Source organism: Leucopleurus acutus (genome assembly GCF_964270905.1).
Source record: "Leucopleurus acutus genome assembly, chromosome: X".
Taxonomy (NCBI): Eukaryota; Metazoa; Chordata; class Mammalia; order Artiodactyla; family Delphinidae; genus Leucopleurus; species Leucopleurus acutus.
Window position 1 is genome coordinate 109,528,659 of NC_139148.1, and position 72,089 is coordinate 109,600,747.

The following is a 72,089-nucleotide window of genomic DNA, read 5'->3' on the forward strand; positions in this document are numbered from 1 at the left end:
ATCTAATCCTGAGCCTGAAGGTACACATAAAATGGGTTGACATTCTGTTCTCCACCTAATGAGCCTACTTATCAAGAACTTCCCAATATATTCTCTGGTTTTCTTCATACGTACAAGTCAACATAGGCCATAGGTGGGGAAATACAGTCACTGTACCTATGTTATAAATGTCTTACACTTTCTCATATGGGAATTTTTCTCTAAATATGACAATAAAAATAGCAATAACCACACAGCAGCAGAAACAACATGACAACAGTAATGGCTAATATTTGTTAAGCATTTACTCTGTATTCAAGTTATTATGCCAAGCAATTGGTACGCCTAAATTTAATAATTTCATGTAATACTCTCAAATGCTATTTTGTATCCTATTATTATCACATACCTTTAAAAGCCCCATAGTACATTGTTATTATTATCTCAAAAGTACAGAGGGGAAAGTTCCTAGGCCTGAAACAATCAGCCATTAATGCCAGTGCCAGAATATAAGATTGGGCCAGTTCAAACAGGCATTGGCTCAGTGGGCCATGAAGCACCTTACTATTCGGAATTTTGTTGAGTGGAAGAGTATTTGGTAACTCCACTCAGTGACTGGGCATCATGGATATTACCCCAACTACCTTTATGGTGATTGTCCCTTTACCAGTTATGGATATATAGATTGGTGTATTATGTCTCAAATTGATTAAAAATCTCTACAGCATATTTACTATTATTATATCATTATCCTGTATATGGTTGAATTTCACAAAGTGTTCATAAGTTTCCTTTCTGCAAAGAATTTGAAGAAATGAGCAGTCAAGAATAAAGCTCTGCTAGTTAGCTCAGGGCCTGTCTGTCTGATGGAGACCATCAACAAGGAAAATGAGAAGCAGTCGATGAAAGGACTTCTGTCTCAACAAGACACAGAAAGGAAATGGCAAGATTTTAACAAACTCAACCTAACAACCAACACTCAAAAACTTCTCTGCATTTCAGTGAAATGTGGATTTAGAATACTCTAAATCAGGAATGTTAACAGGACCATTAACTACAAGTCTCTCTGTCTCTCTGCATATATTATATACATATACATATATATTTATAAAGATATATATACCTATATATTTACATTTAAACTAACTACTTTGACCAAAGGAAAGAGACAGTTTGAAAGATTCAGTTAGCAAAGAGCCATGGAAAAAGAATACAAACTCCTCTTGCTCTAATTCAGTGCTGTTAGAAAGCAATGCATAAAGATAAAACTCCATTTGACAGCACGATAGATCATAGAACATCAGGCAAACATGAGCCTGCACTTATGTGATGGTAATTCAATGTTAATAACTTTAGATTTATATTTACACCAATTTCTTTATAGTTTAAAAATATGCTCAAGAAAAGTGCAGCAAAAATCCAGTACCCCAAGATAGGGGAAAAATTAAACCCCACTATTTTAAAACAAATATAAAACATAAGTTCTAAGACTGAAAAAATGGGAAACAAGATTCTAGACAAAAAAATAAAATGAATGAATAAGTTATACAAGAAAACAAAGCTGAGTGAATTATTTTGGTAATGCTGAATGTTTTTGAGATTTTTCAGTAATATTTTGGTAAATATAAATGTATGGCACAAGACTGTATTGAATCAATCTCATTCTAGAAATAACAAATAAACAGAGGGTAAAAATGATGTTTAACCGAAGGAACCAAGGAATGCTTTTTCCAGTTCTGAGGAATACTCTGCTTCACTAAACTTAAAATCGTGAAAGAATTAGGAGCTACGTTCAATGAAAAATGATGCAAGTCACATTCCAAGGATCATCTCTTAGAAGAGTACCAGAGGTATGATACATGTACTTCAAAGGTTGGTTATTTAATACAACATTGTAAATCTACTATACATCAATAAAAATTTTTGAAAGCCTAGTTGTTTTTATTCATATATAACATTGCATCTTGATTTAGGTAATAAATGGTAAAGAGTAAGGGAAACTACAGGTTCTTCAGTACAGAGGCAAAAGCTTATATTGCATGGATTAGTTTGCTATTCCTTTATTTATCCGTGTTCACAATTCCTTTTCCTTTTCATCCCTTTCTAAACTTCCACAAACCTTATAAACCTCCACTCAATACTTCAGTTGTCAAGACTGCTGCCAAATTGTGGTGACTTCATTGATTTTTGCTCACAATCCATTTATTCAACAAATACTTATTTAGCAAAATCCATGGGCCAAATATCGTGTTCAGTACTGGAGATTTAGTAATGAGCAAAACTAGGCAACATTGTTTACTCACATAGAGCTGACCCTCTACTTGGCAATAAAGGTATTAATTAAAAAGTACATAATGAGATACATATTATAAAATGTAGGCTTTCGTAAACATTCCTTCTCCAGATACAGGTAAAGATTTTAAAAAGCATCAAATGTATTGTGAGTAGAGTATCAAGAAAAAAGCAATCAGAATAGAATAAGAACCACACTCCCCATGCTCATAGGAATTGTATACCACTCCAGTAAATTATATGTTGGTGGCCCACTGACCGTGCAGAGCTGCACGTACTGTGGGGAAGAAAGATCAAGAGACCAAGAGGTTTAAGTAGAGTAGCATGATTATAAAGAAAATTCTGTTGGTTTAGAAAACCAAGATCATCCTAGGAATGTATAGGTACCAAAGATTATGGAAGGATAATAGAGCTTAATTAGAGTTGTTATGCACAGAATATATGGATTCATCTCTTCCCCTAAATTTTGGGAGGAATAAAGATTAAAACTCTTTACTGGATAGTATTTATATTAATCACCACTGGTCCATAAACTCAGGTTCTGAAATATACTGTAGAGTAAAATTGCAACATACTGTGAAAGTGTACAACAAGGGGAACAAAACTAATCTGAGAGTCCAGGGAAGGCTTCCCTGAAGAAGGAATTTTAAACTGAAATATGAAGGTTGACTAGAAACCACAGAAGTGAATGTTAGAATCTGTGAATGGGTGGGTTCTAAGAAGAAATGATGGCATGCATAAGGCCTGGTCTTGAGATAGATCATGACATATGATCAAAGATTCAAAAATATAGCAGTATGCTTGAGACAAAGACATGTCATGTAGTATCTCCTGGGTCCTATTAAAAACTAAGGTTGTTATGCTAAGATCAATTGCAAACTACAATCTATTCAAGAATAATAAGTAGACACTTGAAATAATTTGAATATGTCTGCAGAATAGGTCAGCTTCCAAGTACTTATAAAAACTGTTGTGTTGACAGAATTCTAGTGGTCCGTGGAACTTGCCATGGACTTTTTGCCTTTATCATCATATACCTATCACTATGCAAGGCAATAGAATGATGTGTGTCAAACAAAGAGAATAATTACCTACCTTTATTTATCCTGCATCTTGCAACTTTTTAATCCATAGTCAGTTCTTCACATATCAGCTATTAATATTCCACATCACATGGACATATATACTCTACCAAATGTCAAATAGATAGCTAGTGTGAAGCAGCCGCATCACCCAGGGAGATCAGCTCTGTGCTTTGTGACCACCTAGAGGGGTGGGATAGGGAGGTGGGAGGGAGATGCAAGAGGGAGGGGATATGGAAATATATGTGTACGTATAGCTGATTCACTTTGTTATAAAGCAGAAACTAACACAGCATTGTAAAGCAATTATACTCCAATAAAGATTTTTTTTAAATGTTTTATAACAGAAGAGATTTAAATTAAAGATAATGTATCGTGATATTTTCCTATAAAAATACTTAATAGATAAAACAGATATGTTTGTATCTTGTCTTATTTTGAAAATATATATGATTTAAAGAGTTAAAAAATAAACAAAATAAAATGCTAGACAACAGTTGTTTGAAGAACGGTAGGAGATGTTTGACTCAAGGTATTCTAAGTTTTTTGTGGGAAAGAGGATATAGATACTGATTAATTATAGTATTTTTAGGTAAAGCAACCATGTTAGAATATAAGGGAAACCACTAAAATAATAGAAATATAAATTCCAAACAAGTAGAGGAAAGGAAAAATATATGAAACATATAAAAACTTGATCAATTCAGATGGCCAGGAATATAGTAGAAATGAGTCCAATTATGTAATAATCACAACAAATAAAATTATTAAATAATCTGGTAAAAGACTGGTAGAAATACAATCTAGATATGTTAATGAAGGTAGGCTGCCAAAATATGTAAAACATATACCGTGATAGTACTAATAGTATTAACCAGTAGCAGACCAATGCATAGGATGGAATACTATAGAGTTCATAAAATAAATCAACTATCTCTCTGTCTATCATCTACGTATGTATGTATCTATGTATCCATCTTAACCTCTTTAGATAGCAAGAATATGATGATTTTTAAAAATACAGAATTATGTTGCAATATTATATGATTTATGTAAGCTTAAAACTTCAACGCATCTTGTACTATTTAGGAAAATGCATATACATAGGTGGTAATTTATAAAAACAGATTGAGCAAGATTACAATGGGAACATCAACTGTGACAATAATGTTTTATATCTTCTTAAAATATATCAAAAGAAAACACAGCAAATGAGGATGATATTATCATATCAATATTTATTTAGTATGTAGTATTACTCAGGTACTTTATAAGTATTAAGTTATTTGATTTTGCCCTTTGAGGTTGATATTTTAAATTCTGTGTATTGGATACTTGGGTATTTGTTATATTACACTCCATAATTTTTAGGTTTTAAATATTTAATAATGATAAAAATAATAAAATAAAATGTTCAGGGTGGTTAGGAGGTCACTGGTAATTTTTGAGACTAATTTCAATGAACAGAAATGAAGCCAAAGAAAATTATGGTAATTTATAACAAGAGATTTATCTCACTTAAAAAGTTCTATGGTGCATTCCCCCCTCCACACACACACGCAATATAGATTTATAAGTAAAGAGCACACTTTCTAAGCATAAAGGGTGTGTTTATTTTATATTCCCATGACACTCAGTAATGGGCTCTAAGTCAAACTGGTCTCAACAGATGTGATTAAAGACAAAGAAGAGGCAGAAGTATTTTAAGCTCTAAGCATGAAAATAGTGGCTATTTTTAGAAATTTGCTCTTTGAAAAGTCAGTTCATATAATTTTTTTCTCATTTTAATATATGATGTAATAATCCAGTGCATGCTTTCTTCCATTGCTGAAGACAATTCTACAGAGTCACTTGCAGTAAAATGTTAGCTTTAAGATATTTCACAAGAAGCAGTATGATACTAATATTTATGCTTGATATAAATACGGTGATCATGCATATGCATTTATGCTATGACTGGATGGTTTGGGGGTCCCGTGTGCTAGAGATACAACTACAGTGTAACAGGATAAAAATTGTTCTCAAAACATTTTTATTAAACACCTACTTTATACAAGGCACCTTACCATGTGCATATTAATATGTACTTTACCAAATTGAGCTCATCAGTTAGAATCTGGCCTGAACATTTTGAAATACTTTGCCTTGGCAAGTTCGGCATATTGGTATTCCTACTAATTCTGCATCGCAAATTGCATTTTTGAAAGGCTCAGTCAATAACCCTTACAACATTGGGAAGCAATGGAAAGAATACAGACAGCAACAGACCAGATTCTTCTGCATACTGTAATCTTGAGTAAGTTATTTCTCCTCTCTAAGTCTCTGGTTTCTTGTCTGAAAACTCAGGGCATTAAACTATAGATCATCCAGAAGATTTTGTCTCTGAATCACTCTAGGACAATAATTTTTAAAAGTCTGAATCTGCATATTAAAATCTAATCTCATTATTGAAAACTCAACAAAATTTTATTTTTAAAAGTGTTAAAGATTACATAAAAATAAGAGAGAACCAGTGTTCTTTAAGAAGTAACAGTAGAAAAGTTAGGCTCTTGGGACTCTTAATTTGGAAAACTTGCATTTCATATAACCCTAATAAAATGTTTTTGAATACTACTGTGATAAATTTCAGATTCTGGATAACATGAGGGGATGCTGGAGATTTGTGTTGTGTATGTAAAATCTACTGGGCTGAATAAACAATTTGATTAATAATGAATATGTAATAGCAGCACCTGCACCATTTCAAGCATCAATCAATGGCTTGATTAATGACTTTTAGAAGGATAAGAAGCAAAGTTTATTTTAAAAATAATTCTAAGAAAGACGCCTGAAGGTGGCATAGTGATTGCACTCAAGAATCTTATGTTTTTGCCCTAATAGTGTGCGTACACGATCTAGTAATCCAAATATATTGGCAGTTATTTAAAAAATATGAGCATATCTCTTTTTCCTTCTTAGAGATTTATTCTGCTGTGGAGTTTCCCTTCGGCTTTCTGTAGAAGTAATAATCGCCTTTCATGTGTGGGTACTTTAAAGATAACAAATAAAATAGTTAATTTTATTTATATGACCACTAGAAAAAGTAGGCACACATTTCCTTATTTCACAGATGTAGGAATAAAAGCTTGGAGAGCTTAAGCGCTCTGGTAAACAGCAGAGCCAGGCTAAGAACCTAGGTCAGCCTGCCCCTACAACCATGCATTAAATTGCTTCCTATGGGGCTGTCGTACCAGAACCTCTTTTAATGAAAGTGTTCTACGCACATCAACAGACACTTAAGAACAATGGCGACATCTATCCTTTATTAGATGACACTAATTCTGCACTCCTTTTGGAGGAGGAATGGGTGTTTTATTCGGCTCTTTCTTCTATCTTTTGTCTGGCTCTGTCTGTCCTCAGAAAATGTGCATTCCTATTCTCTCTAGGTCTTATGATAAACCTAGAGAGAATGGCTCTATCTCTGAAGTGAATGGATGGCAGTTACTCAAAGCTGTCTGTGATTGGGTGGGCAAGTATAAATGACCTAGGGGAATGCTAGCAAGCAGTTATAAGTGTAAGTCATATTCTCTAATTTAGCTTTTAATTGGCAAAAATACTGACATCTTGATCTTGATGTTTCTCACTCCTGAATGTGTCTCTTAATTGATTCCAAGTGCTAGAGAAGAAGAATGGGGTGCTTTTGTTGGGCCCACTAAAATACTAACACTGACCTTAATTTAATGATTAATTTTGCTTACTATCTCTGTTGTGAAGATAATATTGGACACTTGGAAAACAGATAAGACATGTTCTTATAGTCTATGAGTAAGAAATATACTCAATTTTAGTATCAATTATCTCTGATCCAAATAACTGAATTCCTCTGCCTGTTTACTGTTTCTTACAACCCCACAGAAAGTGCTCAAAAGCTCCAAGGAATTTTTTTTTCAAATATAAGGCTTGCAGATTGCTTGTGGCAGGACTTGACTACAGACCAAAATTTTGACAGATTAACTGGAATTTACACAACAGGTCAAGACAGATCTAGCAGCAGAAAATGAAAGGAATCCCAGAATTATGGGCAATTACCATCAAGGAGGGAGGGCCAACAGGAGACCTCAACAAAATGTGGGTAATACCTGAAATAAGAACACTATGTAAAGATAATTTAATAAATAACCATGAATGCAGGCAGGCAGTCCAGTAGTGGAACTCAGGATGGACTTGGATTAGTTGAGATCCAGCCTGGGTACTGAAGTAGGATTTCAGCCTTTAGAATGATAAAGTAGAGTAAGGTACACCCTGGTCTAGACTCTTAGTTAGGGACTCAGCATAAAATAAAGGACAAAGATCCAATTTATAGAAGGCAGAGTGTTGGTTGAAAGGAAAGGAGGAAAAGGTCAGTAATAGGCCTAGGTTATAAGGCTGCAGTGGCAAGTCTGATTGGTTTCTTGGTCACCAAGCTATGCATTAAATGATGACTTACTTGCTAATAGAATCTAATTCAGGGCTGAGCCTGGAAATCAGAGTTATATTGTCCTAGCTTTAAGGACTAGGGCAAGGAGCCAGTAAAATTATTACCACAATGTCCAGGGCAATGCCATGATTCCAGTGGGTGTTGGTGAACATTGGTGAAGAGATAGTCATGATATGGAGGGGAAAAACAAGCCTGGATTAGCAGACAGGAAATCTGAATTCTAAATCTGGCTCTTCCAATAACTAGTTGGGAAATCTTGGACAAGTCACTTTTCCTCCTTTGGATTTATTTTTCACACATATATAGTGAAGGTTTGGGGCCATATAGATCTCTCTTCATTCTTACCATTTTAACCTTCTGTGATAATATGGCAAATGACTTGTATCTACTCCATGTTTCTCTATTCAGGACAGATATTCTGAGATGCAGGCCTGACTCTACATGAGAACATACCATGCTTATATAACTAAACCAACATCTGGATTTGTATTTTTATTCAGTTGACCACACCCTACAGATACCATTAAAAAATAACATTCTTGTTTTCACTTCTTTGTCCCTCCCCTTTTTTGCCAAGATTAAAATTATACCACTGAATACCCACAGGGCAATATGGAATGAGTTTTTGTTTGTCTGTTTATTTTCCAACTGAAATAAGCATTTCATATTTCTTGGAAAACAATGATAATTCTTGGCATAGATCATCTGCATTTACATTATTAGTAGGTAAATGTTAAACCGTATTTATTGATATGCTTCCCTGACTAATGAATATTTTATTTTCCCTCTGAATTTCATCCAAACTATTATGGTTTTATCTCTTATTGGGTCTGCAAAACTTGATTTACAAATACTTAAAAGATGAAATACGTTCAGTGTTTTTGTCTTCCAGGTGCAGGAAGGAAAGGTAATGGATCCACTCTGTTTGTTCATTTGCTTTCTCTTTAATGTTATATTTTAGTTAGTTTGGGAGGATTTGCTGGCCAACAATGCTCTTCTAGTTTGGCAAAATTGCATCTGTTGGATAACACTATTCATGCCTCATTTGACAGTGTTTCACAATTTATAACATCGCATTGATTATGCAGTAAGATCCCCTTGGTAAGCCTTGCAACTTCTTGACTCAGGGTAACAAGGAAATAACAAGAAAGGTTCATACCCCTGAACACTTTTGAGCTTTCAATAAATCATTTTGTTCCTTGTTTGCAAAGAATGCAGACATCTCACAACTATGGTATCCTCTTCTTTTACACCTCTTGGTTAAAGGGCCAGCACTTGAGTTTTATTTTGAAACGTTTATCTCTGTTAAAATGCATCTATATAATAACTCCTTGACTTTCAATTTCTAAATATTGCGGGAAACTAAGTGAATCAGATGGAACTATTAAGAATTGAGTCCTTATTTCATTTTTCTGTTAAGGATGATTTTCCAAAGTCAATAGTATAGAATGCAAGGACTGTGAGAAAAGAAATAAAAGAAAATGCATTCTAAGATGATTTATACATACTAATATTTCCATTTTAAGCTCTTTCAAGGACCCCTTGAAATATATATCTAACTATTATTACACTAACACCTGATCTTAACTTTTGAGCTTGTGGCTCAAAAGCTGAAGTACTGGGAATTCCCTGGTGGTCCAGTGGTTAGGACTCCATACTCTCACTGCTGAGGGCCCAGGTTCGATCCCACGTCAGGGAACTAGGATCCAACAAGCTGCGTGGTGCGGCCAAAAACATTTTTAAAATAAAAATATATACAAATATATTAAAAAGCTGCCAAGTACTGTGGTTTCATAAATTTCATATGGCCCAAATACACACACACACACACACACACACACACATACACAACTGGATGACTTCTGTCATCTTATTTTTATTGTCAGTTGTCACATATTTTATACATTGAACAAAAAATGTTTATCCTAACACATTGTTCACAAGAATAGAAATCCTCAAACTTTTTTTTTTTAACATCTTTGTTGGACTATAATTGCTTTACAATGTTGTGTTTGTTTCTGCTGCATAACAAAGTGAATCAGCTATATGTATACATATATCCCCATATCCCCTCCCTCTTGCGTCTCCCTCCCACCCTCCCTATCCCACCCCTCTAGGTGGTCACAAAGCACGGAGCTGAGCTCCCTGTGCCATGCGGCTGCTTCCCACTAGCTATCTATTTTACATTTGGTAGTGTATATATGTCCATGCCACTCTCTCACTTCGTCCCAGCTTACCCTTCCCCCTCCCCGTGTCCTCAAGTCCACCACTATGGGACTTTACCATAAATTTTCTACAAACATGTGCATTTTTATATAAGGTATACCCAGAAGTGGCAGTGAGTCCTTAAATTATTATTAGCGTGGAAATGATGGCAAACTAAATTATGTGATTAGGAGAATAATTTTGTAGTATATTACTTAAACTTATGTTTATATATATTTAATATATATATAAAAATATATATATTTCATAGCTTATATATATTTCATAGCTTATATATATTTCATAGCATTAAGATTATTAAGTTACTATGAATTTGTCTCATTAATGGATGGTAGTTTGTTTTCTGTTTTTTTCTTTTTTATCTTGAAGACATTACTATTCTAACGGTAATTTTTGGTAAGGGGGCTTTTAAAACTTGTTTTATTTCCATGAAACTAAAGTACTGGTTTTGGTTTCCATTTATTCACTGTACATTTAATATTGTGGGGCAATGTGCTAAGAGTTGGTGTACATGAATGAGGCACTTGATACATATTTGTTGCATAAATGTAGGAAAGATAGAGTGTCTGCCCTTAAGGTCCTTATAGTATCGTGAGTGATAGAGACAGGTACACAGGGAATTATAATACACAATAGTATAAAATTACATTAAAGAGGGCCCCAAAACAGACTTAAGTTGTCATGAAAAATTTCATGTAGAAAGTGTTTTTAAGTGGATAACCAAAGGATGATTAGAGATTTGCTGGCTGATGGCAGTAGGAATGCCTGCGGAGGAGATGAAAAAGTTCCAGTCAAAAGGAGCAGTATGCATCCTTAGAATTTAGGGAGCTCATGCTGCATTTGAGGACTTCCTGAACTAAGTATGATCAGCTTAATAATCAGTAATGTGCAACACATGTGAACATACTCAAACTCATTTTTTTCCACTTCTAACCTATTTTGGATTTAATCTGACTTCCAGCAGCCAATCTCACAAGCAGTATCAAAGCTAGTTATGAGAGAATATACCATGGCTAAATCCTTCATGGATAGTAAAAAGTTAGCTGTATCTTAGGATCACCTTGTCATCTTCATTGCTCTAGAAGAGAAAAGAATAATAGTAAAGAAACTGAAGATGGTGAGCATTTTAATAAATGCACAGATTCACATGCAGAAAGTGAGACAATGCTAACCAGTGACATTTATAGACTATTGCAGTCAACTGAGTACCTTCACCTATTTTATTTCATTTTGGCTTTACAGTAACTCAGAAGGATAGGAGAGGATAGGTATGAAACACTAGTGAGTCCAGGGTGCTTTCTCAACAGCACATGTAAGGACTCAAACCAGGTCTTCTGCTAAGGCTTTTTTCCATCATAAAACATTATCTCTCCAAACCTCCCTAAAGCAGAGGAACAAATTATCATAATGTTTGGTTACTGGTCCTTTTCTGCTATATCTTTCCTGTAGGGAAAGAAATTTATATTCTGCCATATAAGCTATGACTATCCAAGTATGTGTGAATTGGAAGCAGACTGTTACAGGCAATAAAAATCTGTAGGCCAAGAATTGTGTGAGGTTCTGAGAGGGTTACATGGAAAGAAAGAAAAATGGAGTTATTAGATAAATTACATGAAACAACTGGAGAACAATCAACCATGTGGTACTAAATGAAAATGCAGTAGGCATCGAATGCCATATTGAAAGAATTAGGCTGTAAAAAGGCAGTCAGTTAATTCACATATGGTTTAGATACAGATAAACAGTTTTGCAGCAAGCACAACTGATTTGTTGTCCATAGGAACTGAAAATGGTCATATTTCCTGGTAAAGCAACAAGAAAATGTCCAATTTTAATGACAGCAAAATACAATTAGAAAAGAATTATGCTTAAAGGAAAATCAGCTCATCTAGTTTACTTGTAAAATTTGGCTTATTTTAGTCTTTTCCAAGCAACACATGGTGCTGTATAAAGGCACTTGTTCTAGCTTACCAGAAGAAGGCATCATTGATTCCATTCACATTATTGCATTAAAAATCTATGAGAACTTTTTGTTCTACAAGAAATACAAAATAGCTGTAGCTATACAAGAAAAATGAAATAGTTCAGTGAGGGATTTTTTTTATTTCAGTTTGAAATGTGTAACACACAGGATTTGTTTTGATTTATCAATAAAACAAACAATATATAAGGTCGTGAGATGTACACACGGGAAATGGTGGAGACATTTGCTGATAGTAACAGTTCTGCTAATTGGTTCAATCCACAGGAAGCAGTGCAATCCCAAACATGCCAACTTTCTAGACAACAGAGTTTCTTTTTTTAATTAGCAGTGATAATAAATTAAGGTGACACAGGGCATCTTCTTATTATCAAGGGATCCCAGATGTATTTGTATTGTAAATGACAGAGTTGCTGCCACTGCCACCCAACTGTCCCCACAGGAATGAGTGGTTTCAGTGAGTGAAGGCAACCCTGAAAGGGTGTGCAAAATGTGACATTTATCTGTTGACTATTTGGAAATGATTTGATACCCCTGGGGCACATCCACCTCAAGTTCACTCTCATTGTTCTGTCACTGTTCTCTAAATGGACAGGAGCAAGCCTGAAAAGTCTTTATAAAAACCATCTTTCCCTCTGTGCTGAGGTCACATTTCCCTAGCCATGGGTCTATGGATAATGGGATCTGAAAGCCAGTGGCATTCCAGGCTGTTTTTATTTTGGCCCATGGTAAGAAATAGTAAAAATACAATTTATATAGAGACTGTGTAAACACACACACACACACACACACACTGAAAAAGGTTTTAATGGAACTATCTTTTACCATTTGCAATGCTTGCTGACATTTTTTATTCTATTTCTTTTTTTAATTGCTGGTTGCAACCGTTTAATTTATTTCAAGACTCACTAATGTGTTTCCACTTGCAATTTGTAAAATATTGGTCTAGGAAGCTCTCATGCTGTCAGATCCACTGTTTCCAACCTATTTCTTCACTAGACAATAAAACAAAAACTTTAAATAATTATGAATGAATGGTGTGTTGATGCTATTTTAAAGTGCATTTTGTACATTCCAAAGTATGGTATTTATTATTTGTCTCTGACTTTGCTAAAAATTGTGTGGCTTAAATGTCCTGTTAGAGATGATGATTTATAAAAAGCATGATTTATTGTCACACTTATATATTTTTTCAAATTCTGCATGTCATTTGGCCATGCAAAGAGGTTGAGCCATATAAATCCATTGAAAGGCCTGACCTCTATTATGCAATTCAAAGATATTTTGGAAGATACAAATTAAGTGAAATGTATTAATGATCATAAAAATCTACAAATCAGGTATTGCCTATTAGATAGAGACGTTAGTAGCTACTTTGAGAGATATGTAAACAATGATCTTTCATGATATCTTGTTTTGTTGCTTCAACTAGCAATGGCAAATTCATATAGAAGAATACTCTGTAGTTCATCAAAACCATCCATGAAAATCTCATGTGAAAAATCAACGCAAATTATATATTCTGAAACTACGTTATTGCTTATAGGTTTTGATGCCTATGGGGCCTCATCTTTTTAAGTTTTGTTTTCCCTTAACCACTAGAGTTTTCTCCTGGTTGTTCATTTGTTTAAAAAAAATAAACTGTGGCACAAAGAAGTAACTAGTCTTGTTCAAGTTTAAAAGAATAAAAACCATGATAACTGTCACACAGTAGGAGATTAGTAAATGTTTAGTAACTTGATAATCATATGTAGACTGAATAACTAACCAAACAATTCTGAATCTTGGCCCTTTCTTTCTGGATTACATATTTACCCTTCCCCATGATATGAAGAAAGTAAACTTTGCTTAAGCATAAGTAGATAAGCACTTTCCCCTATAAACTATAATTCTACCACCTCTCTGTTTCTCATCTCAATGTTTTCAAATTTCACTGCTGCTCTCTTTTCTAAAATGCTCAATCTTATTGCATGCATTTATTCTGGGTTAGGAGACAATAACATAACTGATGCAAGTGAACATGATTCATTACTATATTTCACATCAGCCTAGTAAAATTTGATCAGATGTGGTTAGAAAAACTGTTTTTCAAGTGATACCTTTTTCTGATCTCTTACTTTGAATATGCATTAGGTTCTAGTAAAGAACTTCAAATTCTATATGCAAACAGGTGCAATGCAAAGCTTGCTATATTAAAATATTTTGTATATTTTTTAAGCCTTTTTTTCTTATTCCTGTAGAAGGATAGTTTGAACTTTCAGATATCATAAAAGTTGCAAATGGAAGGTCAAATGTTCAAATTATGGCCTTTGGGGGTGCAATTTTGGGTATGTAATTAATACAGAAAGCTAATTATTATAGGGACATAATCTTGATTAATTTCAAAAGTGTTTTCTCTAAGTTCTTTTCTTGGGCTACCATGTTCAGGCATATTTTACTGGATATATGCAAGGGACTAATGATCAAATAAACTATAACCTCCTAAATCTAGATTTACTTGGGTTAGGTAAATTCAGCTGTATGGTAATTCAACTAATATAGAGAACTGCCTTTAAGAATTTCTCTTGCCTGGAGATGAGCCATTTCTTTGCCCCATATATTGAGGAGATGGACCGCAGTGCATATTAATGTGTTGGAACAATTCAAACATTTTAATTGGATGATAAAGAGTAGATTCTGAAGGGAAAGCTGGAGACATTTTCTCACACTAACCATACAAAAAAGATCAATTGGATCTCAGATTTTGACTGGCTGAGGCCAAATGAATGAGTTAATTCGCTGCTACGCTTTTGCTGTTGCGAGTGGCCTACACACTCAATTTGAGACACAGTAGACTAGACTACAGGAGGTTTTTACTCAAACCCTAAAAATGAATTTTGGAGATGGTTTCTTTCAAGTCAGTCAAAATGGTGTTCTAAGTCCAGCATTGTGTCAAGAGTAGTCAAGTGTGGAACCATTTTATGGAGGAGCATACATTCTGGTCAGAACTGTTGATTTGATATAAATCTGTGTGTGCACAATATGAGTTTCCCTTGACAATTTTCAAACTAATTCATCATGTAGTTTAACATAGCATCTGTTAAATTTAGTTATTATTTAAAATATTCTACCTTATGCATCCCAGTTATAGAAATTTGGTAACCCAAGACAGAGTTTCAAACAATTTATGGAGTATATGGACGCATTTCTATATCTCCTTTAAGAAATAATTATAGTTGAGTTTACTTTGAGGGTGCTGTTTTAGCTACTCTGACCAATATATATTTTAACTTACCTAATTTCCATTCATTTTCCCAACTTGCAATTACTCCTTCTTTTTTTAAATAAATCGTAAATGTTATTCACCTTTTAGCAGCTAGTCCTACTTCCTAGCCCTAACTCAGACAATTTAAGTTAATGATTTTATTCACAATAACTAACATGTAAGAAAACTGGAATAAACTAAAGTGAAAATTATGAGGCTAACTCAAAAAGCAAGTGACACAGACTAATAGCTATAATATTTGATGTTTATATGAATCATGTTTCATCACTGACTATTATTTCTCTAGCTTAGTTTTATTAGCATCCTTTGAGCCACAAGACATTTTATCCTAATTCACATTTTTTCAGCTGAAGGTAATAAAAGCGTATTTTTATGCAACAAAGCAGTGCTTTGTGACTTTGCTCTTTCTCTAATGATAGTGTCTTTCAGTCTTCTTAATACATTTGTGTTGCCCACAAAGGAAAAATGAATAATTTCTTGCAAATCAAAGAAATATTCACACAAGACCCCAAACAATTCCTCATTTCATCTTGAGCCAAAAATAATGCAAAGATGGAGAATAAAATTTAATGTTATGGTGACATTCTACTGACTTGTCCATTTTCTGGCATAGATTAGTCAATAAACTATCAATACAATTAGTAAAGGGCAGACAAAAGATAATCTCAGATGTCTCGCCACCTACTATGCTCTCCTCAGTGGACCAGTTATGTTATTCATAAGAAAAACACAACTGGCTGGCTGGTTTGTCAATCAAAAGAGTGTAAAATCCCAATAGAAAAAATTCTGACTTTGGATGCATATGAATGATAGGATCCATTTCCAAAAAGAGGTATTACAAGCCAGTGACTGCTAAATTAATTTTTGTTTACAGTGTAATATTGGTAAAAAATCAGTAGCATTCATGAAAGGATTAAAAATACTCAAAACAATATTGAACAAACAATGTATAATTGTGCTAATATCACTACTACAGCAATATGATGTCACACAGTATTTGGCAGAGCAGCTCCAATAGATTTTCTGCATGTTGTCAGTACTTGTTTAAAAGTGTTTAATGCCCTGACCTCACTCTCCTGTATTCAAACAAGGCAAAGTGTCTTTATGTTTCAAATATATATATAATTATTATTTGGTTTGACTTTATATTTGATAAATTTTCTATAAAACCGTGCTCACTTAGTAGGAGAAAAGGTATATTTTACAATTAATCAAAATTTGGCAGCATAAAAGTTGCCATGGGATGCTTGTTGTGGGCACAGTTTTAGGTCTTCTTTTTAAAGCAGTAACTATTGTCCCCAATTCAAACTGATTGACCTGAAGGAAAAGTGTTCTTAGATTCTTATGACCTTGTCCTTTTAACCTCCAAGATCTCTTCAGACCATTCTCTGAGAATATTTGTGTCCTAAAAATCAGTGTCATAATCATTGCCATTATTATTATTTTAATTAAGATATTTCTAAATGTGCACCCTCCTTTATTTTTTCTCTGTAGGATATTTCTACATGAGTCATGTACCTTGTCAATAGACAGTAGTAGAAATACCAATAGAAAAATGAAGACCTGGACTCCTTAGGTAAATCACTTAAAATCCATTGTAGTTTAAACATATTAGGGGTAGTGGTGAACTGGATAATTACAAGCTATTTTTCTATTTTAAAATTATATTATTCATATAATCCTCAAAATAATATCCCAAGGTACGTATTATATATAACAGTTATATTTATGTCCATAGCACAATTGAAGGAATTGAGACTCAAGGAGTTTGTGACTTATCCAAAGAAGCATAGCAACTCAGCTACAAAGATTTTCCAGGGTTTATTTACTATAATTGCCTATATTGTTAGCAAAACTTACCTGTATACCATTTCCCAAGATCTGTTTTATAAAACATCATAAAATTATATAAATATATCAGAGTTCAATTTAAGTTGCCTTTTTTGTTTAACCTAATATGACTTGCTTATGTTATATATCTTTGAATATATAATAGGTTAAGTTACTATTTTCCAAAACATAGCTGTAAGTTGTAAATGTCATTTTGATACAGGTATTATGTAACATAGGTATTGTAATAGTCTCTCAATATCAATAGTTTCTCATTAACCAGGAAATGCAGATTTGGATTCCAAACCAGGAGCTCCAAGGGAATATTTTCTTCATCCAGTAGGCAAAACAATCTTTCATACATCCTGAGCTCATGTGCTGTTTTGTTTTGTTTTGTTTTGTTTTGTTTTTTGTGGTACGTGGGCCTCTCACTGTTGTGGCCTCTCCCGTTGCGGAGCACAGGCTCCGGATGCGCAGCCAGCGGCCATGACTTACGGGCCCAGCCGCTCTGCGGCATGTGGGATCTTCCTGGACCGGGGCACGAACCCGTGTCTCCTGCATTGGCAGGCGGACTCTCAACCACTGGGTCACCAGGGAAGCCCTCATGTACTGTTTTAGAAAATTTGGAAAACAGGTTGAAAATCAAAACATTTTGAAACCACGATTAACAGTAAAAAAAGAAGTGGCTTCACAGACTGCGTTTTAGTTATACTTCCTCCTGCCTTGGCTTATCCCACATTCAATTCTGCCATTCCCTAGGGTCTGTCCGTTAAATTTGAAAGAGTAAGATAGGTGTTTTGTAAAATATTAGTTGATGTTACCCAGAGCAAGAAAAAACACCTTAGCAAATGAAAGATGAATGAACTTATTGAAACATTATACATTGCTTCCAAGCACTAAATAGTAAGAGACAGCTTCTCATCAAAAGGATAAATGTCTCATTATGACAAATTACTTTTTATTTTCTATAAATTGTGGACTTTTGGATTTGTTAAAGACACAAGAGGGTGGAAGTCTTATTCATTGCTTTCTTCTCTCCCTTCTGTTCTCAAAATGACTTCAAATGTCCTTCATTTCTCAGTGCCAGTAGTCTGACTGGCAAATATAAGAAAACAGGGTTGCCAATTTTAAACTTATGGAAGACTAAGGAATGCTTGAGAAAACCACAGATGTGAGGGACAAAAAAATTGGTTTCATTTGTACTGAATTGTTAAAGCTCTTTATCTTATAGCTATCAACATTATCAACTTCAGCCTACAAAATTCTCATCTTTTTCTTCAATCTTTAAAAGATATGTCAATTAGTTTCCTGTCCTGTGGTTTAGAATGTTGTACATATGTTATAAAAAGGATACATAATTGTCTTTTGTTGGTAGCATTACATGCATTTCAAAACATAGTTGGAAAAGATTAAGAAAGTGAGATGACTCATGAACCATTCCTTGCCACTTTAACCTCCTTTGCCATTCCCTATTTTTTTTGAACAAGGGATATGAAACATGAAACATTAAACCTAGTAGCAGTCCAACATGACTTATTTTATAAAGTTAGTCTTACGTAAACTTTTTTGCTTTAGTGTAAGTGGCAGTCCCCATATCTTTATATACATTTCTTTGCTTTGTTTCTGAAAGCTTGGGTTCTCCCTAGATGTCTGTTGGTCATTAGTCAATTGACATCAGACTACTTTTACCCCTGTAACGTTTGCCTTTGACCTCATTTTTACCAGATGTAGATAATCAGAAAATAAACATCTGCTCTGAAATGATTTTCCAGTTTGATTTTGTTCCCTTCCACCCCACAGGTCAGTGGTTGATTCATAATGTGATGGGTAATCCTTTGTTGGTTTTCTTCTAGCATATATGTTGACTGACATTTGTTATTGTCTTGCATTAGTCACTAACTGTTCCATGTGCATTATTTCCACAATTCTGATTTCACTGAAAGTTAGAAATAAAATATTTAGCACATAGTTCCTGGCAATAATATTTCTCAAAAAAAATTTAGCTACTATATAAAATAATATTATTTTGCCATTGTTGTCCGCCTTTATACTTACCTTAAGGATGTAATTTCTTTGTTTTTGTAATTATTTTAGGTGTTAATAATACATTGAAAGGCTGGTGTGATTTAAAATTAGTCAAAATGACTATAAATGTACAACAACCTTAAAAAGGAAAAGCAAAATAAAAATTTTAACAATTGGCCCTGGAGAAGATCCAGAGAAGGACAATCAAAACAGCCAACAGGGCTTCCCTGGTGGCGCAGTGGTTGAGAGTCCACCTGCCGATGCAGGGGACATGAGCTTGTGCCCCGGTCCGGGAAGATCCCACATGCCGCGGAGCGGCTAGGCCCGTGAGCCATGGCCGCTGAGCCTGCGCGTCCGGAGCCTGTGCTCCGCAACGAGAGAGGCCATAACAGTGAGAGGCCCGCGTACCGCAAAAAAAAATAATAACAAATATAATCAGATGAGGCATGTGCTTTCTGGTTGCCACAGACCCATACCTATCTATTGGCTTACTTGTCCATTTTATTCAACATAATGCTTCATGTATTTGGATGTCATAATCATGCACTTTCTTCTTTTGACAAAATATTACTTCAATTCTTCATCCAAAGTATGCCAATTCTTTTTACTATCTAGATCACATTCCTCTGGACATATTCCTGTTTCTTCATGTTCCTCTTAATATCTTATAATGAGAACTGGAGATAATAACTGGGTAGTCATTAGTGCTGCTCAGTGAGAATTGTTCCCCTTGGGACACATGGTAGTATTCTATTTCCCTACCCTCTTGGAGTTTGGCCAAATAACTTACCTTGACCAATGAATTGCCAGTGTTAATGGTGTGTGTTACCTCAAGGTGAAAGATTCAAAGCCAGCATACAGTCCGTCACAATCTCCCTTTTTCCTCTTCCACAATGACCAGAATTATTCTAGACAGGCTGCTCCATCAGAGTGAGGGCAACGCTAGAGAGCCCACGCTATCCACTGTGGACATATAACATGGGCAAGAAATTAAAATGTATTATTTTAATTCAGGCCTGGACCTGAAGTCTGCACTTGAAGTCTGCTCACTTTATTTTATTTTCCCCACTAGGAGGGTATTTCTCCATGTTGGGCTACCAAGGCTTGGGGGAGGAGTGACAGGGATGACAGGGATAATATCAAACTGTTTTTCCCCCCTTCTTATTTCTGTGCTCCATCCAGGTGCTATAATAATCCCTTACCGGAAATCCTTAGCTCTTGTGAATATGTTTCTGTTCATGGATAGTTGTTCAAATTGATGTATCCGTGAGGAGAGGAAAGCTAAAACCTCCTGTCTACCATCTTGCAGATGTCACTGTCGTTTATATTTTATTTTTTGCAGATAGGAATAAAGTGAATTGAAAGATTTCATAAATTCGGAGACTTGTAGGGGTGCAAGAAGCAACTGCTTCTCAACTCCAAACAGCAAAAGATAAAATCAAGAAATGCTTTAAATTACAAAAGCCCATTTAAATCATTCTTGTGATTAGACTCAAATTGAGGTTCTAGCTGTTGTACCCAATGTTAAAACCTTTCAATGAATTAAGTTAGCCTCCAATAAATTCCTCCAACTGACAGAATGGCTCAGGGGAAAAGAATTAAATATTTGGCTCTTCCACCACAGGCTGATTGGCACAGAGTCTCTGCAATTATGTTGACAGGTAGATGCATGGGTACAAGAAAGTGAAGAAATATAGCAAATCTAAAGAAAGTATCTAGGGGGCTTCCCTGGCGGCGCAGTGGTTGAGAGTCCGCCTGCTGATGCAGGGGACACGGGTTCGTGCCCCGGTCCGGGAGAATACCACATGCCGCGGAGCGGCTAGGCCCGTGAGCCATGGCCGCTGAGCCTGTGCATCCAGAGCCTGTGCTCCGCAGTGGGAGAGACCACAACAGTGAGAGACCTGCGTATCGCAAAAAAAAATAAAAAAGAAAAAAAAGAAAGTATCTAGAAAATAACTGTGGGTGGAGACATGAGCACATGTACCCGACTGGAATCAAATATATGAAAAGCCTATTCAGTTCTAAAGAGAATTTAGTGCCAAAGGAACTGTAAAGGACTGCTTGTGACCTCGAAATATTCTAGTTTATCCTAACTGATAATTGCATCAGATTTGGTCTGAATATTGTCTGGTGGAATAAATCAAAATTATTGCTTCTCTTCTCATGAACTTTATACGACTATCAATGCTCATTAAATTTTATATAAATAATTATTCATGTGAAATATAAATTTTATTAAGTACAATTTGACAAATATGAAATATATTTAATGCATACATAATATTGATTTCATATAAGCTAAAGATATAAAAGGAATCAAAAAGGACCCAAATAAATTCCAGAGCTTCTTATCCATGTTGAGTTATTAAAAATTATGAATGCCTGATAGGCCTATCAATAATAATGGTGTTTCAGACAGACAAAAACTTGGGGGCCCTATTTGCTATTAACCTGACAAAGGACTGCAGAAGAAAAGATAGAAGACAATCTTTGTGAAATGGAGTTATACAAAAATTTCTTAGATATGACACAGAGGGCATGAATCACAAAAGAATATAAATAAGTTGGTTATTATCAACAGTAAAATGTCTGCTCTTCCAAAGACTCCATTTAGAAACTGAAAAGAAAATTCACAGGCTGGGAAAAATATTTGCAACACATATCTGAGAAAGGTCTTGTATTCATTATATGAAAAGAACTCTTATAAGTCAATAAGAAATCAAACAACACAACAAAAAACAGAGATTTGAACAGACAATTCATCAAAGAACATGTACGAATGTCACATAAGCACATGTATAGATGCTCAGTCACTAGTCAGTGGGGAAATGCAAATTAAAACTACAATGAGATATCTTTAGAATGGTTAAAGATAGAAACAATTGACATTGTGAAGTGTTGATGAAGGTGCAGAACAATTGGAGTTCTCATACATTGCTGATGACAGTGCAAAAGTATACAACTACTTTAAGAAACATTCTGGCAATCTCTTATAATGTAAAACATACGTATACCATGTGACCCAACAATCCTACTAGTATTAAGTGAAATAAAAACGTATGTCTATAAAAAGAGTTGCTTGAAAATATCCCTAGCAACTTTACTTATTAGTCAAAAACTAGAAACAACTCCAAAGTACATCAACTGGTACATAGAATAACATATTGTGGTATATTCATACAATGGAATACTGCACAGCAATTAAAAGGAATGAAATACAACAACATAGATGAATCTCAAATGCATTATGATACATGAAAGAAGTAAACTCAAAAGGCTCCATACTACATGATTCCATTTATATGATATTTTGGAAAAGGCAAAATTATAGGGGCAGTAAGCTGTCAGTGGTTGTCAAGAGTGGAAGGTGACAGGTGAGGATTTACTTCAAAATGGCTCACAGGTTATTTTTGGTGTGATATAAATGTTTTATATAACTCTTAGAGTGGTTATATGCTGTATACATTTGTCAAACATGCTTATATACCTAAAGAGAGAAAATTTTACCAAAAGAAAAGTGTATCAAAATAAACCTGTTTCTAAAAGCAGTCTCAGTAAATTCAAGTTACTAAGATCTATGATGAATTATTAAAAGAAGTTCTGATTGTTTGATAATCATCTTATTGTGACTATTTATAGTTTTACAATCAGCCAGAAAACCTAAGGCCTTATCCACTATTGACCTGACAAAGAACTACAGAGAAATAGATAATACTTTGCGTATAAAAGAAATGGGTTGAAAGTTATACTAACTTCATAGTTTATCATATCTCCCTTCCCCCCTCTCTTCTCTCTTTCCTTCCTTCCTTCTTTCACTTTACAAGTACTTATCTGGTGCCTACCATTTGCCAGAAATCATTCTAAGCTCTGGGGATATAGCAGTGAACAAAAAGATACGATTCTTGCCCTCTTGTTGCATATATTATAGGAAAATCACACTTAATAAGATCTCCATGAATGACAATTAAATGAATTCATTTCTGGTGCAACTTTTAAAATCTCAATTGTTATATTTGAAACAAGACCACACATTTCTATAGAAGAAAGAGCATAGAAATAATCATACCTAACAACTCTAGGTTGCTCATTATACTCCAGAATTGTTACTTTTTTCCTTTATTAAACATAAAAGACATTTTCATGCAAAGCTTAGGTGGTACATACTTACCTGATCATTCTTAGTGCTTATCTGCTGCGATAAATCTGAAAAAAAGTCTAGGCAGTTTGTTTCCATTCATCAGAATAGCCATTACCTGAGGTAGCTATTAGTAGGCACGTGTTTCTCCTAATAAAAACTTTATGCTTTTTCCTTCTGTCTTCATTTCAAGATGATTTGTTTCTTTAAAAGCTTTTCTGCATCCAATTCAGGAACTATATTTACTTTCATTGTCTTTTAGAAAAGTTTAGTTCCCACAAAAGTGAAATTACCTAAAACACATAGAATAGAAATTAAATATCTTATTACAGTCATTTATATATATATAAATATATATATTTATACATTGCAAATCAACTATAGTCCAAAATAAAATAAAAATTTGAAAAAAAAACAGGTAAAAATACCATGATTTACTTATCAGAAAACATAGGCTGTGTGGGCCTTTATATATATATATATATATATATATATATATATCAACTTTACTCACTTTGTCCTTCTTAAGTAGAATCTCAAAGGATTACCAAAAGGAAGGACATCACACTATAACTTTGCTAGGTGAAGTGTGCATTTCTTTTATCTGTACAAGGGGATATAGTAGAACAGTAGGGAAGACTATGAGGTGTAAGGAGACAGAGAGAAGTTCTTATAAAAGAGAAAGCTACTTCCAACTTTCTACTGAAATGCTCATGAAGGCATATAAACGACCAAAACCATAACAAAAAATGATTGACAGATAGCTGCCATAATTTGTGAAGAACTTCCCTACTTATAAAGCTAATGACACAAGGTTCATAGAAATAATTAGTGTCTCACCTATGAACTATGATTTAGCTTTAAAGAAGATAAGAAGCTCATTTTTTTCAGTATCCATAAAGAAAGCTTTCTTGTAACAGCCACATTTGTCTGTTTACCTATTGTTTATTACTGCTTACAGGCTACAACAGAATTGAATAGTTTCAACAAGAACAGAATGGCCCACACAGCCTATTTTTTTTTTGATAAGTAAATCGTGGTACTTTTTTTACCTTTGTTTTTTTTTAATTTTTCTTTTATATTGGACTATAGTTGATTTACTATGTTGTGTTAATTTCAGGTGTACAGCAAAGTCATTCAGTTATACATATATAATACATATATCTCTTCTTTCTCATATTCTTTTCCCATTTAGGTTATTATAGAATATTGAGCAGAGTTCCCTGTGCTATATAGTAGGTCTTTGTTGGTTATCTCTTTTAAGTATAGTAGTGTGTATATGTCAATCCCAAACTCCCAATTTATCCCTCCCCCCCGCCTTTCCCCTTTGGTAACCATAAATTTGTTTTCTACATCTGGTGAGTCTGTTTCTGTTTTGTAAATAAGTTCATTTGTATCTTTTTTTTATATTCTGCATATAAGCGATATATTATGATATTTGTCTTCCTGTGTCTGACTTACTTCACTTAGTATGATAATCTCTAGGTCCATCCATGTTGCTGCAAATGGCATTATTTCATTCTTTTTAATGGCTGAGTAATATTCCATTGTATATATGTATCACATCTTTTTTATCCATTCATCTGTCGATGGACATTTAGGTTACTTCCATGCATTGGCTATTGTAAAGAGTGCTGCAATGAACATTGGGGTGGGGTGTATGTATCCTTTTGAACCATGTTTTATTTTTATTGGAGTATAGTTGATTTACAATATTGGGTTACTTTCTGCTGTACAGCAAAATGAATCATATATATATATATATATATATATATATATATATATACACACACACACTCACACACACATATATACTCTTTTTTAGATTCTTTTCCCATATAGGTCATTACAGAGTATTGGGTAGAGTTCCCAGTACTATATAGTAGGTCCTTGTTGTTTATCTGTTTTATATATAGTAGTGTGTATATGTCAATCCCAGTCTCCCAGTTTATCTCCCCCATTTCCCCCTGATAAGCGTAAGATTGTTTTCTACATCTGTGACTCTTTTTTTGTTTTGTAAGTATGTTCATTTGTACCATTTTTAAAGATTCCACATATAAACGATATCATATGGTATTTGTCTTTCTCTCTCTGACTTACTTCATTCAGTGTGACAATCTCTAGGTTCACCCATGTTGCTGCAAATGTCATTATTTCATTCTTTTTTATGACTAATATTTCATTGTATATATGTACCACATCTTCTTTATATATTCCTCTGCTGATGGACATTTAGGTTGCTTCCATGTCTTGGCTATTGTAAATAGTACTGCAATGAACATTGGGGTGCATGTATCTTTTTGAATTATAGTTTTCCCGGATATATGCCCAGGAATAGCATTGCTGGACCATATGGCAGTTCTATTTTTAGTTTTTTAAGGAACCTCTATACTGCTCTCCATAGTGGCTGTACCAATTTACATTCCCACCAACAGTGTAGGAAGGTTCCCTTTACTCCACACCCTCTCCAGAACTTATTGTTTGTAGACTTTTTGATGATGGCCATTCTGACTGGTGTGGGGTGATATTTCATTGTAGTTTATATTTGCATTTCTCTAATAATTAGTGATGTTGAGCATCTTTTCACGTGCCTATTGGCCATCTGTATGTCTTCTTTGGAGAAATGTCTATTTAGGTCTTCTGCCCATTTTTTGATTGGGTTATTTGCTTTTGTGATGTTGAGATGCGTGAGCTATTTGTAAATTTTGGAGATTAATCCCTTGTTGGTCAGCCATTCCTTTGTCATAGTGATTATTTCTTGCATTCTATCTATGTATCTATCTATCTTCATCATCATTGTCATCTATCTACCTATCTATCCATTTATCTAACTAAGCTGTTCATCTATCCATCTATCTAAACTGTCCATCCATCCATTTGGTAAACTTTAATCCCCAGAAAACTTTGCAGGTTCACTGGGAGAGCTCATATGTGATGCTCTTGGAGCAGCAGTCCCAAAAAGTGAAAAAAAGTCTCCCAAAGTAAAATGGGAATGGAAGAGCCAGTGTGGAATATACAGGTCAACTCTGTGTTTTGAATTCAAGGGAAAAGTAGAGAAAAATAATCTAATTCTTACCTGGATTTTTTTTTCTCCATTACTGTCTAATATATTTTATTTTATTTTTTAATAAAATATATCTTATTAAATATAAATTATATATATTAAATATATATAAATGGATATATATTAATATATAATATATATTAATAAATATATAAATATATTTATTTATATATTTTTTGGCCGTGTTGGGTCTTCGTTGCTGCACATGGGCTTTCTCTAGCTGTGGTGAGGGGAGCTACTCTTTGTTATGTTGTGTGGGCTTCTCATTGCCGCAGCTTCTCTTGTCGTGGAGCACGGGCTCTAGGTGCGCAGGCTTCAGTAGTTGTGGCGCACTGGTTCAGTAGTTGTGGTGCATGAGCTTAGTTGCTCCGCAGCATGGGGGATCTTCCCAGACCAGGGCTCAAACCCATGTCCCCTTCATTGCCAGGCAGATTCTTAACTGCTGCACCACCAGGGAAGTCCTACTGTCTAATATATTTTAGTAGGTTTTTAATTATAACATAAGCTTCAGAAGAACAGATGTTGATCTATTTTTGTCTACGTCTGTAACTTGAGTACCAAGCACAATGCCTGGAACATTGAGATGTTCAATCAGTATCAAATGGCTGATTAAAGAAATGGTTCTATATACTGTAAAGGAAAAAAAATCTGAATAAAATCTGCATCTATAGTTTGTCTGTCTCTGACCTCTACTGGAATCCAGTTTTCTTCAGAGGAAAGATGAAACCTTACTTGTCTGTAAATACCAAAGCACACATGACAGTGTCTGGTACATAAATGACTGTGTTTTGACTTAATGGAAGATTTATACTAAAGAAGAATGATAATCTTGTAAGATATAGGGAATGGAATAAAGAAAAATTATAAAAATGTGTTGCATTTATTCTTGTACCAATTTATCAATTGAAAAAATTTTTTTAAAGTGCCAGTAATTGATAATAATCATTGAGTCCTTACAAGGTCTAATTGCATTGCTTATATTATCTAGTCAATAGCAATCCTCCCTTAGAACTCTGTCACCTGAGGTGGCGAGATTTTACTCATAGGGTTGTGCAGTCTTTCTCTTTGTCATTGTCTTTGGTGTTAATTCTTGTTTCTTAACCTGAGTGATGCCCACTACTTTCCTTCTAATATCATGGATGAAAACTATCAAAGATTCTTCCAAGTTTTTTATTCTTCAATTTGAGACAGACTGTTTAAAGATAAATGATTAGGCTGATTCAAGAGGAAACACTTTTGCTCCTTTTTTTTCCACTGGGTATATGCTTAATGTCTTTCAGGAATTCAGAAAATAATTAACTAATTTTTCTGGCCTTCTGATGGGTCTCAGACTCAATACTGACCTTACAAGCAGCACTGGCAAAGTCTTAGTGATAGAATCTTTATTATTGATATTGGTACATACAACAAGATGGATGAAGAGTTAATTGATGGTAGAATTTTAAGGGAACTAGTAATTTCTCAGAATATTTTAAGACATAATTTCCTTTATTCTCTGGAGTATCATCAGGAAAACTCATACCTAGGGAATATTTATGTATTTTCTTACCAAGACTTACCAAATCATTTAGAAGATTATAGAAAGGTTTTAGAAAAATGGAAGATCACAGAAACATGCAGCATATGCACTGTCAACTCTTTCTTTTTTTTTTGCGGTACGCGGGCCTCTCACTGTTGTGGCCTCTACCCATTGCGGAGCACAGGCTCCGGACGCGCAGGCTCAGCGGCCATGGCTCACAGGCCCAGCCACTCCGCGGCATGTGGGATCTTCCCAGACCGGGGCACGAACCCGTGTCCCCTGCATCGGCAGGCGGACTCTCAACCACTGCGCCACCAGGGAAGCCCAACTCTCTTTAAGGGACAAATGCACAGTTTAGACATGGGTATTTGGTACCAATAAGACCTAATATTTCCTGCAATAAATCAATGGAAATGATCTCCAGTATGACAAATGTGACTAAAAAGTGTGCTCTAATTATGATATTATTTACTGTTATCAGCAGTGATAATCAACAAACTTGATATTATGAAGAAGCTAAAAGAAAAATTAACTTGATTTCTTTTGGAACATGGTAGGCCACATTCCCAGTGATGGAGAGGAGAAACCCTTTAAAAATATTGATAACTGTCTTTTATTGACTGCTTGCTATATGCCTACTCCTTTGAATCCAATATGTTTCTAAAACCTCATACCGAAACTATACAGTAGGTAAAACTGTTTCCATTTTGCAGATAAAAACAACAACTGTAGCTTAGAAAAAGGCTAATTAATTTAGTTGCTAATACACATTCAGTTTGTTTTGGGTCAGGATTCAAACCAAAAAGTCTGTCAATATTTAAGCACTTAAGCACTTCACTTTACTTCTTTTCTTTCTAAAGTCATCCCCAGATACCTTCCATCTAGTCTACGTTGCAGCCGTATTTCTATCTGTTCCTCTCTTGCCTTCAGAGCTTTGTATGTACTTTTTTAAAAAATCTAACTTTTGGGGCTTCCCTGGTGGCGCGGTGGTTGAGAGTCCGCCTGCCGATGCAGGGGACATGGGTTCGTGCCCCGGTCCGGGAAGATCCCACGTTCCGCGGAGCGGCTGGGCCCGTGAGCCATGGCCGCTGAGCCTGCGCGTCTGGAGCCTGTGCTCCGCAATGGGAGAGGCCACAACAGTGAGAGGCCCGCGTACCACCAAAAAAAAAAAAAAAAAAAATCTAACTTTTGACCCAAAAAAGAATTAAAACAACCTATTTGTGGCAAAATTTATATAGAGACTATTTGTTCTGTGGAAAGCCTCTCTGACTCCCCTGAAAATGTTGGCTACCTGTGCTAGTACTCTCACAGAATATTGTGCATTTCTTCTTATCACACACTTTTGTAAATATTATCTATTGTTTGTTCTTTTCAGGATTGTAAACTTCTCAGCTCTAAGTGCCATATTCAATTTGTTCACTATTGTATCCCCAGTCACTAACAAAGTTTCTAAAAGATGGTAGGGGCTTAAAAGTATTAGTTGAATGAAAGAGCAAGATAAAATTTGGGTATTCATATTATTAGTTTGCATTTGATTATATGCAAAATTAATTCAGCATAAAGTGGAGGTTTCTCCATGTTTTCAAATGCATTTTTCAAAAAATGGGTTTGTTGAGTCATTAAAGAGGGTTCATTAGTGATAAGAAAAAGGAACAGTATGGTATAGAAGGGAGAGCACTCAACATCGAGGTTCTTGGATATTAAAACTGTGAGTTTAGCTCCAAATCTCACTAGAAGGTAACTCTTGGAGAAGTCATTTCACTTTACTGTCATATATCATATTTTAATCTAATAACAAGATGCATGTTTGTAGACATAGATATAAAATAGAAACAACTAGATCAAAGTGATGTGGCTGACTCTTTACATGTGAAAGTTGAAATTATTTGTCTAAAAAAGACAAGAGATTCTAAAAATGTTCCATGGACAAAAAGTTTTTAGGATTTTCCAGCAGCAAATGGAAGATATATTCATAGAACCCAAAATGCTTCTTAAATATTTCAAGATATAAATACTCTTAAATGTGTACACTTTTCACTTGAAAATACACTTCCTTTGATGAAGCACTCTGTTTTTTCATCAACTGGCAAAAGGATCTTAGCCTGTAGATTCAATATATAAACATTAGCCTCTATTGTAGGAAATGTGGTAGGGATTTGGAGGAAAGAGTTCATGAATGAAATGGAAATACACCCTCTTTTCTTATTCAGGAACCAAAGACAAATGGTTGTGCCTGGGATTATCCAATCCTGCATTCTACAAAGACAATTGTAAGTAAACCTTACCTATTTCAGGCCGCTTGTTTTAAGTCTCAGTAAGAACTGAAGAGCTAGTGTATATTGTTGTTGAATAAATAACAGAAAACCTGAAAGAAAGAGAGAAAGAGGAGAGATAAATAGAAATAGGGAGAAAGAAAGCAGTCTTCAATCCACTGATCGTATATAATATATATGTATGTATATGTGTATATGTATGTGTGTGTATGAGTAATTTAATCTATGCATATGTACAATATATATTTCCTTAGGATTTACTTTAACCAAGAGATAAAATTAAAACATTTTTGTTTAGCATATTCATTATTTCTAGGCTAAAAAGATTTATCCTACCATCTGGAGCTACAAATAGGACTGTTCTCTTGTTGAGTTACTGTTCCTAAAGTAAAAAATCTCAAAATGATTGAAACAATATTTTGCACTTTATATGTTTCTTTTTAAGCTTATATATATATATATATACTTCTTTAAAACAAATCTGTTGAATGACAGTTCAATATCTTTTGATAAGGATGTTGGTGTCTACCCTCTCCACCTCAACAGCTGTTCCATGCTTCTACTTAATTCAAACATTGAACAAAATAGCATGCAAGAAGATAAACAAAACATGTATATATATAATGTGTTTATATATACAGTATGTTTTATATATAGTATACAATAGTATATAGTATAGTGTACTACTATATACTATAATATATAATGCTATGTATATAATAATATACATAACAATACTATATACTATATATTCATATGTATATTCATATATATAATGCATATATATATGCACCATTCGTATGCCATATATCAGTGGGCAGATTAATTGTCCAAATTAATTTGCTTTGTCCAAATTTATATATTCTTAATTAGCATGATTCAAATCATTTCTGGTATTACAGTTTTAGTATCTATTTACAGTTTTAGTATCTATTGCACATCACCAAACTGGTCCACGTTTTCAAAATTTCAGTATTTTAAATGCATCACATTATTTAATAGGCCAAAAAGGGGAAAAATAAATGAACAATTAGAGTCATTTAGTCATTTTTGTTTATCAAGAAATACTATTAATGTTCAAATCAGAAATAAATTTCATTTGGTATTTCATATGTTTTTCATCCAAAGGATATGCCTCAAATTTTAGTATACAAATTTTCCCCCCAAGTACATGCAATCGTATATTTTTTGGGAAAGATGCTTGCTTTTCAAAGGCATGTTGCCTAAATAGTTAAAATATACTGACATTTATAATTAAATTATTTTTCTATTGATCATTTTTATTGCTCTATTTCACATTTTATCCTATTATTTATAGGACACAGTAATGAACTCCCACTGCTTTATTGCATTATTTGATAAACAATGTAACAAACTCAAGAGCTAGAGCAATAAAATTAAGGTGATTTAGCAATAAAGCAATTCCCTGGATTTTAATTAAATTATGGAAAATTATGTTCTAACGACTCTAAACTAGGACTCTCTAATATAGGTCTGGGACATCATAGCTTTAGGTATAACACTGTGAAAATGCAAATCATCTAAAATATCTAGTTGATTTTGATTATATATTAAAAAATGAAAAAAACAAGAACAGACTAATAATGCCTATAACCTATTTCTTTCCCATGAATGAGGATCTCTGGCAACAAGCATAGTTCCTGACACCTGTGAGGCTCTATATGGATGTTTCTCAATGAATAACTCCAAGTATGTAGCAACTCTCAAACAGATCTTTAAAGCAACTGACTAATTAGTTATTGAACATTCAAAAGTACTTCTAGTATTATTTCCTAGAATATTTTCTGTAGACAGAGTATAAATCTAGGTAGATGATTATGAGAGTGAAGAATGCTCAATACTTAAAATGGAATTTGAGTGTATCAAATAGTTGGGGACATGAAAGTAGCTTACTCTTTGATAAGTATTCAAGGACACTAAAAACTTATTCTAATAATGTTTTAAATGCTAATTCCACTAAATAATTTAACATATGTACACAAAAAATGTCTTGGGTTCATCTGATAATCCAATTTAAAGAAAGCACTCTAAAATATTTAACAGCACTTGAAGCTTTACTAATAATTGCAATGTACATATAAGGATTCAGAATGGATAACATACTACGAATTTATCAATCTACCAAAAATATACACCAAATATAAATAGATAAAAATCTTATTTATAGCCAGATAACTGATTACTGGGCAGCCAAGTTGATTCAGAAAGAGTAAGTGTAAGATTATGTCTAGGGTGGTAATTTAATAAGAATTTTTTTCTTTCTTTGAATCAGAAACTTAAAATAGCTTCACAAGTGATGGAAGGTCTCAAAGTTACACACTCATAAGATTCATTAACGACATTCTCTACTTATTTATCTGAGTCTTATAAATGTCATAATTTAATGGACTTAAGATTTTATTTTAATTTTGCAGCTTCCTTGGCTGTAAAAATAGGTCTTATTCATGGGATATAGATGCAGTATGGGCCCCAGGGATCCAGTGATATTAATTGGTCCCTTTTTAAGATAATCTTACTTTAGGATTTACCTTTCTGAGACATTTGGTATAAATACTAGATTATATACATTTATGTACTTATTTTTTCAGATTAACCCTTTTGTGCCTACAGGGTTTTTCTAAATTGTATTTCTGTGTAAAGAATAATGGTACATCCATATCATGCCTGCTTGACCCATAAACATTGACATTTTCCAGGATCATGTGCTTTGTCATCTTCTCATTCTACACACTCTTCTTCAGTCCATCTTCTCTTTTCCACATTTTATTTACTAGTTTTGTGCTGACTGATAAATCTCTATTTCCCTTGATAAATTTCCCTAAAGATTCAGATTACTTGACATTTCTCTTTGATTGCCTCATAGGCACTGCAATGGACTGAGTGTTTGTGTTCCTCTAAAATTCATATGTTGAAACCTTAATCCTGATGTGATAGTAGCTGGGAGTGGGGCCTTTGGCAAGTAATTAGGTCAAGAGGGTGGAGCCCTTGTGAATGGGATTAGTACCTTTATAAGAAGAGGCCAAATAGCTAGCTAGCTCTGTTTCACCATGTGAGGACACAGCAATAAGACAGTCCTCTGCAAACCAGGAAGGGGGTATTCACCAAGAACCTGACCATGCTGGCACCTGGAGTTTGAACTTCCAGCCTCCAGAATTGTGAGAAATAAATGTTTGTTGTTTAAGCCACCCAGTCTCTGGAAATTTGTTATAGCAGCCCAAACTGGTTAAAACAGGCAATTAAACTTAAAATGCACAAAGTGGCTACCCTAAGATCTCAAGCTTGACATTACACTTCATGAAGACAGAGACCACACAGTATTCATTTCTGTACCCCAGAAACTAGTAGAACATATAATACCTATAAGTACTGACAAATATTTGCTGAACTGTGCTGTATACTGTTCAGAACTGAGTTTCTCATTCTGAGCTGTTTTATTTTTTGTTGTTGTTGGTGGTGTTTTGTTTTGTTTTGTTTTTAATGTAAGACTTATCTGGATATTATGTCTTTTAATCCTGGGCCAGTTCTGCAGCTTCAAGTAAGACATTTTCCAGCTCTTGACCTTAAGTCTCCTTCTATAAAATAAATGATTAGAATATATTATCAATAAAGTTTCACACTGACATTCTTGGAAATACAAACCAAATGTAGTGGGAATTGTTAGGAAATCTTATAACTGAATTGTGCCTTGAGGATTTGTTGACTTTTTTCTCCCTTAAACTTCTTTTTAAATTGTTTATAACAGCTTTATTTGTATGTATTTCACAAACCATACAATCTATCCTTTTAAAGTGTATAATTCAATGGATTGTAGTATATTCACACAGTTGAGCAACCATCACCACAATTAATTTAGAACGTTTCCATAACCCCTAAGGGAAACTTCTTACCCATCAGCAGTCACTCTCATTTATCCCTAATCCTCCCAACATCAGCCCTAGGAAACAACTGTTTTCTGTATCTATAGATTTACATATGCTTGACATTTGGTAAAAATAGTATTATATACTATGTGATATTTTACAACTAGCTTCTTTCACTTAGCATTAAGTTTTCAAGGTTCATCCATGTTGCAGCGTGTATCAGTACTTTATTTCTTTCCATTGCAAAATAATATTCTATCATACGGAGAGATCACATTGTATTTACCCATTATCAGTTGATGGATATTTAGGTTGTTTTTGTACAGGCATATGTTTTCATTTCTCTTAAGTATATAGTTAGGAGTGGAATTGCTGAATCATCTACTTTCAACATACAACATTTCCAGAAACTACCAGACTGGACCATTTTACAAAGTGCCTGAACCACTTTACATTCCCACTAGTAGTGTATGAGGGTTATATTTCTCCCTAACTCTTGTCTTTTTTGACATAGTGGTCCAAGTGTATGTGAAGTAGTATCAGGTGTTTTTATTATCATTTTCCTGTTGACTAATCATGTTGAGCATCCTTTTTTACACTTATTGGCCATTTGGATTGTTCTTTGGAGAAATGTCTATTCATACCCTTTGCTTATTTTAGTAGGGTTATTTGTCTTTTTATTGTAGCCTTCAGAATGTCCTTTATGTAAGCTAGATAAAAGTCCCTTATCACATATACGATTTGCAAAATTTTTGTTGATTTTGTGGGAATGTGTCCATTTCACATTCTTGATGGTGTCCTTTGAAGAAAAAAATGTTTTAATTTTATAAAGTCCAATTTACCTATTTTTTTAAAAAGTTTATTGCTAGTGCTTTTTGTATCATATCTAAGAATTCATTGTCTAACCCAAGGTCATGCAGATTTGCACATATGTTTCACTTTAAGGATTTTATATTTTTTAGCTCTTATGTTTGGCCTTTGATTAATTTTGAAATAATTATTGTATATGATGTGAAGTAGAGTTTCATCTTTATTCTTTTGCAGGTGAATATAGTTATCCCACCACCATTTGTTACAAATTTTACAAAATGTTACAAAAATTACTTTTCCCACTTGAATTGCCTTCACAGCCTTGTTTAACAAGGATTGACCATATTCAGTTATGCAGGATAAATAAGTCCTTGAGATCTACTATACAGCATAATGCCTATAGGTAACAATACTGTATTGTATACTTAAATTTGCTAAGAGGGTAGATGTTATACTGTGTTCTTACCACACACTCATACACAAATAATAATAACAATAAAAGGTATTGGAGGAAACTTTAGAAGGTGCTGGATATGTCTGTTAACCTTGATGGTGGTAATGGTTCATGGACATATACTTATACCCAGACTCACCGAGTTTATACATTAAATGAGTACAGCTTTTTACATGTCAATCATATCTCAATAAAGTGGTCTAAAATAAACTAAAATAATTGACCATATATGTATGGGTTTATTTCTGATATCTCTAATTCCATTCCATGTACCTATATATCTATGCATATGCTATGAAAGAATCCAAGAACCACAGTCTCTTGGTAACTGTTGTTTTGTAGTAAGTTTTGAAATTTGGAAGTGTGAATCCCTCACTGTTGTTCTTATTCTTTATGATTTTTTTGTTTTCTTGCTATACTTGGCCCCTTGAATTTCCTTATGAATTAATATATGAACTTGTCAGTGTCTGTAAAGAGGTCAGCTGGGATTTTCATATGGATTTTGTTGAATCCATAGATGAGTTTGGGAAGTATTGCCATGTTAACAGTTTTAAATCTTCTGATTCCTGAACTTGGGATATCTTTCCATTTATTTATATCTCCTTTAATTTCTTCTTTTTTTAAAATTTTTTATTGGAGTATAGTTGATTTACAATATTGGGTTAGTTTCCGGTATACAGCAAAGTGAATCAGTTATACATATACATATGCCCACTCTTTTTTAGATTCTTTTCCCATATAGGTCATTACAGAGTATTGGGTAGAGTTCCCTGTAGTATACAGTAGGTCCTTGTTGTTTACCTATTTTATATATAGTAGTGTGTATATGTCAGTCCCAATCTCCCAATTTATCCCTCCCCCCCCCATACTTTCCCCCCTGGTAACCATAGGTTTGTTTTCTACATCTGTGACTCTATTTCTGTTCTGTAAATAAGTTCATTTATACCATGTTTTTTAGATTCTACATATAAGTGATATATGAGATTTGTCTTTTTCTGTTTGACTTACTTCACTTAGTAAGACAATCTCTAGGTCCATCCATGTCACTGCGAATGGCATTATTTCGTTCTTTTTATGGCTGAGTAATACTCCATTGTATATATATACCACATCTTCTTCATCCATTTGTCAATGGACATCTAGGTTGTTTCCATATCTTGGCTATTGTAAACAGCAGTGAACATTGGGGTACATGTACCTTTCTGAATTATGGTTTTCTCCAGATATATGCCCAAGAGTGGGGTTGTTGGATCATATGGTAACTCTAGTTTTAGTTTTTTAAGGAACCTCCATACTGTTCTCCATAATGGTTGTACCAATTTACATTCCCACCAACAGTGTAGGAGGGTTCCCTTTTCTCCACACCCTCTCCAGCATTTATTGTTTGTAGGCTTTCTGATGGTGGCCATTCTGACTAGTGTGAGGTGATAGCTCATTGTAGTTTTTTTTTGTTTGTTTGTTTTTTATTTTTGCAGTACACGGGCCTCTCACTGTTGTGGCCTCTCCTGTTGCGGAGCACAGGCTCCGGACGCACAGGCCCAGCGGCCATGGCTCGGGCCCAGCCACTCCATGGCATGTGGGATCTTCCCGGACCGGGGCACAAACCCGTGTCCTCTGCATCGGCAGGCAGACTCTCAACCACTGTGCCACCAGGGAAGCCCTCATTGTAGTTTTGATTTGCATTTTTCTAATAATTAGTGATGTTAAGCATCTTTTCATGTGCTTTTTGGCCATCTGTATGTCTTCTTTGGAGAAATGTCTATTTAGATCTTCTGCCTATTTTTGTTACATCTCCTTCAATTTCTTTCAACAACATTTTATGGTTTTCAGAATATAAGTTTTAAACTTTGTTAAGTTTACTCCTATTTTATTCCCCTGAAGCTATTGTAAGTGAAATGATTCATTTTCAGATTGTTCATTTCAGTGTTCAGAAATACAATTGATTTTTTGTTTATTTATCATGTATCCTGCAAGCTTGCTATACTTGTTTACTAAATCTAAAAATCTATATAAGATTATATATGTATAAAACTATGTCTGTTTAGGAATTTTTCCATTTCATCAATGTCCAATTTCTGGCACAAATTTTTTCACAGTATTCCTTTAAGATCCTTTTTATTTTTATAAAGTTGACGGTAATGTCTCACTTTCATAGTTGATTACAGTAATTTGAGTCTTAGTTCTTTTTTTATTTTTGGTCAGTCTACCTAAATGTCTCTTTCATTGATCTTTTCAAAAATAAATTTTTGGTTTTTAAAAATGTATACTCTATTTCATTTATTCTCACTCTAGTCTTTATTATTTCTTTCTTTCTACTTGCTTTTGGTATATTTTACCCTTCTTTTTCCATGTCTTTGGGGAGAAAGTTATTGATTAGAGATTTTTCTTTTTTTAATGTAGGCATTTACAACTATAAATTTCTCTTTTAGTACTGCTTTAGCAACATGTTTGAAGATTTACTATGTTGTGCCTTCATTGTCACCCATTTCAATATATTTTCTAATTTATCTTGACTTTCCTTGACTTATTGGTTATTTAGGAATATTTTGCTTAATTTATTTGTATTTGTGGGTTTCCCAATTTTTTTTCCGTTATTGGGTTTCTAATTTCACTCCAGTGTATTCAGGGAATATATATTTTTTAATTCAGTAATTTAAAATCTATTGAGGCTTGCATTCTAGCTATCCTACAGTCAACCATGAAGAATGCTCCATGTGCACTTACTAAGAATGCGAATTCTATTTTTAATGGGTGGAGTATTCTATAGATATATGTTAGTTTCAGTTGGCTCATAACGTTCTTCAAGTTTTGTATTACTTGTTGAGCTAACACTTAGTTGGTTCTATTTGTTATTGAAAGTGGAGCTTTAAAGTCTCCTATTGTTATTGTTATTAAATTGGCTATTTCTCCCTACAATTCTGCCAGTTTTTGCTTAATGTATATTGAGACTCTGATGATAGGTGCATATGTATTTATAACTGTTATATCTTCCAATTTAGCTATGTGTCATTACATTTCTCTCTCTATCTCCAGCAACTTTTTTATTTAAAGTATATTTTGTCTGACATTAGAATAGCTGTGACAACTTTTGCATGGTTGCTATTTGCATGATACACCTTTTTTCATCCTTTCATTTTTAATCTATTTGTACTTTTGAATCTAAAGTGTTCTCCTATAGACAGCATAACTTAGATCTTGTTTCCTGCTCAGTCTGACAATCTCTGCCTTTTGAATGTATTGATTAACACATTGACTTTTTATTGTAGTAAAAAAAACATAACATAAAAAATTACTACCTTAATCATTTTAAGTATGCAGTATAGTAGTGTTAACTATACACATATTATTATGCAGTGGATATCTAGAAACTTTTTATCTTACAAAAGTGAAACTCAATATCCATTGAACGATTCCGTTTTCCCCTCCACCCCACCAGCTGCTGGTAACCATATCATACTTTCTGTTTCTATGAGCTTCACTGTTTAAATACTGCTATAGACTGAATGTCTCTCCCCCAATTCCTATGTTGAAAGCTAATTCCCAATGTGATGGTATTTGGAGGTGAAACCTTTGGAAGGTCATTAGGTCATGAGAGTATAGACCGCATGAATGAGATTGGTACCCTTATAAAAGAAACCCCAGAAGGCTCCCTCTTTGCTTCTGCCATGTGAGGACACAGCAAGAAGACAGCTGTCTATAAACCATGAATCAGGCTTTCACCAGAAAATCTACTGGTGTCTTGATGTTGGATTTACCAGCCTCCAGAACTGTGAGAAATAAATTTCTGTTATTTACAGCCATACTGTCTATGGAGCTTTTGATATATCAGCCCAAGCAGATTAAGAGAGATACATCATATAAGTAGAATCATGCAGTATTTTTTGTTGTTGTTACTGGCTTATTCCACTTAGCAAAATGTCCTCAAGACTCACACATGTTGTAGCATATGACAGGATTCTCTTATTTATTAAAACCAACTAATATCCCATTGTCTGCATATACCACATTTTGTTATTCATTCATCCATCCATCGATGGACATTTAGTTTCCTTCAACCTCTTGGATTTTGTAAATAATGTTGCAGTAAACATGGATGTGTTAGTATATCTTTAAGATCCTATTTCATGGAAATAACAAAAATAAACAAATGGAGCTTAATGAAACTTAAAACTTTTGCACCGCAAAGGAAACCATAAACAATATGAAAAGACAACCCTCAGAATGGGAGAAAATATTTGCAAATGAAGCAGCTAACAAAGGATTAATCTCCAAAATACACAAACAGCTCATACAGCTCAATATCAAAAAAACAAACAACCCAATCAAAAAATGGGCAGGAGACCTAAATAGACATTTCTCCAAAGAAGATATACAAGTTGCCAACAAACACATGAAAGGATGCTCAACATCATTAATCATTAGAGAAATGCAAATCAAAACTACAATGAGGTATCACCTCACACCAGTCAGAATGGCCATCATCAAAAAATCTACAAACAATAAATGCTGGACAGGGTGTGGAGAAAAGGGAACCCTTTTGCACTGTTGGTGGGAATGTAAATTGATACAGCCACTATGGAGAACAGTATGGAGGTTCCTCAAAAAACTAAAAATAGAACTACCATATAACCCAGCAATCCCACTACTGGGCATATACCCTGAGAAAACCCTAATTCAAAAAGACTCATGTACCACAATGTTCATTGCAGCTCTATTTACAATAGCCAGGACATGGAAGCAACCTAAGTGTCCATCAACAGATGAATGGATAAAGAAGATGTGGCACATATATACAATGGAATATTACTCAATGGTAAAAAAGAAACAAAATTGAGTTTTCTGTAGTGATGTGGATGGACCTAGAGACTGTCCTACAGAGTGAAGTAAGTCAGAAAGAGAAAAACAAATACCGTATGCTAACACATATATATGGGATCTAAAAAAAAAAAAGAAATGGTTCTGAAGAACCTAGGGGCAGGACAGGAGTAAAGATACAGACATAGGGAATGGACTTGAGGACACGGGGAGGGGGAAGGGTAAGCTGGGATGAAGTGAGAGAGTGGCGTGGACATATATACACTACCAAATGTAAAATAAATAGTTAGTGGGAAGCAGCTGCATAGCACAGGGAGATCAGCTCGGTGCTCTGTGACCACCTAGAGGGGTGGGATAGGGAGGGTGGGAGGGAGACGCAAGAGGAAGGGGATATGGAGATGTATGTATATGTATAGCTGATTCACTTTGTTATACAGAAGAAACTAACACACCATTGTAAGCAATTATACTCCAATAAAGATATTAAAAAAAGATCATATTTCAATTCTTTTGGATATTTATCAAGAAGCAGGATTGCTGTATCATATGACAATTATATTTTTAATTTTTTGAGGAATCTTGATACTAGTTTTCAGATGGCTGTGCCATTTTATATACATTCCTACCAACAGTGCACAAGAGATCCATCCAATTTCTACAGATCTTGGTCAGAACTTGTTAAATTTGTTTTTTTTTGATAGTGGCCATTCCTACTGGTATGAGGTAATATCTCATTTCTGTTGTGCTTTGCATCTCTCTGACAATTAGTTAGCTGAGCATTTTTTCATATGCTTGCTAGCCATTTGTATCTCTTTGTAGAAATATCTATTCAAGCCCTTTGCCTGTTTTTAAAATCTGGCTATTTGATTTATTTGTTGCTGAGTTGTAGGAGACTTTTATATATTCTGGATATTTATCCCTGGTCAGATATATGGTTTGCAAATATTTTCTCCCATTCCATAGATTGCCTTTTCACTTTGTTGATTGCTTCCTATGATATGTAGAAGTTTTATAGTTTGATTTAGTCCCATTTGACTATTTTTACTTTTGTTGTCTGTGCCTTTAGTGTCATATCTAAGAAATAATTGTTAAGGCAAATATCATGAAACTTCTTACCCTATGTTTTCTTCTCATAATTTTATAATTTCAGGCCTTAGGTTCATGTCTTTAGTTCGTTTTGAGTTTTTTTGGCTTAAGGACAGGATCCAGGTTAATTCTTGTGCATGTAGATATCCAGTTTTCACACCATTTATTGAAGAGACTATCCTTTCCACATTGTGTAGTTTTGGTACCTTTGTAGAAGATTATTTGGCCATATGCTCAGGGTTTATTGCTTGGCTCTCTATTCTGTTCCACTGAACTCTATGTCTGTCTTTATGATAGTACCATGTTTTGGTTACTGTAGCTTTGTAATATGAAGTGAGGCCTCCAGATATTTTCTTACTTGTCAGGATTATTTTTTCTATTTAGGGTGCATTGGGATTCAATATTACTTTTAGGAGGTCGTTTTTATTGATGAAAAATGTCATTGGGATTTTGATCGAGATTGCATTGAATCTGTATATCATTTTGTGTTGTATGGACATTTTAAGAATATTAAGTCTTGCAATCTAAGAGCATAGGATTTCTTTCTACTTCTTGTATTTGTGTCTTCTTTAATTTCTTTCGGAAATGTTTCTGTAATTTTCAGTGTACAAGACTGTGCCTCTTTGGTTAAGTTTATTGCTAAGTATTTTACTTTTTAAAATGTTGTCATAAATGGGATTGTTTTCTTAAATTCTTTTTCAGATTGTTCATTGTTACAGTTTAGAAACATAACTGACTTTTGTGTGATTTTGTATCCTATACATTTGCTGTAATTATTTATTAGTTGTAACAGTTTGTGTGTGTGTGTGTGAAAGAGAGAGATCTTTAGAGATTTTTAGTTGTAAGATCTAAATGGATTTTCGATATTACTACTGAGTATGATTTTAGCTGCGGGCTTTTCATATATGGCCTTTATTATGATAAGTTATATTCATTCTACTAGTATGTTGAGGGTTTCCATCATGAAAGTGTGTTGAATTTTGTCAAATGCTCTTTCTGCTTCTACTGAATTTTACCTTTTGTTCTGTTAATGTGGTGTATCACATTTATTGATTTGTGTATATTGAACCATTATTGTATCCCACGGATAAATCCTGCTTGATCATGTTTCATGATTCTTTTAATGTGCTGTTGAATTTGGTTTGCTAGTATTTTGTTGAAAATTTTTGCATCTATGTTCATCAGGGATATTGCCTATGATTTTCTTTTACTGTAGTGTTCTTGTTTAGATTTGGTATCAGTGTAATGTTGGCCTCATAAAATGAGTTTGGAAGTACTCCCTTCTCTTCAGTTTTTTTTTGGGAATAGAATGAGAAGGATTGGTGTTAATTCTTTAAATGTTTGCTAGACTAGACCACTGAAACACTCTAGTCCTGGGCTTCTTTTGCTGGGAGGTTTTTAATTACTGATTCAATTTCCTTACTCATTGTTGTGTTCATAATTTCTATTTTTTCATGATTCGGTCTTGGTACATTTTATATTTCGAGGAATTTCTCCATTTCTTTTATATTATCCAATTTATTGCCATATAATTGTTCCAAATAGTCTCATATAATCTTTTTATTTCTGTGGCATTATTTATAATGTTTACTCTCTCATTTCTAATTTTATTTGGGTGCTGTCTTTTATTCTTAGTCTTTAGCAAATATTTATCAATTTGGTTGATCATTTCAAAGAAACCAACTCTTGATTTCGTTGATCTTTTTCTTTGATTTTTATAGTCTCTATTTCATTTACTTCTGCTCTAATTTTTATTATTGATTTCCTTCTGCTTACTTTGGACTATGTTTTCTTTTTCTTTTTCTAGTTCTTTGAGGTGTAAAGTTAGCCTGTTTATTTGAGATTCTTTTTATTGTAGGTATTTATTGATGTAAACTTTTAGTACTGCTTTTGCTGCATCCTATAATAATTTTGGGTATTTTTTGTTTTAATTTTCATTTGTCTCCAGATATTTATGATTTCCTTTAGACTTGTTCTTTGATCCATTAGTTGTTGAGGTGTGTATTGTTTAATTTCCATTTCTTTAATTTTCCAGTTCTCCTTCTGCTATTAATTTCTAGTTTTATACTGTTATGATCAGAAAGGATACTTGATATGATTTCAATCTTAAATTTGTAAACAATTGTTTTGGGGCCTAACATGTGATCTATCTTGGATAATGTTTTATATACACTTGAGAAGAATGTATATTCTGTTACTGTTGGGTGGGATGTTCCATACGTTTGTTAGGTGCATTTGGCCTATAAAGTTATTCAAGTCAACCATTATCTCATTGTTTTTCTGTCTGAATAATGTATCCATTGCTGAAAATAGAGTACTGAAATCTTGTACCTTTATTGTATTGCTATCTATTTCTCCCTTAAGTTTTCTTAATATTTTCTTTATATATTTAGGTACCTGTTATTGGGTTTATATTCATTTAAATTTATTATATCTTTGTTTGGCATTAATTCACTTATCATTATACAATGTCCTTCTTTGTCTCTTGTGACTCTTTTTGACTTAAATTGTATGTTGTCTGACATAAGTATAGTCATCCAGTTATGTATGACTTCAAGCCTATATCCTTCTCAGTATGCTTCTCTGCTCCTGTTTCTAAAAGTTTTGCTTTCTATTTAAGAATACTCCTTAAAATTCCATCATTACCATCAAATATGTATAATTAAAGCTTTGTATTTGATTAGGAACCATATTTTATTTAGTCGGTTAAGGAAAAGGCTAAATGATGTGACTGAAATAATATTGACCAGAAAATCAGCAGTCCAGGGTGCTAATCTTAAATCTGCCACAAAATTGTCTAAAAGTGCTGAATAGTCCCATGCCTGTTCTGAATTTTATTTTGTCATAATTTTCTCCTAAAATATGTTTCTGAGAACACCATCCCACAACATCACACCGCCACGCACACAATATTGTGTGGTTAAATATGTTTAACCACAAACTAAAGCTTTCATTGAAGATTTGTGATGTGCAATACTGTGATTGTAAGATATACTCAGTAAAGGAACCTGTAAACTCGGGAAAGGAATATTTTAACCCACTTTTTTTCTAAATTGTGTCTGATATGGAAATACTCCCCCCAGTTTTGTCCATCCCTAACTCCTATGTAAAACATGTTCAATGGAACATACTTTGGGAAACGTAAGATTATGTTTTTCTCTCTGATGGTCTTTCTAGGCACATTCTATGGTTCTTACACCAATTCTTTAGTGATATTTTGAAACAATGCTTGCAACACTCAATAATTACTTATTTTTAATGTTTGGCAAAATAGCCTTGGGTAGAGTTTCTATGTATCAATCATGTTTTGAATTAAAATAATATAAAATCTTGATTCAAATTGGCTTTAATTATAAAAAGCATTGTCATATAACAAGATTTAAAAGTAAGATAAACTTATGCATTCTACTTTCAATTCTCTAATTTTTGAGTTCGAACTTAGATGGTGTTTTCATTTCCAGTAACATAGTAAAATGGCCATAGAAGTTCTTGTCATCAGTCCAGGTATGGCAATATTCACGTGGAAATGATTACCTTTTCATGTGTTGTTTTATTAGGAGTAAGGAAAATATTTTCAGAAGCCCCTCAGAGGACTTCACTCATATGTCATTGGGCACTTGTATATTCTTAATCCAATCACTAGCAAGAGAGATGCAATTACCATGAGTGAATTGATCTAAATTTTATCCACCATTTGGAAGTAGACATTAGGCAGCTTCCCCTGAAATACATGATTTTATGCTGTAAAGTGGACAATTTTTTAAAAATCAATGTTCTTTTAGAAAGGAGAAGAAGGGTATGGAATATTGAGCAGAAAACATACAAGTTCTGTTGTATAATCTCAAACAAATGTTAAGAATCTCAAAGAAGAATCCTTTGAAATAATAGGCTGAGTTGAAATAGAGAAACACATTGAAGAGAAACATCAGGCTGAAGATAAGAAGGTCTGGGATTAGTTGTCAGCTTTCACATTAAAAACCTATGTCCATAGTATAATCATTAAAAATATCTGAGCCTTATTTCCCTTACCTACATAGGGATGGTATTACTTACCTATCATCATTCAAGTAGACATTATGATCATAAAATGGAATAACTATGAGAGCTCTTTGACTTAGAAATACTATCTTAGTTTGAAAGATATTTAGCTACCTTTGAGAAAGGAAATTCAAATGTTTCACATGGTAATCAGTACGCTTAGACATAATCTATTTAAAGGACAAAGAGTTCAATTTATGTCATAAGGTTTTTTTCCTTTATAATTTTGGTAGTTCTGTATTGTATTAAAGGATGGAATGAGTCAAACAACCTTAAGCCCATTTTCTTTTAATTAGCATGGATTCTTGATGGTAACCTCTATTTTTGATGAGTTTGCAAACAAGAGAAGGGTCTGAAATCCAGCAACTCAGAGTAGATATAATGCTTACAGTAACATAAATGACAAAGTGTCAGTGATGACTGAGATGACAAATGACAACATGCATATTAATAAGCACTAGACGACATTCAATCACTGTCCAATATCCATAGTCATGTTGAAGGACAATGCAATCTTCAAATGCAGCACCTCACAGAGGAGGTGTGACTGTCACCAAACAACTTCTATAACTTAGAAAGTCAGCAGAAAAGTGGCAAGGTTATGCCTACCTTGGTGGAAGGGTGAATGACACCTACATATTTCTTATATCCATACTAAAGGGCAAAAACAATAGTCCCTCAGATTATTGCTTAGAAGTCATGTCTACACATGCACCAGTTCAAGCTTTTCGACTGAATTTAGTAATGAATAAAATCAAAATCTCTCTGTCTATCTCTGTCTCTGTCTCTCTGTCTTCCTAGCTGTATAGTTATTTGACTGAATTGCTTATTTGATCAATTCTGTTAGAGTAGTCAATCTAGTTGGAATTTATGTGGTCCTGTGTTATGCATCTAATTATGTGATGCATGTGCTATGTGTATGTGCTTATTCATGTATATAATATACACATAAGTAATTTTTTAGATCTCTAATATCCAGATTTCTATAAGAGCCATGTACATTATATTTTTATTTGCAGGATTTTTTCCCTTTTCACATGTAGAGGGATTTCTTAAAGAAATTTTTATCAACATATAATAAATTTAAATAATGTAGAGACTTGACAAAACCATTCAACAACCTGACGAGGAAGTCCTGAGGTGGACAGTCCAGTCCAAAAGCTTATTGTTCAACTGAGTGACAGGCAGAGATTCCTTCTGGCAGTGCAAAAATGGCTGACATCGTTGCTGTTGTCACAGCCCTAATGTTATTCAACAGATATTTTGGACTGAATATAAAAATTTGTGTGCCTGGGCTTGAATATAAATGCGTATGGAAGACTCATACCTTCAGCTCTTATGAGTATTTATTTTTTACTGAAATCAACAGATATTTTTCTTTTTATCTATAGAGATAACAATAAGCTATGTTTCAGAGATAGGTGGGTGTTCCAAATGTCTTTTATTGAAATAACATTAAGAATGATTATATTAAATAAAACTTAAACTTCACCTAAGACATAAGAAATTACCTGTTTAAAAATACTAGAAATAATTGGCTTTTCCATATAATTATTTATCTTTAGCATAGTGTATTCATCATCTAGGGCTACAGAACAAAATACCCCAGACTAGGAGGCTTACACAACTGAAATTTATTTTCTTATAGTTCTGGAGGCTGGAAGTCCCAGATCAACATGTCAACAAGTTTGGTTTCTCCAGAGGCCTCTCTCCTTGACATGAAATTGGCTGCCTTCTCTCTGTGTCCTCTACATGGCCTTTCTCCATGGGCATGTACTCCTGCTGTCTCTTCCTCTTCTTATAAGGACAGTAGTCCTATTGGATTAGGGCCTCACTCTTTGACCTCATTTAACCTTAATTACCTGTTAAAAGTGCTGTTGCCAAATACAGTCAAATTGGGGGTTAGAGCTTCGACCTATGGTTATCAGGGGAGACAATTCCATCCATAACATATGGTTAGAAGAAAATTCCATCTGTTTTAAGGAAACACTTGGTACATCATTTTCAACTAAGTTCAGTTTAATTTGGTGACTATTCAAAATATATTCTGTGATAAAGCATGTAAATCACTTAGCACATTTACTGGCACGTAGTACATACACAGGAAATATTTGTTATCATTAGCTTCTTAGCACAGAAAATTTAAGAGAGAAAGGAGTGATATAGAGAGGAGAGAGATTTAGAGAGAGAGAAAAAAGTTTAGGCCTTAGAAAAACTTTTAAAATACTGGGGGAAAAAGACAACCATGTGTAATGAAACAAAGCTTACTATATGATCTAGTATTAAAAGGGAGATGATAGTAATCAGTGAGAATAAGAAAGAGAAAATGGGCAGAGACTTGTGGACAAGATCTTGTGGGGAGGATTCATGAAAGAACTGAATTTGTAGTGGGCCTTGAATGAGAAATAGGATGGAAATTCTAGGCAGAGAAATCAGCATGAGCAAAGGCACAGGGATAGGAATGACCATAAGGTATTATAGCAGGTTAACTCTTTTTTTTTTTTTTTTTTGCGGTACGCGGTCCTCTCACTGTTGTGGCCTCTCCCGTTGCGGAGCACAGGCTCCGGACGCGCAGGCTCAGCGGCCATGGCTCACGGGCACAGCCGCTCCGCAGCATGTGGGATCTTCCCGGACCGGGGCACGAACCCATGTCCCCTGCATCAGCAGGCGGACTCTCAACCACTGCGCCACCAGGGAAGCCCCGCAGGTTAACTCTTAAACCCTCTCCACTCCCCAAGAGCCAAGAACAGGCTGACACACTCAACACAACCTGCAGCCTGTGGATAATGTTTTATGGTCATAACTAACCTAGGATAAATTATTATTTGGGATATCAAAGAACATGTCTTCCATAGTGTTAAACCAGCATATATTTCTGATTCATGTTTACCCATATGCACTTGTACATTTGCTAGCAATATATCCATAGAAAATTCAGTCACTTATAGACAAATGAAAGAGACAAAAGCAGTATATCTAAATGAAGTAACAGATCCTTTAAGAGGCTGCTAATAATCAGATATCTGAAATGTGGAGGAGGGCCATTTTTTGTGCGGGATGTTTTACAAATAAGTCTAAGTTTTTACTCTCATTCAAGTACCAGGTTCAATTTTTGTCAAGTTTTGCTCATAATTTCTAAGAAATAAAACAAATACAGAACATTTATGTATACACACTTATGTACATATGGACGTATACATATATCTTTAATTTTGGCTTTTTTTTTCTGTATACTTAACCTCTATTCTTTTAGAATTGTTTAACTTCATATTTTACCTTTCTAAGATTGTGCATAGTACAGCTGTGGACATAAGGTTCAGGACCAATTCAACCTTATTAAATGCAGTGCTACAAAGACAACACCCCCTCAAATCCTGTTTATGGAATGTTCCAGTATGTACTAGATTCTAAACTCTATCCTTGAGTGTGGAGAGTGTGAGTCATTCTGCATCTCTTGATTTATGATTTGTGTAAAATGATTTATCACTGATTTATGTAGAATGACTTTATAGATAATATAATCTTTAATATGTAGAAAGTCACTACCTTCAGTGTGATATGTTGAATCAAATGAATGAAGTGTAGAGAGAACATAAGCCAGTCTCCTTTTTCAGAACTTACTTTTTTTTCTTTAAGCACAGATATACAAAAATGGATCCTAATTTAGGCAACACTAACCCCCACTACTTGATGATTTAGGTCTCCTCTTGAAGGATAATACAATAATAACAATAACAATAATTTAAAATACATTTAATGAGGCTTCCATTGACAGATCATTCTCCCCATTCCAGGTCCTACTTTCTTGTTATTGAGATATAATTCACATACCATAAAATTCACCTTTTTAAAGTGTCCAATTCCATAGTTTTCAGTATATCCACAGATACATTCAACTACAGCCAATTTTAGAACAGTTTTATCAGCTCAAAAAGAAAACGCAGACCCTTTAGCTATCACCTACATATCTCTTCATTCCTCCAACTAGCCCTAAGGAACCACTTCTATACTCTTTCTGTATAAATTACCCTGTTTTGCACTGTCATATAAATGGAATCATATACTATGTGGTCTTTTGTGCCTGGCTTCTTTCACTTAGCAAAATGTTTTCAAGGTTTACACATGTTGTAGCATCTAACAATACTTCATTCCTTCTTAAGACTGAATAATATTCCGTTTTAAGGATATATTAGTTTCTTATCCAGTCAACTGATAATGGACATTTGAGTTGCTTCCACCTTTTTCTAATATGAATAACGCTACTATAAATATTCATGCACAAGTTTCTGTGTGGACATATGTTTTGATTTCTCTTGGGTTTATATCTAGGAGTGGAATTACTGAGTAATATGGTAACTCTGTGTTTAATTGTTTGAGGAACTGCCAGACTGCTTTCCAAAGTGACTCCAACATTTTACATTTCTAAAAGCAGTGTATGAAGATTGAGGTTTTCCCACATTCTCGACAGCACTTGTTCTTATCACACCTTTTTAAAAAATTGTTAAGATTTTATTTTCTAGAGCAGTTTTAGGTTCACAGCAAAATTTCAGGGAAGGTACAGAGATTTCCCATAAACCCCTTGCCCTCACGTATGCATAGCCTTCCCTCATTATCACCATACCCAACCAGAGTGGTACTTTTGACATACCTACATTGACACATGAAAATCACCCAAAGTCCATAGTTTACCTTAGGGTTCATTCTTGGTGTTATACATTATATGAATTTAGACAAATGTGTAATGACGTGTCAGTTATTATGGTATCATACAGAGTATTTTCACTGCCCTAAAAATGTTCTGTGATCTGCCTATTTATCCCTCCCCTTAATCCACCCCCAATCTACTGATCTTTTTACTGTCTCTATAGTTTTATCTTTTTCAGTCTGTCATATAGTTGGAATCAAACAGTATGTAGGTTTTCAGATTGGATTTTTTTCCCCTATGCATTAAGATTACTTCATGTATTTTTATGGCTTGATAGCTCATTTGTTTTTAGCACTGGGCAATATTTGATTGTCTAGATGTACCACAGTTTATTTACCTACTGAAGGACATCTTGATTGCTTTCAAGTTTTGACAATTATGAATAAAGCTGCTATTCCTACCCATGTACAGGTTTTTGTGTGGACATAAATTTTCAACTCCTTTGGATAAATACTAAGGAGTGTGATTGCTGCATCATATGACAAGAGTATTTTAACTTTGTAAGAAACTGTCAAACCATCTTCCAAAGTGGCTGTACCATTTTGCATTCCCACCAGAAATGAATGAGAACTCCTTTTGCTCCACATCTCCAGCATTTGGTGATTTCAGTGTTCTAGATTTTGCCCATTCTAGTAGGTGGGAAATAATATCTCATTGTTTGGATTTGCATTTCAGTGATGTCATATGATATAGAGCATCTTGTCATATGTTTATTTGCCATCTGTGTATGTTCTTTGGTGAGGTATCTGTTAAGGTCTTTAGCCCAGTTTTTAATCAAGTTGTTTTTTATTGTTGAATTTTGTGAGTTCTTTGTTTATATTGGACAATAGTCCTCTATCAGATGTATCTTTTGAAAATGTTTGCTCCCAGTCTGTGGTTTCTCTTCTCATTCTCTGACATTGTTTTTTACAGAAGTGTTTATCTTTAATATAAAAGTTTAGCTTATCAGTTGTTTCTTTCATGGATTGTACCTTTGGTGTTGTATCTAAAAAGTCATCACCATACCTATGGTCCTCTAGGTATTCTCCTAATGTTATCTTCTAGGAATTTTATGCTTTTTCAGTTTACATTTGGATCTGTAATCAATTTTGAGTTAATTTTGTGAAGGGCATAAGGTCTGTGTCAAGATCAATTTTTTTTGTTGTTGTTTGTTTGTTTTGCTGTGGGTGTCTCATTGTTCCAGCACCATTTGTTGAAAAGACTTTCTTTGCTCTCCTATACTGCCTTTGCTTCTTTGTGAAAGATCAGTTGACTATATTTATGAGCATCTACTTACATGCTCTCTGTTCTGTTCCATTGATCTATTTGTCTTTTCTTTCACCAATAACACACAGTCTTGATTACTGTAACTAGATGGTAAATCTTGAAGTTGGGTAGGGTCAGTCCTCCAACTTTGCTCTTTTCCTTCAATATTATGTTGATTATTCTGAGTCTTTTGCCTCTCTATATACACTTTAGAATCAACGAATAGATAACCACAACATAACTTGATGGGATTTTGACTGGCATTGAATTGAATCTGGGGATCAAGTTGGGAGGAACTGATGTCTTGACAATATTGTGTCTTTGTATCCGTGAACAAGGAATGTCTCTCCATGTATTTTGTTGTCTAATTTCTTTTATCAGAGTTTTGTAGTTTTCCTCATATATTTTGTATATATCTTGTTAGATTTTTACCTAAATATTTCATTTAGGGGATGCTAATGTAAATGGTTTTGTATTTTTAATTTCAAAATCCACTCGTTCATTGCTGGTCTATAGAAAGGTGACTGACCTTTGTGTATTAACATTGTATCCTAAAACCTTGCTATAATTTATTAGTTGCAGGAGGGTTTTTTTGTGTGTGGATTCTTTCAGATTTTCTACATAGACAATCACAACATCTGCAAACAAAAACAGTTTTATTTCTTCCTTCCCAAACTGTATACCTTTTATGTTCTTTAATTGTCTTATTGCATTAGCTAGAACTTCTAGTACAATTTTGAAGAGGAGTAGTGAGAGAATATTTTTGTCTTATACTTGATATTTGTGGGGAAGCTTTGAGTTTCTCACCATTAAGTATAATGTTAGCTGTAGGGTTTTTTAGACATTCTTTATCATGTTGAAGAAGTTCGCCTCTATTCCCAGTTTACTGACAATTTTTATTATGAGCAGGTGTTGGGTTTTGTCAAATGCTTTTTCTGCATCTATTGATAGGATCATGTGATTTTTCCTGTTTAGTCTTTGATGTGATAGATTACATTAATTGATTTTTGAATATTGATCCAGCCTTTCATATCTGGGCTATAAATCCCACTTGGTTTAGGGTTGCGGTGTATAATTATATGTATTTGGATTATTGTATTTTTTTATTCTAGCCAGCCCAGTGGGTGTGAGGGGTTTCACTGTGATTTTGATTTTCATTTCCTTGATGAATATTGGTGTCAAACAAATGCGCCTGTTGGCTATTTGTATATTTTCTTTGGAGTAATGTCTTCAAGTTCTTCACCCACGTTTTTAAAATTGGGTTATTTGTCTTTATACTGTTGAATTGTAAGAGTCCTTTATGCATTGTGGATAGAAGCCATTTATCCAATATATGATTTGCAAATATTTTCTCCCATTCTGTGGGTTTTCTTTTTACTTTATGGATGGTGTTGTCCTAGTTTTCTTTTTATGGAAAAATAGCATCAATATTATGTTTCTCCTCAGTAATGATATCATTAATTCTTTGTAAACTGCAAAGTATATCTTAATTAAATCCTGGGGCCCCCTTTCTTCACAACAAGCAATAATGATGATGATGATGATGATGTTGATAGCTGTTAATATTTATTGAGTGCTACCCATTTACCAGGTATTGTGATAACTACTTTAATGCATTTGCTCATTTAATCCCTAATATATAATCCCATTAAGTAGGAATTACTATTATCTCCATTTATAGATGATGGAACTGAGGCACAGAAAAAGCCACATAGCCAGTAATTGACAGATAAGAAAAATAAATCCTAGGCTGATTGCTCATCCAGTTATACTGTCCCACGATCTGTGTTCTGAGATTTTTCTCATTTTGATTCCTTACAAAATTGTGGTTGTTCGTACCCCAGTGTGAAGGTTTTCTGATAAAGTAGTATGTGCTAGAGTTGTTAATGGTTATTAATCAGTTAATAAATAAATACACTCATGAACTTTTTTTAGAACTCTCACTTATTCATATTTAGGCCTTATAACAGTAATATCTTAAATTATTGACATAAGAACAACAGAAATTTTAGCCATGGGCAACATGGAGAGGAGGATTATTTTGGGCAATGGGACCCTTCAGAGACCGTCACATCTTATGAAAATTGCAACCATTAACTTCCTTTTCATACCTTGTTGAGTCTACTTTACCACCGAATCATTGCTCCACAGACTGGCATCCTTAAAATAATATTGATGGAATATTGATGAACAGATACTGAAGTGCTCAAGTAAACATACACATTTAATTTAGAGTTGGTGTGATATTCCTTGGTCATTCTTGTGAGCACTAAAATATTGAACGGTTGTTTGTGTTTTTTTGTAGTATACAATATTTGCAAGAATATTTTTTTAACTCATAAGTGATTATATTCAGCTCATTGATGCATGGTTATCTTTAACATCCCCCACAAAGTGGTTTGACTTTTCTAAAGCCATCATGGAGTTTGAATATACTTTTTTTTATTAATTATTCCTTTCTAGTTGAAATTGCATCATTTCCAGGAATTTTTAAAAAATAATTAAGTGCAGCTCAACTCACTATCCCTTTATTTTTCTCCTACATCTGAGTTACAAACCTGGCTCAATTCAACACCTCACTCAGATTTTTCTGCTGTAAAATATAATAGACCTGTGAGGACAGAGGAACACCTTACCTGAGCCCTCAGGGCTTCTTGTAAAAACTTACATTATATACTCCTGCTCAAATAACCTCCCACATAGCAAAGCACCAATTCCAAAACACTATTTACAAAGCTCCTATCTTTCTTCTCACTCTCATGAAATAACTTCGCTCTTCTTCACAAGCCAGAGGCTAACTACTGTATTATCTTTCCTTCACCCTCCCTACATCCCAGCTGCTTTCTTCCTCTCTCCTTTCTTGCCCTCACCTGCTTCCCTTACTTTTAAAAAGGAGGGAGTCATCATACATATCAAGGCACATTCCACTGCTTGATCCAATTAATTTATTCTCTTCTAATACATGGTCCTGTCAATTTCTGGTCTCTTTCTCTCTCACCCTCATCTTTTCTCTGTAATCATAAAAATAAGTTCAATGTTTCATCTTTAAACAAAACAAGGGGAATGAACCATCCGTGACCATGTTATCCCTTCTAGCCTCTGTTCATTCAATTCCCTTTCTATCTAAAACAGTGGTTCTTAAACTTAACTATGCATCAGAATCACCTGGAAAGCTTCTTAAAAGCCAGAGCACTGGTCTCTAACTCCAGATTTTGTTATTCTAGAGGTCTATGGGTAGAACTCAAATATTTTCATTTCTAACAAGTTCCTAGATGACTTTGATACTGCTGATCTGAGGTCCACACTTTAAGAACCATTGGTTTAAGGCAAGATCTTTTATTTTATTTTATCTTATTTATTTTATTTTATTATTTTATTTTATGTAAACCTTTTGCAACAGGTTTTCAGTCTTCACCATTCTACTGTAAGTACCCTTGCTAATGTTGCACATGACCACCTTTTTTCCAGATACTTGTTTTCAAAACTTGATTTCACTGGATCACTCTTCAGTGTTTGACATGGATAGCTGTACCTTTTTTTTTTTTTTATATATAAAACTCTTTTCTCTTTTGGACACAGGAAAGCCCGTATATTCTTCTCAAGAGAAGAATAGAGTTACTTAAATGTCTGCTCATAAAATATCACACAGAAGATATACAAAATTCATTCTGAAATATTTCATTTTAAGTGCCAAGTACTAATCAATAGTGTACTAAGTTTTGCGGGTACATTATGAACTAATTAAACATGGTCCTTTACATCATCTAATAGAAAAGGTAAGTCAAGTTCATGGTTTAGATTGTAAATTTTAAGGCTAACAACATAGTTTTGAGGAAGGAGTCTGGGAATATCAAAGTTGAGGCCTGTTGCATGAGTAGGAGTTTAGTACAAAAACAAGTGGGCAAAGAATGATTTGGTATAAGGTAATACTCTTGTGGGCTGAATGTGTCTGCTTGAAATTCACATGTTGAAGCCCTCATCCCCAATGTGATGATATTTAAAGATGGGACCTTTGAGAAGTAATTAGGTTTAGATTATGTCATAATTTTAGGACCCTCTTTATGGGATTGGTGCCCTTATAAGAAGAGGAAGACAGAGATAACTCTCACCATTCACATGCACCAAGAAAAGACCATGTGGGCACACAGCAAGAAGGCAGCTGTCTACAGGTCAGGAAGCAGGCCCTTACCAGAAACTGAATCTGCCAGCACCTTGATCTTGGATTTCACAGCCTCCAGAACTGTGAGAGATAAATGTCTGTTGTTTAGGCCACCCAGGCTATAGTATTTTGTTATAGCAGCCAGAGCTCCCTAAGACAAACACCACTAGCTAAGAATCAGAGGCAAGAAAGAACAGGCTTGCTTCAGAAAATTAAAGACATTTTGTTTGGCTGGAGAAAAAGAAAATATATATATATATAAATTATATTATATATAATTGTTCATGGGTATGTTCTTGCTGGGGGAACAGAGTGATGAGTGATGAGGCAAATAAGTATATCTGGCACTACTGAATAAATATGGGGACCTGAAAGAACTATTCTCTCTCTTCAAAATGGATTTGAAAACAAACAAACAAACATCTATCCACTGGCTGGGGGAAGCAGTAATCTTTTTCATCTCTACTAGAGATGAACACACAATAAAGTTCTCAAACCAGTCAAATAGTTGCTTTATAAAACCACCAAGAGGCTCGGCACCCCAACTTTTTGAGGTAATAGAACTATTTGAACAAACTTGATGTATAAGAATAGTAAGATACGACAGAAAAGTTCACACCATATGAGAGAAGAGATTTACATGAAAAAAGAGAATATGCACTAGAAAGACAGAGTTTCAAAAAATATACTCAATGAAACTAAAAAGCCCAATGATTGGATAAAAAGATTGAACACAGCTGCAGGGAGAATTCGTGAACTGCATGATAGATCTGAAGTTTTAATAATGTAACACAGAGAGATAAAGTGATAGAAAATATGAAAAAGGGGTAAAGAGACATTGACTGTGGATTGAGAGGACCTAGAAAGCTAGACAGAAGAAAAACAACTCAATATTCAAATGTAAGATGGTTGATTATTTCCATAATTAATGAAATATATGAATCCCCAGGTTAAAGAAAAAAATGACTCAGATTGGATAATTAAAAATAAATCTATATATAAACACAATATGCTGAAATTGCAGAAATCCAAGGGCAAGGAGAATATATAAAACTCATCTAAAGAGAGACAGAAAGTAAAGTTTTACAGTAATTTTAACCCTAGGAGACTTCTGGAAACAAACAAGCAAACAAAAATACCAAAGAAAATGGAATCATATTTTTAAAGTACAGAAGAAAATGACTCAACTTAGAATTTTATCTCTAGGTAGATTGTCCTTAAATAGTGAAAGTAAAATAAATACATCTCCAAAACAAAAGTGAAGAAATTTACCACTCATAGACTCTTGCTGAAATAACTTGTCCTGGAATATGTATTTTAGGAAGAAGAAAGTTTAATCTAGAAGGAAGCAATAGTAAGAATTAATGGTGAGTAAAGAAACTGGCAAATACATAAATGTAAATAAGGATCAACTCTAGTAATAATAACAATAAAGATTATATAGGGAACTTTTTGGAAAGGTGGAACTAAACATTAGGAAACAAAGTGATAAATGTATTCTAAGATCCTTCTGTTAATCAAGGGTTTGTGAGAACTAAATGATTAATTTTAAAATTTGGCAAGTCAATAATATATTTTAAATGTTTAATGTAGCCACCAAAATAATGGAAAGAGAATGTATAACTTTCCAACTTAACTAAAGGGAGAAAAAATAACAAATAAATATAAAGAAAATGAATAATAAATAAAAATAACTGAAATGTTAGATATAAATCCACACTATATCAGAAATTACAATAAAAATAACTAGATTTAAGAGTCATCTAAAAGAGGTTCTCAGATGTGGATTAAATTTTAATTGCATTGTAGGGGAAAATATACTTAAAATAATGACACATAAAGGCAAATGTGAAGGATTGAGAGTTGGAAAAAATTGATCCAGGCATGTACTACCATAACAAAGCTGATGTAACTCTATTAAAAACAGATGATAAATAGACACACAGATATGTAATAATGATAAAGGAAGCAGTTCACTTCATTTATCAAAGTTATACCATCATGTACTTTTAAGTACCTAATAATATAATTTTTAAAATGTATAAATTAAAGATTGACAGAATAAAAAGATTGAGGAGAATAAAACACAATACACAATAATATAAAAACTTACGTTAAAGCAACACATGCGTTCACAGAAGAAAGTATAGTGGAAAGTAAAACATATTAAGGGCTGTGTTAATAAACACACCACATATTAAAACTTGGATGAAGACATTAACTAATGTATGTTAGAAGATATTATAAAATAATAACTGAAAAAGACATCCAAATCAGAAAGGAGAAAATAAAACTGTCCTATTTGTAGACGACATGATGTTATATATAGACAACCCTAAAGACTCCACCAAAAATCTTTCAGAACTATTAAATAAATTGAATAAAGTTGCAGGATACAAATAAATATATAAGAATCTGTTGTGATTCTATACACTAGCAATGAACTAGGAGGGAAAGAAATTAAGAAAACAATCCCATTTCAAATTCATCAGAAAAAATAAAATACCTAGGAATAAATTTAACCAAGGAGGTAAAATACCTGTACATGGAAAAATATAAGACACTGATGAAAGAAATTGTAGAAGACATAAATAAATGGAAAGATATTTCATGTTCATAGATTGGAAGAATTAATATTGTCAAAGTATCCAGAGTACTCAAAGCAGATTCAATGCAATCACTATCAAAATTCCAATGGCATTTTTCACAGAAATAGTAAAAACGATCCTAAAATTTGTATGGAACCATAAAAGACCCCAAAGAGGCAAAACAATCTTGAGGAAGAAAAACAAAGCTGGAGGTATTATGCTCCCTGAATTCAAACCATATTACAAAGATATAGTAATCAAAACAATATGGTATTGGCATAAAACAGTCACATAGATCAATGGAGCCACATATAGAGCCCTGAAATAAACCCATGCATATATAACCAATTAGTTTATGACAAAGGAGCCAAGAATATACAATGGAGAAAAGACAGTCTCTTCAGTAAATGGTGCTGGGAAAACTGGACAGCCACAATAAAAGAATGAAACTCAACCACTATCTTACACTGTACACAAAAATTAACTCAAGATTGATCAAAAATTTGAATGTAACACCTTAAACCATAAAACTTGTAGAAGAGAACACAGGCAGTAAGCTCCTTGACATCAGTCTTGAGGATGATTTTTTGGATTTGACACCAAAAGCAAAAACAGCAGAAGTAAAAATAAACAAGTGGGACTATATCAAACTGAAAAGCTTCTGCAAAGCAAAGAAAACCATCAACAAAATGAAAAGGCAACCTACAGAATGGCGGAAAATATTTGTAAATCTTATATCTAATAAGGGATTAATATAGCAAATATACAAAGAACTCATACAATTCAATAGCAAAAAAACAAACAATCCAAATAAAAAATGAGCAGAGGATCAGAACAGACATTTCTCCAAAGAAGAAATACAAATGGACAACAAGCGCATGAAAAGGTGCTCAAGGTCACAAATTATCAGGGAAATGCAAATCAAACCCACAGTGAGATACCACCTCACACCTGTTAGAATGGCTATCACCAAAAAGACAAGAAATAGCAAGTGTTGGTGAGGATGCGGAGAAAAGGGAACCCTTGTACACTGTTCGTGGGACTGTAAATTGGTGCAACCACTATGGAAGACAGTATAGCAGTCTGTCAAAAAATTAAAAATAGAACTACTGTATGATCCAGCAATTCCACTTCTGGGTATTTATTTGAAGAAAGCTAAAACACTAACCTGAAAAGACATATGCAGCCCCATGTTCACTGCAGCATTGTTTACAACAGCCAAGAAATGGAGGCAACCTAAGTGTCCATCTATGGATGAATGGATAAAGAAAATGTGGCATATATACACAATGGAACATTATTTGGCCATAAAACAGAATGAAATCTTGTCATTTGTGACAACATGGATGGATCTTGAGGGCATTATGCTAAGTGAAATAAGTCAGATAGAGAAAGACCAATACTATATGAACTCATAGATAGAGAATAGATTGGTAGTTGTTAGAGGTGGGGAGTGGGGTGTAGGTGAAATGTGTGAAGGGGGTTAAAAAGTAAAAACTTCCAGCTATAAAATAAATGTCATGTGGGTGTAACGTACAGCATGAGGATTACAGTTAATAAGACTGTATTGCATATTTAAAAATGGCTGAGTAAATTTTTAAAATTATTTATTTATTTAGGGGTGCTTTGGGTCTTTGTTGCTGCGTGCGGGCTTTCTCTAGTTGCGGCGAGCAGGGGCTTCTCTTCATTGCGGTGCATGGGCTTCTCATTGCAGTGGCTTCCCCTGTTGCAGAGCACAGGCTCTAGGCACGCGGGCCTCAGCAGTTGTGGTGCACGGGTTCAGTAGTTTTGATGCATGGGCTTAGTTGCTCCGCGGCATGTGGGATCCTCCTGGACCAGGGCTCGAACCTGTGTCCTCTGCATTAGCAGGCAGATTCCCAATCACTGTGCCACCAGGGAAGTTCCTGCTAAGAGTAAATCTTTAAAGTTTTGATCACAAGAAAAAAATTGTAACTATATATCGTGATAGGTGTTAACTAGGCTTAATTGTGGTGATCATTTCACAATGTGTATAAATATTGAATCATCATGTTGTACACTGGAAACTAATATAACGTTATATGTCAGTTATAGCTAAATTAAAAAAAATACTGAAAATTCAATTTAGCTTTATTTTTTTTTAAAAAAGAATAATGGGTTAAAATCAAATGAAGTGATATGGAGAATATTTTAAAAATGGGAGATAGAATAAATGTAATAGAACAAGAATAGTTGAATTATGCTGCTCTCTGCTCCATACAGACCTAGAGGTCAAGGCTTGCCAAGTGTATCACTGAATCTTATGAACTACCGTGAGTTTCACTTCATAATTTCCAAGGAGCAGAACCAAAATCTCAGGAATATTTCAAAGGAGAAAATCAGAATCCTCAGCATATGGCAGAAAGGGGTGGCCATCAGAATCTGAATCCCTACAAATGTATGTACCCTCTCCAATATCATAAGATCAATAAGAGCATATAAAACCACACATAACCTACAATCTCTGGATTAATAGAAGACAGAGAATACCATAAACTTTAAATTACATTTATAAAGAGAAATAAACACTCAATTCCAAGAGAGTTTCTGCTCTGACTACAAGACTGTGGATGTAGAGAGCAGGGAGAGAAGGCTTAGGAGACTCCGTGACAAAGAGGGGAGAGATTTGGAAGAATTAATGAAGCACAGAAAAAATCATCCTCAGAAAGAGAATATCCAATGTTCAGAGCCAAATTAGTACTAGACCAAAATGAAAGTTTGGCACTTGGTAATCTACACCACCTGATACAAGAAATGGCCTTGAAAGTATAATAAGAGACACTCAAAGTGGGAGTATTAGAGAAGATTTGTTCTGGAGAAGGAGATGGATAATGGGGTTGCACCCTTGAGAAAGATAACACTGAAAAGAAAGAAAAAGTTAGAGGGGAAAGAGTAGGATCCTGAAGAAATGGAAGGAAAAAAACAAAAGCTTTGACAGCTTTTGCCTTCACTCCCACTGTTAATATCACCTATTAAAAAACCACATTTCACTTAAAGCAACAGCAGGGAGTGTGGTTCAAGTATAAACCCTGTCCACGACATGAGTAGAAATAGGAAAAGACACACACACATACAGAGAGAGAGAGAGAGGGCAAGAGAACCTCTATACAAAGCAGTTGGGCAAATAAGACAGGTAAATGAATAAAAATATTTCAGCTAATGAAAACTCACCATCCTCAAACCACCATAAAGTAAAAAAAGAAAATGTAACACATAATTCTAACTAAATTATATATTATACAATAAGGATTTTGACATCTATCACTTACCTATGTATCACCTATCATTCTTTCTCTAAACTTGGAAATTAAAAAACTAACACAGAAATCAATAAAACAAGGAACAAATGCAAATATGGTTGAATTCATAAAAACATATTAAACTAGTCTAAGAAATATATTTTATAATGCTAAAAGCCACATTCACAATGAAGACACAACAGAAATTATCTACGTATAATATCAAATTACACAGTAAATGCCCATTTAAACCAGAAATTACAGATAATGCATGGAGACATATGTAGAAGCATTAATAATGTGAAACTTTAATATACCACTTTCAGTATAAAATATAATAAGTAGGCATAAATAAGAATATAAGAAATAAAAGCAACATAATTTAATATAGTAAATCTTATATATAACACCCTACAGTCTAAAAAGAGACAGTGTATGTTCTTCCAAAATGCTTATAGAATGTGTCATATTTTATTATATATGAAGAGTCATATCAGGAAAATATCAAGAAGTATCATAAAGAGAAATCTTATATTTTCTTACAATCATGCATAAGATCTGGAAATTTAAAATAAAATATAAAAAATTGAAAATCTCTTTCACCTGAATATTTTTTAAAAAACTATTAGACAATTTTTGGAGCAAAGGATACTAAGAAAAATTGCAGGATTTTTGAGAAGTAATGATAATGATAGTACTACATATAACTATATATGAGATGTATTTACATATTTGAAGCAGTCACCAGAAGAAAATTCACTTTACAAAAATACAGGGTACACAGATTTTCTTATTGATATAAGGGAACAATCAACAAATTCATAAAATGGGCAACTGATCTGGGCACCTTTAAAATAATGAATTTACTGGTAAAAATGGAGGTCTTTTAAATGAAAAGAAACCATATAAATTATCAAATGTAATGCATGAATCCTGGTTAGATCCTGATTGAACAAAACTAAAGATAGGTTCTATTTTTGTGACAACTGGGAGAAATGAATAGAGACTGGACATTAGATGATACAGTGAAAATATTTTGAATTTTCTTAGGTGTGATAATAATATTGTGACTATATAGAATAGTTTTATTCTTAGGAGGCCCATGCTGAAATAGTTATGTAGAGTGTTCACAAAATATGGCAATATGTTGATTGTTGTTGAATCAGAATGGAAGATATACGGTGGTGAATTTTTTCAACTTTGGTCTATATTTGAATTACATTTTAAACTATAATAGATATATAATAATTTATACATTATACAATTTAAAATGTAAAAAGGAAATAAATATATGCACAGTATAATAGCATTTATGTAAATATTTTAAGTATACAAAATGATAGTATGCATTATTTCTCACATTGATCATGTGTGATTTTATAACATGCCAGTTACAGGTAGTGATTAATTCTGGAGAAGCGTATGGAAGTGATGGAGCAGTGGTGGTGAGGCTTATGTTTTATTTCTTTTTTTTTTTTTTTTTGCGGTATGCGGGCCTCTCGCTGTTGTGGCCTCTCCCATTGTGGAGCGCAGGCTCAGCGGCCATGGCTCACGGGCCCAGCCGCTCTGCGGCATGTGGGATCTTCCCGGACCGGGGCACAAACCCGCTTCCCCGGCATCGGCAGGCGGACTCTAAACCACTGTGCCACCAGGGAAGCCCTGTTTTATTTCTTTAACCAAAAGTGGAGGGAAAGAATGAGCCTCAGAAAATATGGCAAAATATTATTCTTTATTAAATGTAATTTGTGGTAATTATTTTTATTATACTCTGAATTTTCTATGTTTAAATATTTCATAATTAAATCCTTTTAGCTTAAAATGTCTCAAGCCAAAACATAGAAGATACCGGATATGTATTTTGATTTTCTCTGTAATGAATGGAGTAGAATTAAACTGATATAATAATTATCTAAAATTAAAAGGAGAAAGAGAGAGAGCAAAAGGATCTAGATCAAATAACTATGGAATCATTCTACACTGCTGATAACTTCCTGAATTTTTAATCTGTGAGGAAATTTGTAGCCTAAGAAATGAGTACACTACATCCTTACTGTTACCAAACCAAACTTGGGTCTGCTCACCTGCTCACAGTTAAGCCAATCTACCGACACCAGGTTGTGATGAAGGAAAGTGCGTTTACTGCAGGCACAAAGCAAGGAGTCCAGGCCACTAAGACCCCAAATTCCCCCAAAATCCCCAGTGGTTTTCAGGGGAAGGTTTTTAAAGATAGGGTGAGGGAGAGAGTGATCAGCTGATGGACATTCTTCTGATTGGTTGATGCTGAGGTAATCAGGAGTCAACATCATCAACCTTCTGGTTCCAGCCAGTCTGAGGTCTATGGGCTAGTGGTCAGAATGCAGTTAACTTCTTCCACCTGGTGGGGGTATCAGTATCCACAAAACACCTCAAAGGCTATGGCTCAGAATATTATCGATAGCCCTTGAGGAGGAACTAAAGGTCCTTGACCTTGTCTAATGGCTAAACTATTATTATCTTTTCTTACTTGACTGTTTTCCTTTGTTTCTGCATTTTCTCAATTCTCTGAGTAAATTTATTCTTTGGAACTTAGGGAAGACCTAGGAGGCTCAAGTTTTTCTACAAACAAGAGGCAATTGGAGGACATGGTGGGGTGGGGCAGTCTGTCCCCTGAGGGCCCCATAGGGTCCTGCTCAGTTACACTTACTACAAAAGCAATGCTGTTTTTTGGACATTTTAAATTTTTACTATGCTGATAATGCCAACTTCCTTCATAATAAAGGATCCATGTGTATAACTTCACAATTTTTATATAAATGGGGTCAATGGAGTTACATACAGTGGTCTGCTGGAGCTAGCTCACAATAGCTCAAGAAAGTTGATTGTACTCATTTCAGTCAGCTGGCTCACTAGCATACTACTGGTTATATAGGAATTAAAGTGGTGTGCTGGTAAATGTTTAACAACTGGCTCTCCTAGGAATAAAAGTTTTGGTTTATACTGTTTGCCAATTTCTATTATGTATATACGCCCACCATGTCAATTTCAGGTTATCAATGTTACCTCACTAAACATGGATTTGGGAATAAAAGCACTGAATCAGCACTTGTAAGCCAGTATGAGTCGGCTCCAGCGTATCACTGAAATGTATTCATCTCAAACTTCCTCTGACTGTAGTGGATTTTAGAGCTGCATGATGGAAACAGGAGAGAGAAATCTATCATTCCTAACTGTTGAAAGAAAGGGAAAAATAAAAACAAGGCTGCTTTGATCAATTTGCATATCTTGATTTCCTTGTTGAGAATGTTGTCTTCTATACTATAATAAAACACCTCTATCCATCATGTAGGTATGTCGATCATCATCTTAGTATGTTAGGGTAATATTGCTTTAATTCCTCTAGGATTTGGGATAATGAATATTATTTAGTGAAATAACATATTGAGAATGGTTACTTCTGTAGCTGCATATGTTAAAGACAACCAGGTTTTGAGCTTCAGGCAATGTAGTACAGAAGCTGGTTGGGCTGAGCAATATATTGTAAAAAAAAAAAAAAAAAAAAGCTTTTCTTCAAGTTTTTGTAACATTACCCCATGAAAGAAAGGTTAAACCACCCTTCAAACACAGGTGATTGGCTAATTAATAGAACATAGGTGCTGAAAGTACACTACAGTGTGAAACAGGTCATTTCAAAGTGATTTTGTCTAAGAATTGGAACCCAGAGGAAGAAAATGTCATAGTTTCACAAGTCTGGAATTATGCAATAAAACTTTAATCAGATACAATCACATAATGATTGTTTTCAGGCATGAATATTTCAACCACCAGCCTTAATACTAAAGATTAGGTGTTCAATGTATATTATTTGTAGAAAAATATGCTACAATTTATTTAGAACTACTTGTAATAGAAACTGCCTATATTTTACAAGTCAATGAAAATAAGAACATTGGAGAATCATGGTCATCGTGGCACATTTTAAATGCACCTCCATAAGAATAATTTTCTATATAATATTATCTTAGTCTGTTCGAGATGCTATAACAAAACATGAAAAACCAGGTAACTCATAAATAACAGAATTTATTTCTCACAGTTCTGGAGGCTAAAGTCCAAGATCATGGTGACAGCCTGGTTGGGTGAGGACCATTATCCTGGTTGCAGACACATCCCTTGCTGTGTCCTCACATGGTGTTAAGGGGCCAGGGAGCTCTGTGCAGTCTTTTTTATTAGAGCACTGATCCTATTCATGACAGCTATACTCTCATGATCTAATCACCACCCAAATACCCCATCTTCTAATACCATCACATTGAGTATTAAGATTTCAACATATAAATTTTAGAGGAACACAAACATTCAGACCATAGAAAGTATGAACAGGGTTTTGTTATATTCAGTAAAGATTTTCAAGTCTTCCAGAGCTCTGAATTATATTATTGCCCTAACAAGCATTAGGAATGATATTGCAGCGATAAGAATAAAGTCTATGCGTATTTATAGATTCCCCAGTGATAATTCTTATTTTAGTAACAAGGCCTGGATTAATGTATATTTATGATTAATAAAAATACCTGAGAAACATTCTGTCTGGTTAGTGGAATATTGTGGTTACCTATAGAAAGCTTTAAGACTAACACATAATATAAAACATTTGAACAATCTAATATTAAAATCATGTCATATGCTTCTCATAACTATCACAGACTGAGATCTCTGGGAAGCAGATTCTGAGGCAGGATTTATTATATAGGACGTTAATTAGTTAGTGCTCTTAGAAGCAACACCTGTAGAAACAAGAGGGCGAAAGGAGGATTGGACCAAAGGGAGAAGTTGAGCTGTGGTATCATCCCAAATAAGGTTTCAGCTGGCCCTCCTTGAGAACTTCAGAGCTGGGACTGCCATTCCGAATTATCCCAAATAGAGGCAAGGAGACTGGGCGTTTATATCTTCACACTGATCAGTAATTTGATGTAGGCTGCCAAAAGTAAGGGAATCTTGGGTGAGGCAATACCTTTCAGCTGAGGCAATCTCCAAAGTGGGCTGACAGCTGAGGGTGAAAGCCAGGAAGAAGTTCATCATTCCGGAAGGAGCATCTAGGTGAAGCGTCACAGCCTTGACTATATAACTCTCGGACGGAACAAGAAAAAGTGGTCGTCCTACCAATGGATACAAAATTTATTTCTCAATAATTTCAGAGAGGTATAGGTTGAAATTTTCATCTGCCCACATCCAATCAACGACTGTTTTCTTCCTATGTAAGTACCATTTGGTTTGAATTATACTCTTTTAGTAAGAGAGTAATGATTCCTTGCTCTGAGCTGGGTAATATGCAGTAAATACAGTATGATGGCAAAGCAATGCTGATGTGACAGAAATTAACTCAGATATTGAATATTTCTATTTAGTTTTCTCTGTGTATGGCATTAACACATTGCATGTGCTTTTAATATTATTTGATGTATACATGTAAATATTGACTCTTCTAACTGATTCTATGAGATGAATATCTACCTAAACATATTGGACCCAATAAGAAAATTACACATTCTTAATATGTAAAAGTGTTTACCCTTGATACACTATTTACATTTTCACTGCTTTCCATTGCTGGAAAGTGCAAAGTTTTTCAGCTCTTCATGAGAAGGCTAAACAAAGAGGAGAGCATAGTACTATCAGTAGACACACTAGTGAGTATTCTGTAAAAATCTAGATATATACAACCCTTTGTTTCTATTTTGAACCCAAAGACAGAGCGAGAGAATATTGTAGCCAATGTGTGTGTTCTGCTGTGTTGTGATTGGGTGTCGCTGCAGAAGGAAGCACAGTGGGATAAGTTAGTGTACAATAAAAACTTTGGAAGCCCTTTTGCAACATACGTTGTATGGGATAACCACATCAGCAGAATCGTTCAATTTCAATTACAACACATGCTTTCAGATGTTTCTATTTTGTAATTTTTGTTTTCTCATGTTTACTTTTTATTTTGCATACCGCTGTCTTCCTGCATTTTTACTTGAATCGCAGTCTGAAGGAAAAGGAAGAGAGTTCAATATTAAACTGACCTTTACTAGCTTTGATCCACTAGCTCTCAGTAGATTGTATCATGTTAACTTCCTTCCCCATCTGAGAGAGGACTTATCTAAAATGGCATCTGATCCCATTTCCCCCAAATCCCTAGGCTCCTGTCATTCTGTTTTTAAAACCTGCCTTACTTTTCTTCATGGATGAATTCTGACACTGTGATTTCTTTCTTTGATATTTTTTCCTGTTCCAGTAGAATGTTACTTTATACAAAGACTTTTGTTTCTTGTATTTCTAGCTGCTTCTCCAGTACTGGAGCATAGTGTTAAATAAATAAATAGCAATTCAGGTACACATTTCCTAGTTATACCACTGTCTTTAACCTCTCTTCCAGACTTAAGATGTTTATAATTTGGGGGACCTAAGTTGTAGTTTACTCACAGTCTTAATATGTGGAATGTATTTTGTTACTAACTCCTTTAAGTCCTACCCTAGATCATTCCTCTCCTTTTTGTTTCTATTTTTCTTTCTTTGTATTATGAAAATTTCAAACATATCCAAAAGTAGAGAGAATGACATAAAGAAAGCTCCCATACTCACCATCCAGCAAACACTTAACTAATGACCAATTTTGTTTCATCTATACACCTGTATGCTTCCACGCACACCCAGGTTATTTGAAACATATGTTAAGGCATCTGCTAATAAAAGCAACGATGGATTCACAACTGAAAACACCACATTTTGGGAGTCAAAAAACCTGAATTTGAGGTATAAACAACCCCGTCTTGCTTCAGTCTTTCCAATATTAGTGCTCTGAGGACACCTGAGAAAAGTGATGTATAAATACAGGTTACTTTATTCTCTTTTATATCCTTTGACTAGCTGTAGTATTTATTTTAAGTGAAGCTGAAGCAATATTGTAGATTTTCTGAAAGAATGTTGTCTCAACCATAAAATTTTTTTATAAAAAGCATTTTTACCCATGATATAATCCCTTTGTTTCCAGCTTTCATATAACAAGAATAATTTTAATATATATTTCTCCATAGCAGAGCATCTATTATATTAAGCATATAGTGTCCAAGTTCCCCAATACCCTTTATATGGTCCTTTTGCAAAATGTTCTTAATCAACCTGAAAAACAATAGACTTTTAAAATTGCTAGTTCTTACAATATTACTGCCCACAGCCTGTGTTTTTTTTTTGTTTTTTTGTTTTTTTTTTTTTGCGGTACGCGGGCCTCTCACTGTTGTGGCCTCTCCCGTTGCGGAGCACAGGCTCCAGACGCGCAGGCTCAGCGGCCATGGCTCACGGGCCCAGCCGCTCCGCGGCATGTGGGATCCTCCCAGACCGGGGCACGAACCCGTGTCCCCTGCATCTGCAGGCGAACTCTCAACCACTGCGCCACCAGGGAAGCCCCCAGCCTGTGTCTTTATTAGCTTAAAAAAGACTATATCTGTGGAATAAATTGTCTCCAATTCTATTTGTTACATTAGTTAGAAGGGATAGATATGTATATTCTATGACCACTAACCATAAATTAAAAGTATACCAATGTGGGGCTTCCCTGGTGGCGCAGTGGTTGAGAGTCCGCCTGCCGATGCAGGGGACACGGGTTCATGTCCTGGTCCGGGAAGATCCAACATGCCGCGGAGCGGCTGGGCTCATGACCCATGGCCGCTGAGCCTGTGCATCCGGAGCCTGTGCTCCGCAACGGGAAAGGTCACAACAGTGAGAGGCCCGCTTCCTGCAAAAAAAAAAAAAAAAAAAAAAGTATACCAGTGTGACTTTTCAGAGCATCTTCTGTTTTCAACTTTAAGTGTAATTGATGTACAATAAATTGTACATATTTAAAGTGAACAATTTGATAAGTTATATGAATGTATACACCTATGGATCATCACCCCAAAAGACAGCAAACATTTTGATCACCCCAAAAGTTTTTTGTGTTCCTTTGTAATCTGTACCTAATTCCACCCCTGTATCTGGGCAACCACTGATCTGATTCATTTGCATTTTTTAGAATTCCATGTAAATGGAATCATGCAGTATGTGCACTTTTTGATCTGGTGGTTTTTTCCTTTCAGCATAATAATTTTGTGATTCATCCATGTTATCTTGTGTATTAATATTGCTTTTTTTATTGTCAAGTTGTATTCCATTGCATGTATATACCAAAATTTGTTTTCATCTACTAATATATTGATGGACATTTGAGTTGTATTCAGCTTTTGGCTATTACAAAGTTGCTGGTAACATTTATATACAAGTCTTTATGTGGGCATATGTTTTTGTTTCTTTGGCATGCACACCTAGAAGTGGAATGACCGGGTCATATGGGAAGTTTCCTTTAAAGTTTTTAAGTACCAAGTCATTTTCCCAAGTGGCTTTAAAATTTAACATTTCCACCAGCAGTGTATGAGTTGCTTCACATCCTTGCCAACATTGGGTACAGCTGGTCATTTTAATTTTTTCCTTTGTCATGGTATGGTTGTGGTTTAATTTGCATTTCCCTCATGATTCCTAATATTGAACATCTTTTCATGTACGTATAGGTAATTGATATATGATCTTTTTTCATATTTTGCCTATTTTCTTATTAATCAATTATAAGAGATTATATATACATATGAGAGAATATATATAAATATATTTTAGATATGATAATTTACATAATACATACAACTTATAAGAAAATATTTATATTGTGTATATATATATAAATTATATATAGTAAGATAATATATGTATTCTGGGTTCCAGTCCTTTGGTTGCAGTTATTTTCTCAGTTTTTTTTTTTTTTACATCTTTATTGGAGTATAATTGCTTTACAATGGTGTGTTAGTTTCTGCTTTATAACAAAGTGAATCAGTTATACATATACATATGTTCCCATATCTCTTCCCTCTTGCGTCTCCCTCCCTCCCACCCTCCCTATCCCACCCCTCTAGGTGGTCACAAAGCACTGAGTTGATCTCCCTGTGCTATGCGCTGCTTCCCACTAGCTATCTATTTTACGTTTGGTAGTGTATATATGTCCATGCCACTCTCTCACTTTGTCACAGCTTACCTTTCCCCCTCCCCATATCCTCAAGTCCATTCTCTAGTAGGTCTGTGTCTTTATTCCTCTCTTACCCCTAGGTTCTTCATGACATTTCTTTTCTTAAATTCCATATATATGTGTTAGCATACGGTATTTGTCTCTCTCTTTCTGACTTACTTCACTCTGTATGACAGACTCTAGGTCCATCCACCTCATTACAAATAGCTCAATTTCGTTTCTTTTTATGGCTAAGTAATATTCCTTTGTATATATGTGCCACATCTTCTTTATCCATTCATCCTATTATGGACACCTGATCCCAGGTGAGTGAACACTATGGATAGTTAGAAGTCAGAGAAACTTTAGTGAACAAATCCACATCAACCTTCCTCAGCCAAGTCCTGACAATGCTGCTCAGTTATTTTATTTCCTTTAATTATCTCAAGCCTCCCAGTCAATGTTTTGAATCTTGCTCATTCTTTTCAAACTCCAGCTAAATTTTGTTCTCCTTGTTTCCACTTTCACTGAGAAAAAAGAAACCATCCAATCTGAGCTCTCTCAACGCTCTTCTTGGAAATGTCTCCATGTATTCTTTCAATCTTTCTTCCCCCCATTCAGCTTCAGAACTGTCTCTTCTGTTGATCCATATCCCCTCATATCTCATCTCCTTGAATCTCTGAACATGTATGTGTCTATCTCTGCCTCTAGGCTTTAATAGACTATTCAGCCTAATACTTTTCAAATCTGTCATCGAAATAAAATGATTATAAAACTTCTTAGGGACACCATCACTTTCAAACTGTCTTTCTTTGTCTCTACACACACACACACACACACACACACACACACACACACAAATTTATACATCTCTTTACTAGACACTCCCTTATTAACCTCATGGAATAAAAACCAGCTAACTACCAAACTCATCAGCCCACTTTGCTTATTGCATTTTGATTATCTCTCAGCAGAATTTGATTACCACACCCTTTTCTTAATATTCTCCTCTCCCACACCTTCTTTTATGAGATACATTTTCGCTCCTAGCTCCCATTCTATTTTCCCATATCTTTTCTTTCTTCTTTTCTAAGTTCTCTGTCTTTTTTCACCCCTTAATTATAGATATTGTACAATGTTTTAAATTTTTTCCTTCTCTTTCTGTATTTCATTTTATTCTTCACACTCCTGGATTCCTCTTCTTATGTGCTTGTTACTTCCAAATCCATATTTCTAGTGCCAAAAATTGCTTCATACCATCCTTTCAATGAAACCATTATTAATGGTCATCAAAGTTAATAACTTCTTTCTATTTACTTGCACAGCACGTTGCATAATTCATTTTGAACCTAGTAATATTTCCTTGTATTGAGAGTAGCTATTTACATGTCTATGTCTCTCCCTTTCTCTAAAATATAAGTGCTTTGGAAGCAAGGACTGTGACTTTGCCATCTCTGTATGGTGATTTTGAGTATTGGATTTTTATATTTTCCAATGTGAAACACTTTCTGAGACAAATTTCCTCTCTGTCAGTATGTCAAGCTTTAACCCTGTGCTATCATTAACATCATCTGTACACATTGACCTCAGAGGTAGGAGCAAATTTTTGCTCTGCTTCACAGATATTCAGCCCTTTTCTAATTTCTGCGCCAAGGAAACTGCACAATGAGAGATTTCCTCTTTGCATTTTAGTACATCGATTCTAAGCATGACACTATCCTGACCACTGACTTCCCTAAAGAATGTGTGGCGGCGTGTGTGTGTTGTAAAATTATTCAGTCAAGTCTCAAATGTCCTTCCAAATTGGTAGCTAGTAGAAGTATCAGCAGCATTTCCTATGAGTGGCAACAGAATAAGACTTCTGCTGGTTTGGGTAATCAC